This window comes from Lactuca saligna, chromosome 5 (assembly GCF_052625555.1).
Source record: "Lactuca saligna cultivar CGN05327 chromosome 5, ASM5262555v1, whole genome shotgun sequence".
Lineage (NCBI taxonomy): Eukaryota > Viridiplantae > Streptophyta > Magnoliopsida > Asterales > Asteraceae > Lactuca > Lactuca saligna.
In genome coordinates, this window is record NC_136421.1 from 249501241 (window position 1) to 249573329 (window position 72089).

General features: G+C 35.9%; 3 protein-coding genes across 6 annotated transcripts; 1 reads left to right on the top strand and 2 right to left on the bottom strand.

Moving 5' to 3' along the window:
• The first annotated feature begins 10095 nt into the window (after positions 1-10095).
• Positions 10096-15447, top strand: LOC145047323 (wax ester synthase/diacylglycerol acyltransferase 11-like). Its single transcript, XM_078995579.1, has 6 exons — positions 10096-10905; positions 13538-13610; positions 14086-14153; positions 14631-14843; positions 14927-15064; positions 15161-15447. The coding sequence occupies exons 1-6, from the start codon at positions 10174-10176 to the stop codon at positions 15344-15346; spliced, it is 1410 nt and encodes a 469-aa protein (XP_078851705.1). The 5' UTR covers positions 10096-10173; the 3' UTR covers positions 15347-15447.
• Positions 15448-30036: 14589 nt separating this feature from the next.
• On the bottom strand, positions 30037-32624 carry LOC145047325 (uncharacterized). 3 transcript variants are annotated; one of them, XM_078995582.1, is made up of 4 exons: positions 32142-32624; positions 31599-31691; positions 30740-31511; positions 30037-30650 (listed from the first exon to the last, which is right to left on the bottom strand). In XM_078995582.1, exons 3-4 carry the CDS (start codon positions 31447-31449, stop codon positions 30320-30322), a joined length of 1041 nt encoding a protein of 346 aa, XP_078851708.1. In that variant the 5' UTR covers positions 31450-31511; positions 31599-31691; positions 32142-32624; the 3' UTR covers positions 30037-30319. The 3 variants fall into 3 exon arrangements, with proteins under 3 accessions (XP_078851708.1, XP_078851707.1, XP_078851706.1); XM_078995581.1 differs by having other exon boundaries at positions 31853-32624; XM_078995580.1 differs by having other exon boundaries at positions 31599-32624.
• An 18610-nt stretch (positions 32625-51234) lies between these two features.
• LOC145047326 (uncharacterized) lies at positions 51235-54219 on the bottom strand. 2 transcript variants are annotated; one of them, XM_078995583.1, is made up of 6 exons: positions 53288-53690; positions 53096-53190; positions 52864-53005; positions 51922-52783; positions 51774-51834; positions 51235-51704 (listed from the first exon to the last, which is right to left on the bottom strand). In XM_078995583.1, the coding sequence occupies exons 1-6, from the start codon at positions 53361-53363 to the stop codon at positions 51378-51380; spliced, it is 1563 nt and encodes a 520-aa protein (XP_078851709.1). In that variant the 5' UTR covers positions 53364-53690; the 3' UTR covers positions 51235-51377. The 2 variants fall into 2 exon arrangements, with proteins under 2 accessions (XP_078851709.1, XP_078851710.1); XM_078995584.1 differs by lacking the exon at positions 53288-53690 and adding an exon at positions 53758-54219 and having other exon boundaries at positions 51240-51704.
• Between the last annotated feature and the right edge of the window lie 17870 nt (positions 54220-72089).

Genomic DNA, 72089 nt, shown 5'->3' on the forward strand with positions numbered 1-72089 from the left:
AAATTTCCCATTTTACTCGGGAGGGTTCGCAGCCCTCCTATTTATAGAGCGAAGTCCGAAGTCGGCCGAGAAGGATGAGTCGGCTAGGGTAGGTGGCAGAGAGGGAGAGAGACACGCGAGAGGACATCTGGCGCTTCGGACTCCGGACCAAACACGCGTCAAACGCTCGGACGCACAACGCATGAATCGGACATGAGGATCGACGACGTCGGAGACGAGGTGGACATGGGTTAGATATGCCCGGATCCGGCGACGTGGCTGAAGCTGAGCCATGCGATTTTCTCGGATTTCGTAATTAATTTCGATTTTTGTTCCCCGAAATTCTAAAATCCATAACTTTCGCATACGAACTCCGTTTTCGACGTTCTTTATATGCATGCGTAGGCGAGAATATATTCTACAACTTTTGTTTAGACACCATCGACTAATTTTGAATTTATTTTTAATATTATTATTTTTAACAGACCGAGACAAGAAAATCCGTTAAAAATTCATAACTTCTTCATTCGACATCCGTTTTCATCAGACTTTTTACCATTATACTACTATTGACTAGACCTTCGATTATCGTTTAGGTTGTGTCGGCTAAATATCGCTCGATCTTTATTTCGAGTTTTTCGTTGTCTACTGCTATTCCGAAACTTAGAAAAATCATAGCTTCCTCATACGAAGTCAGATTTAAAAGTTCTTTGCATGAAAGTTTATTATTTTTACGAGTACTACAAATTTCATTTAGATCACTAAGGCTAAAGAGTAGTTTATCGGAAACTCACTTTTTACGCTACATAGTTTTTGCAAGTTTTATCGCGGATTTTCAATTGGTCATAACTTCTTCGTTGTAACTCGGATTTCAACGAGGTTTCTGCCTAAACTTTTCTAAAGAGATTCTTTACAACTTTAAATAATAAAATTTTACATATTTCAAATTTTATATTTTCGCTAAATTTCACTATTTGGCATTTGATTGTAATCTCATATGACTTCCAATACTTTCTGAATGATTCTAAGCATAATTTTACTTCATTTCTTAGTAAAAAGTATCCGTTAGAACTCAACACTCAATTTCACATAATATCTCGTAATATTATTCACTTTTATAATTTACAATACACGATAACTGAACATGTATGTTACAAATACCTCCTCCTTTTGAGGATTTCGTCCCCGAAATTACATCGATTAGAATAAATGGGGATATTTTACTCTTATTTCATTTTATTTTCCCCAAGTATAATTTTCAGCCTCGATGGTGTTTCTACTTGGAAAACACCAACTTTACTTCTTTATTACGTAGATTAGGCGTTCTTTCATTTACGATCTCTTCTACTTAACTTATTATCCAATTTCACCTCGGATAATGGAACCATTTCATCATATACGCTCAAACATTTACATAGATATCTTACATGAAATATAACATGTATATCTGCCAAATCTCCAGGAAATTCCAAGCGATATGCTTGTTGACCAATTCTCTGGATAATTTTGAAAAGTCCAACAAATCTAGGACTCAATCTCCTTTTCTTCCAAAATTTCATAATATCTTTCCACGGAGTTACCTTCAGTATCATCCACTTGGAATTCTATAGATCGTCTCCTCCATTTCTGCACAAGACTTTTGTCAATCCTGGGTTGCTTTCATTCTTTCTCGTACCATTTGAATCTTATAAGCGGTGTCTTGAATCATTTCAGGACCACCAAGGATTTTTTGTCCTTCTTCATACCAACATAATGGAGTGCGACATCTGCACCCATATAATGTTTCGTATGGCGACATTTTGATTGTAGTGTAGTAATTGTTATTATACGAAAATTTGACAAGAGAAAATACTTGTCCCAATTACCACCGAACTCCAAAACACATGCACGAAGCATATTTTCTAAACTTTGGATGGTTCTCTCTGTCTGACCATCTTTCTGGGGATGATAAGTTGTGCTGAGAATAACTCGAGATTCCAATTCTCGTTGCATACTTGCCCTAAAGTAAAGTGAGTATCACGATCGAAAATAATCTTTAGGGGCACATCATGTCTTTCCACAATTTCGTCCAAGCATACTTATGCGTATTTCTCCAATGGAGCCACTTCATGTATGGCGAGAATATATGTACTTTTAATTAGCTGGTCGATAATTATCCGAATGCTATCATTCACAGTTTTATTCTCCTCTTTCAAGGTATTAACTGTATAAGTCGGATAAGTAGAATATCCCTTCGATATAAATTTACAAGTTTTTAAGAAAGAATTTATTATTTTCACCGTAGACATAAATAGAATCCTCCCTTTCGATAGGGATGCATATCATCTCTTCGTAGCACAAGAGTTCTGTGTAATTCTTTGACAACCAGTCCATGTCGAGAATAATATCAAAGTTAGGCAAGAAGATATGGATCAGGTTAGCAAGAAGATTATAACCTTCAATTCCTATGACACTATCTCTATAGATTTTATCAATAATTAATGATACCCTTCCTATGGTATCTATATGAAATAACGGGACAAATACGTAACAAGCAATTTGAAAAGAATGCGCGAATTCATAGGGCACAAAAGAATCTGAGATAACATAATCAAATCTGATGTGAGCAGGCTGAGGGTTGACGAGGAATGTACCAGTCATAACATTCGGGTCCTAATGTATCTCTTTTGTGGTAATCTAAGATGTACTATTTTTAAATTTTGATTTACCAAATTATTATTAAACTTTTTGAACTTCTTACTTAATAGCGGTGCTCAAACCTGCACCCGCTCTTCATTCTCTATTGCACCTAGAATTCTAATCTTTGAGTTAAAACTCAATTCTCATTGCAGACTTCTGCTCCTTCTTGGTTTATATACTAAACCCAAGATAAAATCTTTACTTTTATTATAACAACAATTCGAATGGTCATATTCCAATGACTTTCAATTGCATAACGCAAGGGACACACAATGAACCAAAATCTCGTTTCTAATTGTAAAATACTATTATGTAAGTAACTTTCCTTCATGTTCTAATGCAATATTATCATATTCTAGCATGTAGCACTTCTTTCTACAAAATTCTTTACTATAACAGTGATCGCGATACTTCTATTGATCGCATCGATTATCCTTCAATTCAATTTCCTGGATTAAGTCGGGTGTTACATTGATCTTCGTTCTCTGTACCATGTAACATACTTGTCTTTTTCGGACTCATTTTGATATGACCACTAGGGTCGGAAAAACAATCTTCTTCTGAGTTATTATCGAAATAATAGTAACAACATACTTGAATAAAACGAAATCAATTATTAGTTTCTTAGTAACCTTGTGACTTTTCCTAATCCAAGTATGAGTCCTGTGCTTCTAGTAGTATAGGCCTCTACTACCATTCACACATACTCATACTCGTCCCAAGTATTGTCTCGCAGTTTTCCAAGTTACCATTCAAAATCACAAAGCAATTTATCACACATGAATGAGTTCAAACAAGTACCTACTACAATTTCTTTTAGACTCAATTAAGGATTTCACGTTTCTATCAAACATATCTTGGATTTCCTGTATTCGCCTTCTAGGATTCTTCTCATGCATATGCTCAATCTAGTATATTCTAATACTTTTCCTAGAATAATATGGATTTTACTTCCAAATCTTCATATGATTTCTTTCTTGGGTAGTGTCTACTCTAGTAGACATGCAATACCAAAATTTACTCTTGCAGTGTGAAGACAAACGGTATCCAACTACCTGCATCATCTCCTAACTCATGTAATTCACCATGCACATTTGTTCATTTCATTATCCTTCCATGATATCGTCATTCTTACATATGAGTAATTCTTCTTTTCATGAGTGTATCTTTTAAATCTACTTCATAGGAGTATATCCTAGGAAGTCTGCATTATAGCTGCATCTCAGCATATTCTACTAGTCTCAACTTGGTTCTCTGTGATTCCTGACTACAACATCTCTTCTCATACGATACTATGGGTGTATTGCTTCTTCAATTAAGCATTCTACCTTACTTAGTCAAGTAAGTTACTTCACCTTTTACCACTAAATGAATCAATTCACCATCCTAATCCTGTATGTTAAAGTTGGCTTAACACACAAGGGAACTTCCATAAGGATGTGATAGAAGTCAATCATCACTCAGTATTATTAAATACCAAGTTTGAATATTCTGTATAGGATTACTACTTGAACTACTTACTACATCACATAGTCTAGATAAAGTCTTGGCCTATTGAGTCTGAAAACTTCATTATCCTTTCCTTTGATCTTCATTTAATTCTTCTAAATCTTGCACACCATTAATTGTGATATTTCAAAACTATTGATCACCATCTTCGGTTCTTCCGACTCTATTAATCAATCACTGCTTCATTCTGGACAACAGTGGAACAACTTCATGGATTGCACCCACACATTTATCTTGCCCAAATGTGTTTCAAACGCACATTATTCTTCCAAAGATGTTATTATACCATCAAACATACTTTTAAGGTACAAGACCACTCTATAGGTATTAATACACTATTTACGATAACACTTCATAAATATGATTCTACGATATCTTTCGATCGTTTATCAACAAACTTATCGATGTCGACTATCATAAGTCTCTTTATCACTTTGAAACGTTTCACGTAAATTCTAATACATAATTTCTTAAAAATCTTCTCTTCTAAACCAAGGTCGGCAACAGACCTTAAACTTTCTCAAATAATAGCAATTATAGATAAGCACTCTAAGGCATGTTATATTCATTTATCATTTAGCACATATTATAAGGCATATCTCTTCTTAATATTCTAGTGCTTGACTCCATTTAGGTATTCGACCAAAAATATACCAGATACATATTGTATCATCTTCACTTAACAATTTATGTTGAAGTCTAGAAATTCTAAAAATTCCTAGTTCACTTAAACTAATATTCTGAAAATTCTGAAGTAACTTAATATCTTAGGATACTAGGGTTTATCACTACCCAATACCCCACTTAAGTATTTCCTATGGTTTGTACATATGTTTACTATGAATCCGTTCATATATTGAACTTCCAACAGTTTAAGTCTAAATACCAATCCGTGATATTTAGTTCACTTAAATTATTGCTCTGATACCATGATTGAAAAACCTCAACTTTCGTATTTTTGAAAGATCCAAACTTTCATACTATTCCAACATTACTCTTAAGTTACTTCCTCAAAACATGCTACATGCATATATATATATATATATATATATATATATATATATATATATATATATATATATATATATATATAACAATATTTTATATTGATAAAATGATTACAAAAGATTGGATACAAACCAACTAAGTTTTATTACATTACATATCTACCCAGGAATTTGCTATTCATATACATACATGAACATTAAATATAGAGAAATAGTATTAACTATTCTAAATCTTTCAGCAGTATAAAACTATACTGGATACTCATCACCTGCAATTGTTAAACATTGAGAGGGATAAGCGATAATGCTTAGTAAATTCAATAAATAGATATAATATAATCTTATGCCATATATATATATATATATATATATATATATATATATATATATATATATATATACATACTATTATGACATAATCAAAGAGGAACAAGAACACCAATAGCATATGTCTATCATATGTTAGGCTTTCAATATCAACTCAAGATTTAATTCAAAGATTTACGATTAATGAGACATAACGATTTCAATACTTGATATGCATCAATAAAGCCTTGGCCCAAATGGCACAGATGACATACAATTTCTGATTAACATTTTTGTAGATTTCAGGCTTATAGCCATGTATAACCATTTGCCAATACCATATAATAGAGGTCATTCTCTTACGGAGTCATGTTCTACCCAGGAATTTGCTATTCATATACATACATGAACATTAAATATATCTATCCAGAAATTTTCTATTCATATACATACATGAACATTAAATATAGAGAAATAGTATTAACTATTCTAAATCTTTCAGCAGTATAAAACTATACTGGATACTCATCACTTGCAATTGTTAAACATTGAGAGGGATAAGCGATAATGCTTAGTAAATTCAATAAATGGATATAATATAATCTTATGCCATATATATATATATATATATATATATATATATATATATATATATATATATATATATACTATTATGACATAATCAAAGAGGAACAAGAACACCAATAGCATATGTGTATCATATGTTAGGCTTTCAATATCAACTCAAGATTTAATTCAAAGATTTACGATTAATGAGACATAACGATTTCAATACTTGATATGCATCAATAAAGCCTTGGCCCAAATGGCACAGATGACATACAATTTCTGATTAACATTTTTGTAGATTTCAGGCTTATAGCCATGTATAACCATTTGCCAATACCATATAATAGAGGTCATTCTCTTACGGAGTCATGTTCTACATGGTCAGAGGCTACATACCAGTCCTATCTAACCTTCTGCCAATGCCACAGAATAGAAGTCATTCTCTTACGAGACATGTTCTACATGGCTAGATGCTACATACCAGTACCACCATGAATCTAAGTCCTTTCACTGATCACATGGTGAAAGGTATAACTTTGCTACAAATATAGCACGAGATAATAACACGGAAAAAGCACATAGCACATATAACACATAACATACAATTGTTCCTATATATTGAACTCACCTTGAAATAACTAGGGGTTAAAATTGTAATTTGTGCAGCACTTCGTTACTATCTACATCCAACAAAAAGGAGAAAAGGGGACAAAACTCAAGATCTATCTACATAGAGGAATAAAAATCGGATCTTGGACACTTACAAAGGTCCAGAAGAGTGTCAAACTGAAGATGAGAGCTTTGCTTGCTAGATCCCTACTTCCTTCTTCTTACTTATTCTCCTTTTGCTCTAAAAATACCACACTAGAATCTAGATCACAAAATGAGAGGGAAGTGTGATTAGGGTTCACAACGGCCGATATGGGGGTTTGGAGGCTAATAAAATATCAGCCTTAAGGACTTAAGGAGGTTATATAGGGTGCAAAACCCTAAAATTTAGGGTTTCCTACCCAGCCATCAACTCGTCGAGTTCTCCACAACAACTCGCCGAGTTGGTCCATAAAAATGTGCACCCTAAAAAGCCCTTCAACATGCCGAGTTGAGACTATCAACTTGCCAAGCTCCAACCGATAACTTGATTTAAGAATAAATCTTATTCCTGGAAATCGGGATGTTACATGCTTCAGAAATGATCGGAAAAAACATGGTCTCAAAAGTTGGCAAAAGAATTATATGTGGTGTATGCAAGTAGGTTGAGCATAATAAGTCAAATTGGAATCAAGTAGAAAAAACACTCAAATTAAACGTAAAAAACAAAAGATTGGTTAACATAAGGAAGGTCAAGAAGAATGTGTCAAGTCAATGTCACAAGAGGTAAGTCATAGGTTGAATGAGGATCATAAGAATGGAAAGCAGAAGATGCCAATAAGATCATAATGGATAGTTAAGAAGAAGTTGGCAAAAAGTGTAAAAGGAAAAATTGGGAAGGTAATAGTTCAACCAAACGAATGAAGTTGGATTATGATTGATGGGTTGATGGGTTGTGTTTATTTATGGACAAAGTTAATTTGTTTGTTTTTATTTTTAATTCTCCAATGACATTTATATATGTTTGTGTGATTATTTCATGTTACTTTGCAATATGAAGTTTTACTACTTGGATCACATTATTTTTTCATGGTTCATATGTTTGTGTGTGTTACATTTGGTGCTTCATATGAACTTAACAATTAGATCATAAATGCACATGTCAGTTGGATCAAAAATGCACATATCAATTGTGTTTGGATCACAGTTTTTCTTTGGATCACACATATCAATTGGATCAGAAATACATATATCACTTATGCTTCATATACACATATGAATTCAAGTTAAGTCATGTTATGCACAACTTAACAACATAAAACAAGATTTTTTTATCAAAGTAAACCCGTAACTAACCATAGATTAAAACCAAAACTTTGTCACAAATTAACCACATATTAAAATTAGAAATCTGTCACGAATGAACAACATAAATTTCACAAAATAATACCATAAACAGTGTCGCAAAATACTCCAGATAATAGTCATAAATTACATTTCTACGTTCAAAGTTAAGTCATGCACAATGGACATACACATAATACAAATGATTATCATCTTTGATAAACCTAATAAAAAAGTATTTACCAACAAAAAAAAAACATTGTCGAAGTAAAATAACCTAAAGAAACCCTAAAACTAATTTTATTTAAAGGTAAAATCAAATTTTGTTAAAAGCGGTAACTCCTAAAACACTATTTTTTTCCATCATCAAACCGCACCCTACATCCAACCAACAACCAAAACCCCAAACAATGTACTTATGTCAATTAACATCAACCAGAACATCTTCAGTTTCTTCACATAAACACGTTTCACCTTCATTGTAGTGAAGCGTGCCACCATCTATGCTCTTATTTGCATAAGTTCGATTCGAGTCTCCATCGCTAACAACTCGTGGTCGATTGGAAGTTCTAGGTTGGATTCACGGAACCCGCCATATGAGTAGCTTGCAGAAAAAGTCATTTTGATTTGAAGCAGAAATTTAAAGATGAGATGATTCGATACAATTTATGAGAAATAGATCGAAAATGATAATAAGGTACGATGATAGAACTATTTGAGGGTTCGATGTTCATTGTCTTTAACAGTGACATCTAATTAGTGACAACTAATGTGATGACTAGATGGCCAAATCATCAAACATTATCCTACATGGTTATCTATTATAAAAAAAATTGAAAAAAAAAAGTAACGTAACATATTTCTTATGTAAATTTTAATGATTTTTTGATAAGATTTTGGTTTAACTTTAGTTTTTATTTTAAAGCGAGCTAGACAATAAACAAGCTGCCGAATTGACGATTCACCCTTTTGTTTTGAAAAATTAAAGGATCAATAATTTTTTTTTAGTAGTTAGAGGCATAAATTCCAAGTTGACTGGTTTAATAAGTTATTTCATCCTTTAGACCATCCACAGCAGTTGATGGATTTTGTCTATCAATTACATCTTGCAAATGATATTGACCATCATGTCATTTGATATTTCTTATTCCACTTTAAATATATTGAAAATCCATTTGCAATTAATATATATATTAATCAAAAAGTAATAATATAATAAGATGAGCCACTTGCATTTGTGAAAGCCTTGTAACATTTGAAAGAAAAGTGTGTATGTGGCATATAAAATAGAATAAGCATCGATCACTATCTTTTAAATGCTTTTGCAATGTCACATAATCAATTTTATATGTCACCTACACATTCTTTTTTCTATCTTTTAAATGTTTTTGCAATGTCATATAATCAATTTTATATGTCACATACATACTCTTTTTTCAACTGTTGCAAAGCTTTCAAAACATACAAGTGGTTCATCCTATTATATTATTATTTTTTTGATTAATATATATTAATTGTAAATGTGCTTTCAATATATTTAAAGTGGAATAAGAAATATCAAATAACATAGTAGTCCATATCATTTGCAAGATGTAATTGATACACAAAATTCATCAATTGCTATGAATGGTCTATATTATTTGTAAGATGTAATTGATAGACAAAATTCATCCAACATAGATGGTCTAAAATGACTTATTAAACCAGTCAACTTGAAATTTATGCCTCTAACTACTAAAAAAAATTAATGGATCCTTTTATTTTTCAAAGCAAAAGGGTGAATAATCAATTCGGCACCTTGTTCATTGTCTAGCTGGCTTTAAAATATAAACTAAAGTTAAACCAAAATCTTACCAAAAACTAATTAAATTTACATAAACAATGTGTCACGTTACTTTTTTTTATTCCATTTTATGATGGAACTAAAAAGACGGTTCACAAATAAAAACAATAGAGTATCAAATTCCTTAGAAATGGCCCATTTAATTCTATTAAACAAAGTAAACAGTTTTTTTTTCATTAACATAAATCATTTTATTCTTATTTTTTTTTATTTCATCTTATTCGAGGGAGTTTAAATACACATAAAAAATATCTTATTCGGAACACAACCTAAACAAGCTATTATTTAAAAAGGTGTAAATTGACGCAACAAAACCCTGAGACCCAACACCTCAATCTGTCCCTCAGAATGAGTATTCATGTAGACGAACCACTAACACCGGCCGGCCGCTTGTTCGTACAGCCGGCGACGGAGCAGATCATCAACTGTGTTCTCGGACTGGATCGTCCTGTCGGAGTAGAGCTTGTACGATCTGTCATCTCTGATTCTCTCGTTATAAAGCACCCAAGATTCACCAGCCTTTTGGTCAAAGATAATCACGGCCGTGAACGCTGGAAAAAAGTCGAACTCGATATCAACCGGCATATCATCTTTCTCCCTGACGCCGTCGGCAGCAACGATGACGACGAGGCGACGGTCAACGACTACATCGCCGACCTAACAGTATCGTCTCCGCTCAGCACCGATAAGCCTCTGTGGGAGGTACACATCTTGCCGGCGCACAAATGCGTTGTGCTGCGCCTCCATCACTCGCTCGGCGACGGAGTGTCTCTCCTGTCGTTGATGTTGACTATGTGTAGAAAAGTCAGCGACGCCGATAAGATGCCGACAATCGAACTACCTCCATCTTCTAGGAGCCACCGTAGGGAGGGTGGCGGAGAAAGATTGTGGAAGTGGTTGAAAATGATATGCTTTACGTTGATTTATATGTTTGAGTTTCTTTTGAGGTCTCTGTGGCTCCGGGATAAGAAGACGGTGGTGAGAGGCGGAGCAGGCGTGGAGCTTTGGCCGAGGAAACTGGTCACCGCCACGTTTCGCCTTGAGGATTTGAAAACGGTTAAGAACGCCTTCGTAAACACTGTAAGCTTCATATTCCGTTAAAGTAGTTAATCTCAAATCTCTACTTACTTATCAAAAACCTTAACCTTCAATCTCATACGATTTGTTTGTTTGTTTGAGAGAGAGAGTTGCTTTTAATATAGTCGTAGACATAATAATATCAATAAATTAAATATACCAAAAAAAAAGGCATAGATAAACAAAATAATATATTCAAATATAAACCATTTTTAAATTTACAATTTCATCCATGAACCCTTCTAGGGGTTTATCTACTTTCGTTAATTTAATAAGTTTCATATAACATATATATCTAGAAAAAAAAATATTTGTATAGAATAATTTTTGTAAGATTTTCCAAACTTAAGTTGATTTCAAAGATGCAATGGGACAAAAGTCACATCCCAAGTACGAGACATTTAAGTTCATCTATTTCTGGTATTGCATGGAAAAAAATCATAATTATGTCAGGGAAGTACGATATATTTCTAGTTAATTTTAAATACGTCTGAACCATTTAACCATATAAACTAGGGTTAGTTACATAATATATTTACTCGAAATAAAAAAATATATATATAATATTTAAATGTCGTTTTTTTTGTAACATGAAAATAGATGTATATACAACTTTAAAGAATATATTATAATAAAAAAAAAAAATTATATACGTACACATGTATAAGAAATTTACCCTGGTCAATGGTCTATATCACTATATCCATATGTCTGTCTTTATTCAATGTGGACCAACCAACAAAGTTCTCACTCCTGCCACGCCATCATAGAAGACTTGTATAATTTTGGCCGATGCTATAAATATTAATAGTAAATTAAACATTATTTTAGGCAGAGACTTACTTATTATATTGCATAAAGTTGGAAGTAGTTAGAAACCATATAATGCCCATCACTTATTGATTCTGATAGGTAGATAGATGCAAAATAAAATTCACTATTAATACCCTACTACAATTTTTATTTGGTCATATTTCAACAATTCATATTATAATTTAATATTAAAGAAAAACTACTTATTTTTCTCTTAAATAACTAACAAGTCCGAAATGAGTTATTTCGGCCACCATAAAAACATTGTTCTTGACAAAAAGTTAAACTTCCGATTTCAGATTTTGGTATAAAGTTTTCACACCGTAAATCTAGATTTCGAAAAAAAATAATAATAACTTTGAATTTCAAAACATGCCTAAAATCTGAAGAAAATTTAAGAATTTCGAATTGGTTTATATTAAAATCTAGAGTAAATTACACGAATGGTCCCTATAGTTTGGGGTAATTTGCGCGTTTGGTTCCTAACTTATTTTTTTAACTCGGAAGATCCCTATGTTTTTGTTACGTGTTTGGTTCTTACTGTTTGTTTTTGTTACACATTTGGTCTCTATTTTATCTATCAAGACTATTATTTAAATAAAGAAAAATTGTGAGGTAGGTAAGGTAAGGTGAGGGGGTGAGGTTAGAGGTGTATTTATTTAAAAAAAAATCAAGAGAAAAATAGCATTTTTAAGTAAGACAGTGACAAAACGCGTAACAAAAAAAACAATAGGAACCTTCTGAGTAAAAAAAATAAATTAGGGACCAAATACGCAAATTACCCAAAATCTAAGGGACCATTTGTGTAATTTACTCTAAAATCTAACAAAAACCTCAAAAATAATAGCAAATGGGAAGTATATATATGATACAAATACTTAAAACCAAACATTTCAATAACGATGATATTAGACACTTTGAAATTGATATTTATAGAAAGCTTTTGAAAAAAAAAAAAAAAAAAAACTCTAAAATTTCAAGAACAAATCCGAAATGTGGTATTGTGGATAAAATAATTATTTTTCAAAAGCTGATAAAAATTGGTTAGCTAATGTACTCGTTTATAATAGTTAGTTTAATTAATATCATGTCCATTTCAATTTCATGACCAATTAAATTTCAGAAACTTGCTCCCAGTCTGATGATGATATGCTTATGATAGTAGCTTACCTTCCGATCACAACTTTTTCATATATTAATATTTTTAACACTTTACTTTTCATAATATGTTACGTATTTCATAAATTACTCTTATTTATAATAAAGAAACATTAATTTCGTACAAGCAGATTAGGCTTTGAAGTACATGTCCATTGGTATATGTGATCGAGTATGCTTTAAGTGGTATAGTTGTCTTTATTGTATCGGATTGAAGGGTTTAGGTAAGCTTTATGAAACACATTCAATGCACAATATTCTTGCGTTTTATTTTCAAACAATGGAAGGCGAATCAGTATGTAATTTTAGAATTTATTCCAAAAGTCCTTGTATGGTTTCTTAAAAAGCCCAATGGTCCCTCATTTTTCTCTTTGTAGAAACAAAATTCTTTTACATCCATATATACATCCATATAGTAATGTCTTGATCACATGAATAGCAATAATGCAATATCTATAGTAACATAATGCGAGGACATTGTAGACAACTATTTTCATGTCACCATGAAGAAACACATAAAGTAATCAAAACTTCTCTAAAATTGTCAATACAGGAAATGTGAACTTTGTTTTGGGATTTTTTACTTTCCAAAAATTTCAGTTATTATGTATTTCTTTTATAAATTCGATTAACTTTTGTACAAATTCCGTGTGCCATATTGCAGACGATCAATGACGTCCTGTTTGGTGTGATATCATTGGGGCTATCAAGATATTTGGATAATCACTCACCAAAACGTAAATAAACATTCCATTATAACTCTATTATTTTTATATTCCATAATAAAGTTTAGAGTAAATTACACGGTACCTATGGTTTAGGGTAATTTACGCATTTGGTCTCTAACTTATTTTTTTAACTCGGAAGGTCCATACTATTTGTTTTTGTAACGCGCTTAGTCCTTGTTTAATCTAAAAAAAACTATTTTGCCATTGATTTTTTAATTTATTTAAATAAACAGATTCTCAATCCCACCCTCTCACCTTACCTTACATACCCCGCAATTTTTTCTATTTAAATAATAGACTTTTTAGGTGAGACAGAGACTAAGTACGTAACAAAAACAAACAGTAGGAACCAAGCGCGTAACAAAAACAAACAGTAAGGACTTTTCGATTTAAAAAAACAATAAGTTAGGGACCAAACATGTAAATTACCCAAACCATAAGGATCATTCGTGTAATTTACTCTAAAGTTTACCATCTCTTGTAGCTCTTCAAGAAGGGATTAGAATAACAGGTGCAGCCATGGTTAATCTGAGGCCATCACAAGGACTCCAGGTTACTTCCTAATCTTCATTCTTAATTCACTTTCTCCACATCAGAATGATATATTTGCAAAAGGAAAAAACGCCAAGGTACGATTCTTATTAAATAAAGTCACTAAAAAGACTAATATAACAAAAAGAAAAAAAGTTTTTAAAAAGTTAACCATTATATATGTTTTACCCAAAAATAACGTCTAACAGAACCATCAAAACGTTAAATGGTCAAATTTTACGGTTTTTATTTGAATGTTTATGTTTATATGTTCATTTGTTTATGATCGAACGAACACGAATAAAATAATTTGCTAACCAAACAAAAATGAACAACAAAATTTGTTTGTTTATTTGTTCGTATTTATACATTTATTCATTTAACTTAGACGAACGAATATAAACAAACATTTATTCATGTTCGTGCAGTTGGTTTACAGCACTACTTAGTGACAATCCTATAATAAAATATGAATCTTATATTATGGCAATTTGATAGGAATTCGCTGAATTAATGAAGAGTGATTCAAAATCAAGGTGGGGGAACAAATTTGGTATGATGCTCTTACCAATTTACTACCATACAAATGGGTCTGATCCTCTACAATATTTGAAGAGAGCCAAGATGATGATTGATAGGAAGAAGTTGTCTTTAGAAGCTTTTCTATCATACAAAATCGGCTACTTTATTATGAGATGCTTGGGACCAAAGGTGAAATGTATAAAATTATTGAACAACTTAAGAATTAATCTTCATTATATATGTTAATTGACGCTAATAATTTTAGTTTTCAGTTTGCAAGTTTGCTTAATTACAGGATAATTTGTAACACTAGTTTCACCATTTCAAATGTGATTGGCCCGAAAGAAGAGTTTATGATTGCAGGCATCCCGGTTACCTACATTAGAACCACATCTTCAAGCTTGGCACATGTAATACTTTCTAAATTGTTAGTATTTTATTAAATGAATGGTATACATATATATTTAATTATGGTGATTTTTTTGTAAAAAAAATATATCATGCAGGCAATTACTATGCATATGGTGAGTTACGCAGGAAAGGCGGACATGCAAATTCTTGTAGCTAAAGACATCATTCCTTACCCAGAAAAATTAGCAAAATGTTTCGAAGATGCGCTGTTGGAAATGAAGGAAGCTGCATTGAAAATAATGGGTGAAAAGCCCAACAAATTCCCAGAAAATTTGGCTTAAAATCTATCAGATATCATGTAGAGGCTTCTCTAAAGCCCACATATGATCCATTTAACTTAGAGACAATTAATTATTTTATATATAATTATTATCTTTACTCTCTTGTCTTCTTATTTGTTTTTTATCCTAAATTGTCTGTTAACATGCCACTGTCCTGCTCATAAATCATCATGGTTGAACTCAAATCCCAAACGTTTCTTGTTGCATTTTATGTTTTATAGATGTATACAGCTATATTCTAATGGACTGGACATATGACGTCTCAAAACCCATATATTTGGGAGATATGTCACAAAAGATATATATTGGAGACAACGAATATGACGTGTTGTTGGCATTAGGCCGAATTTGGAACACAAGACCATAGAAATTCATGTGTCTTGTAATTCACGTGTCATGTAAATTATTCATGACATATATGTCAAATGTCTTGTAATTTAAGGGTATCAAATGTTGATATTTTTTTTAAATGTCTTGTAATTTAAGGGTATCAAATGTTGATTTTTTTTTTTTTGAGGTTGAAGGTTCAACTTTGAAACATTTGTGTGATATTAGACCGGAGGGTGTGGAAGGGAAGCTTCTTTCCCTCACTTTCCTTTCCCTCACCTAAAAATCAAGGAATGGGTAGGAAGTTCTTCCCTCACTTTTTTTTTAATATATTTCATACATATATTATACTCATTTTGTAGGGAATTAAAAACCATGAATTTTGATATATTTTTTATATTTTTATAGTAGTTATATAATTTTATAAATATTTTAAAAAAAAATTTAAAATGCCAATAGCGTGAGGAGAGAGAAAGTGCGGCACCCCCTCCCCCCACCTCTTTTCACGCGGTTCTTTCCCTCACTCACGGAGTGGTGTGCAGGAGTGAGGGGATCTTCCATCACTCCTTTCCCGCATCCACTCTTTCTAGCCTTAGAAGTAGTTTAATATTATATTAGATTTATCGTTCTAAAACAATTAAATAAAATATAACATATATTTTTTTAATTATAACATTGACAATCATTTATACAATATCACTTATCTTATTGCACAAATTGTTCATTATCAACTAATTGCTGAAAAGTCATGTTCCTTGATAGATGTTAAAAATAACAAAGCAATGCAAATTTTACTAAAAAATATATCATTGATTATATTGTATGCAACTATGTTTGTTTGTTTCCGATTATCACTTTGTCCACTTTCCAATTCTTTCCAAGTTATTAAATCTTGAATCTTCACTATATTGAATATTTTCTCTAAAGTGCTCCAGGCCATGTTTTTCTTATAAAATTTTGCCATTTTAAGTCGTCCTCCACTCCAAATGCATGAAATTAAAGACTCGGTTGGACACAAAAAAAAAAAAGATAGAAACAAATAATGTCATGCAATCATTAAAACGATTATTGAGCTCTCTTGAAGTTGCATATCCATGATCGAATAAAATACATTGTTTTTCTGGTAGTGCATGTAGTTAATCTGCAATTTAAATAAAATAAGTTGCAAGTAGCTGACCCATCTTTTTAAATTTGGGTTTTTTCCTGAAACATGTTGGAAATTATAGAGGAAATATTGCAATTGGGCAAGTTTCCAGCCTAGCACTAGCCAACACCGCGAGTGCAGGAAACGGCACGATTTAGGCGCATGACACATCGGTTGCTGGGAGCTGAGGGAATTTTATTTTTTACGAGTTCGGATCAATTCGGTTTAATCAATCTGGTCAAACGGTTGACTTCGTGTATAAGGTGACAAAATTTCTCAAAGGCTTAAAAAACGGTTTGCTTGGAGAGCTAAGTCATCGCCCTAGGATTTCTATAGGTTGACCTATGAGGACCATTTTCTACCTTCTAGGGTTTCAACACCTATAAATACAGCTCCTTAGCAGCTATATTCCACACACGCAAATTCAAGGCTCTCTCAGTATTGTTGGCGATTTCTTCCTGGTTTCTCAGTATTCACTTTACGTTTATCGTTTTTCATTGTTGTTGGAAACTCGGTAAATCTACACTAAATCCTGGGGTTTTACTCTATTGTTTACAACCAATATAAGCGAAGTAAAAACCTTTAAGGATATGAGTCCAATCCGTGCGGGAAATGGTGTGATTTAGGCGTACGACGCATCGGTCGTTGGGAGATGATATGCTTTTACTTTTGACGAATTCGGGTCAATTCAGTTTGATCAATCCAGTCAAACGGTTGACTTCGTGGATAAGGTGACAAAATGTTCTATAAGGCATAGAAAACGGCTTGCTTGGAGAGCAAGTCGTCACCCTAGGATTTCTATAGGTTGGCTTATGAGGACCCTTTTCTGCCTTCTAGGGGTTCGACACCTATAAATGCAGTGAGACATCTCCAAATTTCTCGGCCAAAAAAGACCGATTTCATTTATGCTTTTTAAAATAAAATCAAAGTAATCTTTCAAAAGGTGTTGCGGAATTTGTCCCCAAGAGAAAATATGATAAAGATTTATCAAAGCACTTTCGAAAAAATGCATTTCATTTTATTAAAACCTCGGGATGTCGTGTTCGTTACAGACCAAAAGCATAAACAATAAAATATAGGCCTTACAACAGATATTTACGTCTACTGACCTATAATCCAAAATCTCTCGTCAAGTCATCCAACTATGCTCTTGCCACTACCTGTAATACAAGAAACTAAGTGGGTCGGGCTTGGGAGTCTGATGAGCATATATGGTTTTCAACCCACAAATAATAAATTTATTAATTTCATAAACCACAATAAATTTATTTATTATGTTTAAACATCAAACAATCAACTCAATTTCCAGCCCTCATTATCTTCTTTACTCTTAAGGATCCACCCTAAGAAATCAGCTATTCCTCATTCATTCATTTCCTAAGGATCTACCCTAAGAAATCATATATTCCTCCTTCATTTATCTCCTAAGGATTAACCTAAGAAATAAGCACAAAGTCCATCTTTGCCTATGGCGCAGTTGCCAATGTTATTCATTAGGCACAACTGCCAACAACATCAATTATTCTCTAATTGACACAGTTGCCAATATTATTTATTAGGCGCAGCTGCCAACAACATCATTTATTCCCTAATTGGCACATCTGTCAATGTTGTTTATTGGGCGCAGCTGCCAACAACATCATTTATTCCCTAATTGGCACATCTGTCAATGTTGTTTATTGGGCGCAGCTGCCAACAACATCATTTATTCTCTAATTGGCACAGCTGCCAATGTTGTTTATTAGGCACAGCTGCCAATAACATCTATATCATCTTTCATCTCTCGTTCTTTATCTACCCACGTTTTACCCAACATATTTGTAAATATAAAATACATATACAGTTTAGAATCTGTATAAAACAATCTTTCATCTACCCATGTTTTATCCATCATATTTGTAGATATAAAATATATATACAGTTTAAAACCTATATAAAACATTCATTCGACACCCATCTCAAATAAACAAACAACATATATACACATAGCACGTATTTTATATAAAATATTTCATATTTATGTGTAAGATGAAAGTGACTATACACTCACTTGATAAGACGGCGGTTGGACATCACTTTGTCCCTAAAAACAATATTCTTCGATGAAACCGGCGTGTTTTTCTCAAAATTGGGATTCACGCGGACAGAGTTTCGGAATATAATAGGCTTGGGGGTAATTTTTGCAATATTGAAGAAACTTTAGGGTGGGAAAACGAAAGTTTGTAACCCAAAATCAGTTAGCATCGTCCAATATTTATAAGGGCTAAAAGCTCGAATTACGATGGGCGTAAATTTAGAGTACACGGGGCGTACTACTAATTTAACTAGTACGTTGGGCTACATCATGGTACGCGGGGCGTACTAAGGAATAACTCTGGAATCATCAAGGCTATGACACATGGCACTCATGTAAAGGAGTAGGGCTACGTGGCCAATCTCGGACCGCAAACACTTACACGAGTACGTTGGGTGTACTCCTTCTGTACGTTGGGCGTACTCTTCCGAACCAACCTCGAAGTTTGTGCCCAAAACTTCAAAATTTTGTAACTTTCACATACGAACTCCGTTTTTGACGTTATTTATATCCACGCGTATGTGAAGTTATGCTCTACAACTTTCGTTTAGACTCCGTCGGCAAATTTTGACTTTATTATTAAAGTTATATTTTTAACAGCCCGGGACAGGAAAAGTCCATTAAAAATTCATAACTCCTTCATCTGACGTCCGTTTTTGTCTGTCTTTTTAGCGTTGAACTACTATCAACAAGATCTTCAATTCTCATTTAGGTTGTTTCGGCTAAAAATCACTCAATTTAAAATTCGAGTTTCGGGTTGGATACTGTTATATCAAATCTTAGAAAATTCATAACTTCCTCATACAAAGTCATATTTGGACATTCTTTTTATGCACGCTCTCGGTTTAATGAACACTACGACTTTCGTTTAGATCACTTATGCTAAAATGCACTTTATCGTAAATTCACTTTTTACATCATACATTGTCGTGCCGATTCTGTCGCGAAAATTCGACAGGTAATAACTTCTTCGTTATAACTCGGATTTCGGTTTCTATATCTTGGGAATCCTTATTTCAACCACTACAACTTGGTTAAGATTATTCATTCTAAATAATCTTCTTTCAAAAAGTCATTTTTGACGCTTATCGTCTCTAACTTGACTAGCCCGGATCTACGGGCGTTACATGCAGCTCCTTAGGAGCCATATTCCATACATGAAAATTCAAGGCTCTCTCAGTATTCTTGGTGATTTCTTTCCGGTTTCTCAGTATTCACTTTGCATTTATCATTTTCCATTGATGTTGAAAACTCAGTAAATCAACATTAAATTATGGGGTTTTACTCTGTTGCTTACAACCGATAGAAGCGAAGTAAAAACCTTTAAGGACAGGAGTCTGGTCCATGCATTTATTCTCTAAGATCAAGATCAGCCATCAACTGGTTGGTTTTACATTACTGTTTTGTGTTTACTTTCATCTAATAACATGACACTCTTCTTCTACCTTTCTTATAATCAAATCTAATCGAGAATGATTAATCTAGTTTCAGGACAAAACTTGGTAATAATGTTAATAATAATTGGATTTATTAGTCACAATTAATCGACATATAATTCTTAATATTAATTGTCAATTTCCTTGCATGTCTATTGAATCTGATTTACAACAATCTTAAAGGTTTTTTATTGTGTTTATAAATCATAAGATTAATGGACACCCAAATCCCAAATGCTAGTCTCCACTACATGAACCAAGAGTTTGCCAAGCTTGACCGATTCGATGGTCAGAACTACATTCGTTGGGTTGACAATGTCAAGTTCATGCTTCATGTGCTGAAGCTCGCCTATATGTTGGACCCAAAACTGACCCCAACTCCTATTGATCTAATTCCCATTTCCCAAGGCGGGGAAAACTGTAGATCCAGCGGTCATCTTTGACCTGGTAAAGCAAAGGAATATGTGTAGAGATTCTGAGGAACTATGTGTGGGTCATATCAAGAACTCATTGTCTGATCGGCTCTATGATCTTTACACGTCGGTTAAATATCCGAGAGAGCTATGGAGTGCTTTGGAACTTAATTACAAGACACATGAGGAAGGTACTAACTAGTACCTTATGTCTAAGTACCTAAAATTTCAAATGGATGATGACAAAGCTATCATGGAGCAAGTCCATGAACTCCAGATCATGGTCAACAAGCTCAATGCACTCTTTATCTTGATACCATAACTCTTTCAGGTTGGTGCGATCATCACAAAACTTCCACCCTCGTGGAAAAACTTCTCTAAGAGAATGATGCACAAATCTGAGGAGTATTCCTTGGATGATCTGATGAAACACCTCCATATTGAGGAAGAAACTCGCATCAGGGACAAGCGTGGTAAAGTCGGATCGAGTGTGCATCACATGTCAGTTGGGAGTTCTGTTCATAAGACCAGGTCTAGGGGGACAAAACAAAAGGAACTTTGGAACCAAGAAACAAAGAATCAAGAAACCAAGTCATAAAAATCCTAACTCAAAGCGAAAGAGGATCAGACTTTGCTACGTCTGAGAGATATTGGTAACTATGGGAGAAAATGCAAAGATCGCAAATCAAGACCGGTTGCACATGCAGTCAAACTAGTGAATGATATGTATTTCTCTTCCGTTAAGAGAAATACATCATTACTTGAGTTGATGCATTCTGATATAGGAAAATTAAATGGAATACTTACTCAAGGAGTAAAAAGGTATTTTATCACATTTTGTGATGACTCCATATTTACATATTTACCTGTTGAGATCAAAAGATGAAGCTTTTGATGCATTTAAACTGTATAAGGCTGAAGTCAAAAATCAACTTGAAAGACACATCAAAGTCACCGCGCATATCTTCACACTTTGTTGTTTGATCAATAATATTTCGCTTTCGTTAGTAAGCTTTGTTCATCCTTCGACTATCGAATCACGACTCCAAGATAAAAAAATCAGTCGAATCCATTTTAATCCAATATTGTCCGACTCCCCAAACTCAAGGCTTCGCTTTTACAACACCAAGACTTCGCACATCGACCAACATGTCTTTGAACTCTTCGCTTTTTGTTACTATCCCTTTGCTTTTCATTCACCAACCCAAAACCAATACCAGCAAAACATAAATCGACCATACTTCGACTGTCAATCAAAACCTTGCGTTCGAACTCCAAGCAATAGTTTGTTGAAATCAATTTCTACACCAAGCATAAACTTTCACATCGAACGATCCCAATAAACTGTTCGATATAACCAGTTCAATCTAATTTCGATTAGGAGCATCTCAAACACTCGATATTCATACAAGTTATCAGCTATTGGCTCCGATCTTTCTGCGTTTCAACATTTGGTACGACTTCAACATCATCAAATTTTGTTGTCATTAGATTATCTTCTTCCGTCGAATTTTATTATCCAAACATTCGAATCTAAATACTTCGATTCTCATCAACTTTTCAAATCACGCAACACCAATAGCTTTATCAAGAACATGAATCTGATTTCAATCATCACTTCGATTACCACTTCATCAAGAAAATCAATTTTGACTTTTACCATTTGACTTCCTCAATTGAATCAATTTCAAACATCACAATCAACGAATTTCAACAATTAATGAGTTCAATCATAATCTCCAAATAAGAAATCATCAATTTTAACAATTAATTTCACAACATCTTCATCAATTTTGAACAATCGACTTCTGTAAGAAACATATTTGAGAAATACTCTCTGCAACTTTGAGATCGAGAAATCAACCATATGTTGTGAATGATTTAAGATCCAAGAAGAATTTCGGTTGTTCAATTGATGATACACAAGCATAAAGAAAAAACATGATAACGTGATTATCTATGAACTTCGGTAAATGAGGTATGAATTGATTATTAGAAACAAATCGGAAGAAACTAAGTTTATTAAGTGGGCTTTGATGAACAATAATACTCACGTAAATATGAATTGTACTCAAAATGATGAACAGTAAAGTTTTGGGCCCAAACTGTTCTGAAATTGGATGTAATTTTATGGATCATTAAAAGAGAATATGGTTTTGATTTTTGGATTGATCTAAACAAAAAAAATTGGATCAACAATGTGATTTGAAACGAATTAGATCCAATTAATCAAAACGATCAAAAATTCAATAACGTAACGCACGAATCAACGAGATTTAGAGAGATCATAGAGAGAGACTCACCAAAAATGCTCCAATTGTGACAAATTTTGCCAAACCAAGAATCAATATTCAAAAAATCACGTTGATCTTTGAAGACCCGTTCTGATACCAAATGATGAAGTATTGAATCGAGAAATGAAAACTAAATCAGAGTAATGAGAATTGTGAACACAGAGAGTAAATAAGATCTTGTTTCAGCTCATATTATGCTTCAAGGTTACAGAGAGAAAAATAGACAAGATAAACTCCAAATTCTTATTTAACTCTAAGTAACATCCCTATTTATAGGAAAACATTAAAGCATACAAAAAATGCAAAGGACCTGACTTTAATTTTCGACATAAAAGGCCTTTGTAAAATAACATTACATTTCGACATCTTACAACACAACTTCGACCCTAACAGAAGTTTATTTTTTACAAAAATAGTTCATATGTCTAAGATTTTTATATGTTGGCAGGTTTGACCCTTGTGTAGAAAATAAATTACAAAAATTGTCTTCGAGATTTACAGAAAATGTTATTGTGTATTTTTTTTTACAGAAACAGTCAATATGTTTAAAAAATTACAAAATAACCCTCATAGTTTAAGGAAAATTGCATGTTTGGTCCCTACACTTTTCTAAGTTGCCAAGTTTGGTCTCCCCAAACAGTGCACATAAAATGATAAAACGATTATAGTATGTAGTATTATTCTTTCGTGTGACTAGAACATAATAAACAAAACCTTGTATGTGTTCCCACGAAGCGGGAAGGGAGCAATTTCTATTTCTAAAAAAGTCTCAACTCTCAAACATTATTTCTTGTCGTTTGAAAGAAAAACTAAAAACACATCAAATACAACTTCTATAATTTTTTTCCATTTTCATAAGTGTACATAATTGTATAACTACTTAAAACCTTTGTACGATCTCTTAATGCACTTATCTAATATCCTAATTATGAGTTTTAGATGTACCACTGATTACTAATTAGTTGTAGTCGGTTACCTAATGTGACATTACATCAAGTGCACCACGTTACTTGACCATCGTGTTACTTGGTTTTTAGCTCGTTTTGCCACTTATGGATAAAACGAAACAAAGAAAGAAGTTTTTTTAATCGGTATAGAAAGTCGGACCTGTTTTTTCCATAGTTCTATTAAAATCGAACTGCCACTTAGATATATATTTTTTTTAAAAGTGTGAACCGGTTTTTTACCCTGGTTTTTGTTTCAGAACTGGTTTTTTTAACTCACTTTCACTTCAAAAAAAATAGCAACTAAACCAATTAGGTTTTAACCGAAACCGAAACTAAAAAATAGTAAGAAAATTGAAACCGGTTTTTAACAGGGCTTTATGCACCTCTAATTATGGGGGCTACATGACTTTAGCTTGAGTTATCATAGACTGTCATGTTTGAAATTGATTCAACAATCGTGCACGGGCCGATGTAGGATTTCTTAATAAGGATGTCACGTGAAATTTTAGTAGTGTCACGATGGTAGGAAAAAAATTGAAAATTTTTGCACTACATCCGAAAAAACAAGATGTTGCGGTGCCACTACGGGCACCATAGTAAAAACGCCAATGCTATTGGGGGATATCGATGAAGTGGAATATTCATCGGGTCTGAAAATCGAGTCATTTCACATATCTCCACCTTTACCTCAAAATGAAAAACATCGCCCATGAAAACAAAGCTACATCGACACATCAATTAACTTGTAAATCAGTCAAATTTAGTCTCGTGAAAACAAAGCTACATCAACACATTAATTAATTTGTAAATAAGTCAAATTTAGTCGTATGAAGAAGATCGTCATGGGTCGAAAATTTTCTTACCTTGAAATCTCCTTTAGCAATGACTTCTCACACAAAATTAGTTTGTAATCAACCATGGATCTTCTTGAAAAGTTTGAAAAGAAAAACAAGCACCAAAGAGGAAGAAGAGTAAAACAACCTTTGTAGACTTTGAATCCTCAAGGGGATGCTTGGAAGTTGATAGAGAATGTGGAACCTTTGAGACACCAACATTAAATCAAATTAATTGTAGATGCTAGTCCATAAACTCTTATACTCCTAAGCTTGAAATTTCATAACCAACGTGTGAACTTCAAGAAAGTTAAATTGCAAGTTTTCTCCAAGTGTTCTTAACAAATCAAGAGAGAGTGAAAGAGAGGATGGGAGTTCCGTATTTTCCATGTCGAGGGAGTCCTCCAAAAATTGAAAGCCTTTAAGCTAGTTAAAGTGAAGATTTAATTTAAGGGTCCTTAACCATTAAGCCCTTTAGACAAGCTAGTACCCCATACTTTCTCCCATACCTATTACTTTTGAATAAACAAATATGAAAGCCTGATTTCTTTTGTCTCTTCTATTTTCGACTTTTGCATGAGAAAAAGAAAAGTAGTTTTTATATTTTATAAAACCCAAGTTTATAAAATATAAACCGTAACATTTATGTAAAAGACAAAAAGTTTTCCTAGTCCAAAATATTGTACATAACTTAATAAATCATAGCATATGATATATTACGTTACTTGCTAATAAAAATTATTATTTCCATGAAATAAATAATTTCCAATTAATTATAAGAGTTCATTGAATATTTATAAAAATCAATTTCTAATAAATAATCAACTGTATCAAGTTGTTGTTAGTGTGAGCCTTGAGATCATATGTTAATTAATAATATCACTTTAATGTGACTTTTAGGCATACTATATCTTTCATGTACCATGTAATCAAAGGAAATCATTAATATAAACCAAAAATTCACGCGTTTGAGAAGTTCTAGCTACCAGTGTTTGATAAAACACTCCGTTTTAAACAAAATCCTCGTTTGACACTACAAACTTTTAGTTTTTAGTTTAAACAAAACTCCCCAAATCTAAATGTTATCTGACATAGCTTTTAACAAAACCTTATCAGCTATCAGCTTACCACTACCCGTTACTAGTTAGTTTTGTCAAACACACCCGATAGTGGTCATAATGGTCTTTCTACTTTTATTCCCTCGTGACTATATATACAACTAATGTTTTTTTTTCTTTTTATCCTCCAACTTTTTGCATGAATAAAAGACCGTGATAAGATCTCAAATTTGATTTCTAAATTTGGTGATTGATGATTCCTATATGTAAACGAAAAATTATTCAACGGAAGTCTGTACGTAATATTTCAACCTGTACTCCATGTGAGGTCGGGGTTCTGGTTTCTAACATTGGGGATACCTCTTTCAGTGCCATATGTGGAGAATTTTTTCCTGAAAACTCCTATGTATGCTAAGTTTTCCCGTTTATGTGGAGCTCGAACTCAGGATGGTGCATGTTGAAATATTGTGTGTAGGCTTCCATTGAATCATTTGTTGTTTCAAAAAAAGTTTTTATATTCCTTCATTTTAGTTTTAACAATTAGAATAAACTCTTATTTTATTTAATTTTTCTTTTTAATAATTGTGCTCTCAATTCTTTCTTGTAGGCAAAATTAATACTCACTCATAGCCTTTTAGCTCACTTGAAGCGAAATTCCTTTTATGTTTTAGGGTAAATTACACCAATCATCCATCGTGCATATGTCAGAAAGCATGTTTAGTCCCTATTTTCAAAAATTAACTCGGACCATCCCTCGTTTGCTTAAAACTTGCATACTTCGTCCCTATTGACTTGAAATGACTATTTTGCCCTTAATAATTTATTTTTCCATTTCCTTTTATTTGTTTATTAGTTTTAAATTAAAAGAAAAAAACAATTAATCCCCACTCTTCCCCAAATCTCAGCTTCTTCCACCTAAATTCGTCTCCCTCTTTCTCACTTTTCCTTCACCAACGCCGACAAAAACCCCAACACAAATAGACAAGATCATCAAGTCGTATGAAATCAAACTGATGCAAAAACCCATCAAGATCAAACCCAAATGAAAGCAGCTTAATCTTCTGAAATTGTCTTAACCTAAGAACAATTCTTCATCGGAAGTAGAAATGAGATAACAGAGATCAAAAATACTTTTTTGGATGCAAAAATGAAAACGAAACCAACACACACATTAGAACACCTGACACATCAAAAGGCATTGTAGATGAAGAACGTGAAAACAATTGGAAGTTTATAAATTCGGAAGTCAGAAAGTGAAAAGAACTGAAATTAGAAGCATGGGTGGAACCTGTAATCGGGAAAACTTCATTTAAAAGACCTAAATACAATAAAATGAAAATCGGGAAATACAAAAGCTTTAGAAGAAGCATTGTGTGCATCAATGACAAACCTAGAATTAGGAAAACGGAGGTCGCATTAGAGCTTGCTCACAGACATTATCAAAGATACAAGATGGTTTTATGGATCGGAGGGAAAGCTCGTTATTTCTGATCATCGTTAACCCATCATCGATATCCTTCTCCTGCTCTCTTCTCTAATTTTCGTAACCCACCACGTATCTCACCCCCAGAAAACCCATCCTAAACCACCACCATCGATCTACAACTAGTGTGTTTGGTGTTTCTGGTTTTATCGATCAGTAACATAATGAAAGGGGTGGGGAAGTTTCGTCAGAGGATGGTCATCGGTGATTGTACGATGAGTTGAAGGTCTCCATTTTCCCTCTCATCGGCGATTATGTGTGTTTGTATCTCTCCAGTTGTGGATGAGTTGGGGGATGAAGGGGAGGGTCATTTATTATTTATTTTTAAATTGAAAATCATAATAAAAGCATTAAATTAATTTAAAATAAAAACACAAGGGTATTTTGGACATTTCAACTTTGGTATGGACTAAGTTTGCAACAAAATCTTCTTTCAGGGACGAAGCGTGCAAGTTTTAAGCAAATGAGGGACGGTCCGAGTTAATTTTTGAAAATAGGGACTAAACACGCTTTCTGGCATATGCACAAGAGACGATCGGTGTAATTTACCCTATGTTTTAACGTCATATTATACTATATGTTAAATAGAATAATAAATTACACGAATAGTAAATTCCTTTTATGTTACGCATTTGATCCCTACTATTTTTTTTGTTACGCACTTGGTCTCTGTCTTACCTAAAACGACTATTATTTAAATAGGAAAAAATGATGGGTAAGTAAGGTAATGTAAAGAGTGGGGTTGGGTGTGTTTATTTAAATAAATTAAAAAATTAATGGCAAAATAGTCTCTTTAGGTAAGACAGAGACCAAATACGTAACAAAAACAAACAGTAGGAACCTTCTGAGTTAAAAAAAAAAAAAAGTTATGGATTAAACATGCAAATTACCCTACACCATAGGGACCATTCGTGTAATTTACTCTAAACAAAAGGCTTCTAACTCAACAATATCAGGTTACTTGAGGTCGAGGGTTCAAGTTTTGTTGAGTATGTTAAATTTATCGTTAAAAAAATCTTATTAACAGTTATGTTTCCTCTTTTGGAATTTTAACGCAAATGTTTTATATTTTGACAGGTTTAACCCTACAATTTTGTGCAATTTTTTAATTTATGGAAAAGGTCCTTATGAAGTTTATTTTTTACAAAAATAGTTTATATTTCTAAGATGTTTCTATGTTGATAGATATGGCCATTATGTAGAAAACAAATTACAAAAATTCATCTCAGAATTTATAGAAAATGTTATTGTTTATTTTTTTTATAGAAAAAGTCTATATGCTTAAAATATTACAAAAGTTGTCCTCGTAGTTTACAGAAATTTGCAGGTTTGGTCCCTATACTTTTCTAATTTGCCAAGTTTGGTCTCCCAAACAATACACATAAAACGATAAAACGATTAATAATATTACTTTTCTTTTGTGTGACTAGAACATAGTAAGCAAAACTTTGCATGTGTTCCCCACGAAGCCAGGAGGGAGCAATTTCTATTTCTTATAAAGTCTCAACTCTCGAACATTAATTTCTTGTCATTTGAGAGAAAAACTAAAAACACATCAAATACGACTTCTATATTTTTTACCATTTTCATAAGTAGTTGTACATAATTGTATAAATACTTAAAACCCTTGTACAATCTCTTAATGCACTTATCTAATATCCTAATCATGAATTTTAGATGGACCACTAATTACTAATTAGGTGTAATTGGTTGTCTAATGTGATGTTACATCAAGTGCACCACTTTACTTGCCCACCATGTTACTTGGTCTTTAGCTCGTGAGGTCGTCGGCAACTTGCCCACTTATGGGTATAGGGAAAAAAATCACTTTCTTTTAATCGGTACATAAAAGCGGATCGGATTTTTCCATAACATGTTCTACTAAAACTGAACCGTCGGTTAGATATAGTTTTTTTTATAAAGTATGGATTGGTTTTTTACCCCGGTTTTTGTTTCTGAACTGTTTTTTTAAACTCGCTTTCACTTCAAAAAAACAACCAAATCAATTAGATTTTAACCGAAACCGAAATTAGAAAAACAGTAAAAAAAACAAAACCGGTTTTAACCAGGCTTTGTGCACCTCTACTTATGGCCTATAGGGGCTATGTGGCTTTAGCTTGAGTTATTAGCACTGTATCATAGACCGTCAGGTCTAAAAAGGAGGACGTAAGATTTCATAGTAAGGATGTTATGTGAAAATTTTAGTAGTGTCACGACAATAGAAAAAAAAAATCGAAAACTTTTCACTACGTTTAGAAAAAACCAAGTGTTGTCGATGTTATTACGGGCACCATAGTAAAACTGTCAGTGCTATTGGGGTATACTGGCGAAGTGGAATATTCATCCAGTCTGGAAATTGAATCATTTGACATATCTCCACCTGTACTTCAAAACGAAAAACACCGTCCATGAAAACAAAGCTACATCGACACATCAATTAACTTGTAAATAAAACAAAGCTACGTCGACACATCAATTAACTTGTAAATAAGTCAAAATTTAGTCCCATGAAAAACAAAGCTACATCAACACATCAATTAACTTGTAAAGAACTCAAATTTAGTCGTATGAAGAAGATTGTCATGGGTCGAAAATTTTCTCACCTTCAAATCTCCTTTAGCAATAACTTCTCACACAAAATTATAAAACACATCAATGTGCTTTGTATTTCTCCACAAACATATGACATTTCCAGATAAAAAGTTGCAATACATTTTCTTTAGTAGTGGTATTTACATAAGGTTATGATTAATTTTTCATTCTCATCTTTATCTTATCACCTTAGGCTTGTAAAAAAGGGATGTGGTTACCTATTAGTCTTCCTTGTAATATAACCTAAATACAATTAATCAAAGAGAATCCAATATTTTATCTCTAAGTGCCTAACATTGCCTATTTGTAAACAAAAGTATCATTTAAAACATCAATTACTCACAACCCTAACCTCAAACATCTTTCTTTACACTAAATATGGTATGTAGCAAACCTATGAAGCTTCTTCATGTTGCCTCTCTTCTTCCTTCTAATTAGAAGCTTCCATAGCAATTCGGTACCTTTACTTCGCTTCATCCTTGGTACAATTGTCAAAGCCTGAGGTGCAACATTCTTTAGCCTACACAAGTTATTGCACGTGTTGTAATGTAGATCTTTTGTTTCTTTAGTAGTTAAAATTTCTTTGATCGTGGGCAATATAGAAGAATGCTCCCTCAACTTCTTGTTATTAATCAACTCTTTTACTCCTTCATAGCCACTTATACTATGAAGATCTTCACTTACCTCATTCTTACATGAAACACTACATAACATGTTTCAAAACCATCATGTCAATTTTTCAAATTCTATAAATAAAAGAATATATAAAGAAGGAAAAAAAAAGATATATACCTAGCTAATTGGAGTTGTAGCTCAAGACATGTTGTTTCTAGTTCTTCATATTGTTGACTTTTGTCCTCCAACTCCATTTCTAAAACAGATAATTTTCGAAAGGCTTCTTTTATTTCGAATTTGGAAGCATAAAGTTGATAATCAAGGTCAACATTTATTAATCTCAAATCCTCAAACTTCTCCTCGGTTGTTCTCTTTGACTCATTTACCCTTTCAACTTCCAATTCCAAAGACACAATTTTGTTTTCCAATTCCAAAATCTTTTCCTCATGATTCCATTCAACCTTTTCTCTTTTCAAAATCCGGATTTCATTCTCTCTCTTACATAAACTTTCTTTAAGAATCCTGTTTTCTTCTTCCACTTCATATAACTTCTTTATCATTAAACTCTTACTTTTATCCACTGATTTTGTCTTTTCATTTCCCGGGACCCGCTTCTTCACTAACAAACGAAGCCTCTGGCGTTCGGCTTCTAGACTTGCAGTTTCTTGTTTTGCCACGTCAGCATTTAGGGTTCTTATCTTGAGCTCTCTCTTGAGAACATGATACTCTGTAGTTTCTTTGGACATTTGATTGCTTATATTTTCGATTAAATCCTCTTTCTTAACAGAATCTTTGGTAGATTGAGAGTTTTCAACTGTTGGATTAGCAAGTTTTCTCCTTGTTAATTCTGTGTATTTGGACTCTAGTCTCTTATTTGCCCTCTCCATGTTCTATTGTAATGTGTCTTCTAGATCTTGTTTATATACAGCTACTTCTGATTCGGGGTTTTCTATTTTAAAAATTCCAAAAGAACTGATGTAAATTGAAGGAGTTATGCAAATTAAAAATGAAATTAAAGTAAAGAAACAAGAGTCACCTGTTAATGTTATGGCTTCTTGATCTGTTTTCACATGTTCAGCAATGAGTTCATCTTCTGGATTACACTCACAGAGACGACGAACTTTTTGCTCTGATCCACATATACACAAATAAGTATGAACAAATGAAAAGAAAGTACGAATTATGTCAACGTTTTCATTACGTAAAACAACAATCGTCATGATTTATATATTTCTTTAGTGTTCGTAAATGGACTATTATTAGTGATGATCAATGATGTCAGACTTTCACCTACAAATTGTCCTTCCAAAATCATAGCAAATAAAGCTTAGTTCTCCCATGAAGATGACTGAATGAGACAATACGTCAGAAATGTAAACGCCACCGCGCCCCACCGGCAAAGAAATGGTCCCCACGGCCAGATGGGGATCGCCGATTAGATGTAAACCGTAAGTATGAACAGAGACCGACAGAATGGAACAATCCGTAAATCCCCAACAAAAATTCCAAGTAAAAAAAGAAATCCCATGAAACAAAGGTAGAAAAATAAACCTCGAAAGATGAGAAATTTGAAGCTCACCTCAATGAAATAAGATTAGATTACAAGAAGCTGATTGGGATTAACGATCTCTAACACCATTTCTGCATGACTATGAGTCGATCCAAGTTAGAAGTTGGTTGAGGAATTTCATCGAACAGGTTGAAGGAAATAAAGAGGTGATGTCGCGGCGAATAGTTTCTGCCGAAACGAACCCAACACACTGATATCATTGGACTTTGAGAGATTGTGAGGTGTAGCCATGATCATAAGTGTTGAAGAAAAGCAAATAAAGAAAAAGCAGTAGCAATGGAGCGGTGGTGAGCAGAGGGCTAGAATTTTGTGTCAGCAATATGTCATATTTGATCATGGAGACTTACAGAACCGACTGACGAGAATCAAATGAGTTGGTGTCCTTTGCACTTGTATTTTATGCAAATATTAATAATATACTTTTCAGAATCTTGTGCTTTTTCCATGTAACCTGGTATCATCATAGCTTAAACTCTAGGGAAAATATTATAAACGAGCTACAAACTATTTCATTTGTTTATTTTTAAACTGTTATAGCCCTTAAACTGCTTCCGTGACATTTTTTTTAATGATTTGGAGAAATACTTTATCAAAGATAAGATGCCATGATATTTAAAAGTTTGACTTTGACATTTTAGTCCTTTAAAATAACAACTCCAATCGGTCTTGTAGGGAAATCAAATTGGGTATGGTATCTAACGTTGTCAACAAACATGAGGTTCTACCGTTCTAACAATTTAATAAATATTACTTTAATGTATTATTAATTTTTTTTTAATTAAGTTCTTTTAATTATTTTTATTCGATTAATTGTTTTTATTACATGTCACCATCATTCTAATTTATTTAAAAAAATCTTATTCATCAAACCACTATCAGACATAAATCAGATCAAGAATTACACATTGGGTTATAAAATAACAACATAACATCACATTGAAAAACAATAAAATAAAAACAATATAATCGACATTCTATTTGGATTTTAATTGACTTATGTTTAATTACTTTGTATGACAAGTTGTATTTGGATTTTTAAATGATTATTGTATAAATTTGATTTATATGACAATTGTATGTTTTTATAATTATTCAACAACTTCAGCCATCACAGTATAGAACAACAGGGTAATATAATCATTTTTCATCATTCAGCACGGTCAGCCAGATGTACAATCAAATAGTCAGGTTTCTTTCCAATCAGAAAACTTTCCCAAACATTACTTTCTCAAACAGAAACTATCAAATGGAAACTAAACAAAAGACATTCCAACTTTACACATTGATGTGGTATGGTCATTTATGTCTCTATATATGTTGGAGTCTCTCATATCTCCTAATGAACTCTTTTGGAGAGATAATATTGGAATCCACATCTATTTTACATGTTATCAAAGTCATCGTCTAACACCTCCTCAACTTGACACATCTATGTTTATCCTTGTTAAGTCCTCGTCTTTGAAAGAAAGTGTTGTTGTATTGTATATCGGTGTGACACAATCATATAAGTCGATAGATACTAAAGTCTTTATTTCTCCATAAGAGCTTCTTTTAGGGAGTTAATATGAAATCTTACACAACTAATAGGCTATGACAAGAAACCTACTTTCTAATTGATATAATTTGAGAACATTGTCCTAATTATTATCCCATCTATCTATATCATATATAGTCTTCCTTAGCTAGTTAGATTAATTCGAAAGTAAGGGGTGGCATTTCAAATGAAGTTTTAATATATATCCTTTAAAAATGTCATGTAAGTTAGTTAAGAGTTATAGTCGGTTAAAGAGACCAAAGTAATATGATTCTAGAAAGTCTATCGCCTAAAAGTAAACAAAAATAAGTTGATTGACTAACGGTGGACAAATAAAATAATTTGTTTTTCATTTATAACATTTTCATTGTTCACCTCCACAACTTATTATTCTCTAACCTTTCAATCTTTCTCTAATTTATGTTAGTTTTAGCCCTTATATTTTATAGTAACTTATTTTAGACCCTAGTTATATTTAGATATTTATTTTCTTTATTTTTCTTCGCTAAATCTATTTGTGTAACATCCATAAAATTCATAAAAATTTTAAACTTTTTAAAATATCCATAAGCCACCATTTATTACAAATTGTTTTCAAAATAGTTTATCATCAGAATAATCTCAGAAATCATGACATAAAATATGAGGAGGTGCATGATCAAGCATTCATATTCTCGCGATCATCTGAAGTACCTAAAACAAAATCCACGACTGTAAACACAAAGCTTAATGAGTTCCCCCAAAATACCGATACATACAAATAATACACATAATAATAGCATGTAATGGGTCCACAGCTCTACAGACTGGATTACCCCTGAGCTAACAGTATGAGTCTGACATGCCTTGTGTGGCCCTCAGCACATATCTGGCTTGATATCGAGCCCACAGCATAAGTTTGGCTTGCCCTTGGGCCCACAGCTTATGTCTGGCTTGCTCTCTCAGTCCTCGGAATGGAATATTGTAACGCCCGTAGATCCGGGCTTAGGGCTGTGCATGGGTCGGTTTGGGTCGGTTTTGGACCCCAACCCAACCCAACCCGTAAATGATCGGTTTCTGGTTTTCAGAACCCAATAGGGTCGGTTTCTGGTCGGTTCGGTTTCTCGGTTTCTAATATCGGTTTGGGCGGTTTCTTGGGTTCAACCCATACACTTACGGTTTCTGGGTTTAAACCCATGGGTTTTGGGTTTGAACCCATTTTCCAGAAATGTAACAATTAGTTAAATAATTAAAAAAACACCTAAGCTTCTTATATATATATATATATATATATAAACATAAAATAATACTTAAAAGCATCGGGTTTGCGGGTTCGCTAGGTCGGTTTCTCGGTTTTAAAGAGGGGTCAGTTTCTCGGGTTATTGGGTCGGTTTCTGGGGGCAAAACCGAAACCGAACCCGGAAAGTCGGTTTTTACAAATTTAAAACCCACACCATCGGTTTTGATTCGGTTTCGGTTTTTTCGGTTTCAGTTTCGTCGGTTTTTGTCGGTTTCTCGGTTTCTTGGTTCGGGTTTGCTCACCTCTACGGGCTAGTCAAATTAGAGACGATAAGCATCAAAAAAGACTTTTTTATGGAAGATTATTTAGAAGGATTAATCTTAACCAAGTTTTAGTATATGTCACAAGGTTTCCGTGCATATAAAGAACGCCAAAATCCGAGTTATAACGAAGAACTTATGACCTGTCGAACTTTCGCGACAGAACCGGCATGACCCAGTGCGACCCAGCGCGACGTAAATAGTGAATCTAAGGTAGATAGATATCTATCCTTAGTGATCTAAACGATAGTCGAAGATGTCTTCGATAGTAGTCCAACAATAAAAAGACAGACGGAAACGGAGTTCAGATGAAGGAGTTATGAATTTCGAACGAAGTTTTCCTGTTCCGGCCTACTAAAGATAATATATAAGTAATATACTTAAAATATATTAAAAATAAATTCAAAATTAGCCAATGGAGTCTAAACGATAGTTGTAGATCATAATCTCACCTTCGCGTCGATATAAAGAACGTCGAAAACGGAGTTCGTATGTGAAAGTTATGAATTTCTGAAGTTCGGGGCGCGAACCCCAAAGCTGTGTCAAAGACCACGACGTGGCAAACAGTGCCACGACGTGGAAAGTCTCCTGAAACCACCGGGAGTACCCCAGATGCAACTTGGGATGACGCATGCAGTGACGATCAAGCCCACGGCGTGGTAAGGGCCAGTTTTGCCCTATAAATAGATTTGAAGGGCCAGTCGTTTGTGGTTGCCAAATCTCTCTTCTCTCTCCCATATTACATCATTTTACGTGCAATTTTAACCCCCCGAAGCCCCGGTATCAATCCCGAGACCCGAAGCGAGTCCCGAAGTCCGAATATCCCGAGAAGAAAAGAGTTTCCGAGCCGAAGCTCTGCCCGCGAGAAACCCGGTGTGTAAAGTGATCCCGGTTTCACCGAAGAATACTACTTCTACAAGTCGTAGTGCTTTTGGATCATCTTCTGATCAAGTGAGTGTATAGTCACTTTCATCTATGTATATATATATTGTTGTTTATATGTGTGAGTGTGTGGTCACTTTCTTCTAACATATATATTAAGTATTTGCTATGAAATACGTGCTATGTGTTTATATATTTTGTACATTTGAGATGAGTTTGGAATGGATGTTTTATATAGGTGTTAAATGAGTTAATATGTATATGTATTTTATATCTACAAATATGTTGGGTAGAACATGGGTAGATGAATTAGATGAAATAGGTGATGATAATTAGGTAATGAGAAATAGGTGATGATAATTAGGTGATGAGAAATAGGTGATGATAGAAAGGTGATGATAAATAGGTGATGTGAGATGAGAGGAGATACCATAACCTTGATCGGTGATGTGGCAATTTGGCGATGTAGTCATCTACCAGAGTATAGATGGCGACCACGGACTATTCTAGATGACCCCGTGGAAACACCAGCAGGCTCATAACCTGTAGGTGATGAATTATGAGTCCAGGCGATGTTGTGGCTACGTATTCATGCGATGATACTCTAACCCTTACTATAAATCACGAGTCCAGGCGATGTTGTGTGTAACATCCCGAGTCTAGGGGTGCAAGTTCGGGGTACAAAGTGTAAATTTGAAGGGCAACTCGGCGAGTCCATGGGAGGACTCGGCGAGTAGGGTCGCGACTCAGGTCGCATGTTAAGTGGCCAACTCGGCGAGTCCAAGGCTGGACTCGGCGAGTAGGCGCTGTGTGAAGAAAACCCTAAATTCGGGGGATGAGCCCTATATAAAGGACATTATACCCTTTCCCCAGCCTCCTTACCTTCCCTTGAAGTCCAGAAACCCTAAATACGCGTTTATGAAGGTTTTGAGTGTATTTGAGCCTTGGAGAAGAAAGTTGGAAGAAGATCTTGGAGAGTTAGGAGGCTTGGAGCAAGGGGCTTTGCTTAGATTCGGATTACTTGCTGTTTGGGGGGCTTCATTTTGAGGTAATATCTCGTTCTTGGGCTGTGTTCTTCTAGATTCATCATTTTTAGGTTGTGTGGGAAGCTTAGATTGTGGTATCTTGAGTTTTAATGATAGATCTAAGGTTGCTACCTCAGATCTGAAGTGGAGGAGGTCTAGAGTGCATTAAAGTCCCTGTTAATGAGTGACTGGTGAAGCCATCTTGTCCCAAACCCTAGCCTAGAGTGTAAAATGCCTAGATCTCTTTGGATTCACGTAAAGTTTGCCACTTTACGTGATAGAAGGGTTGTAGAAGGGTAGATCTACGTTTTGGATCGATTGCATGGCCTGAAAAGCTTCTGTATGGGTTAAGAACTAGTGGTACTTGGCGAGTCACAAAGGTGTACTTGGCGAGTTGCTTGAAGATGGATTGGAACTCGGCGAGTTGGAAGAACAACTCGGCGAGTAGGTTGAAGATAGCCTCGGACTCGGCGAGTCTGTTCTTGGACTCGTTGAGTCTAGTCGTGAGGTCCTAATATTCTTCTGGTTGAGTCATGAATCGGCGAGTCAAGGGAGGACTCGGTGAGTTGAGTGCGAGAGGACTCAGAGTTACGAGACTCGGCGAGTCTCGGGGTGACTCGGCGAGTTGAGTCGTGGATTGGGAAGTTCTAAGTATGGGGACTCGACGAGTCATTGGGTGGACTCAACGAGTGAGTTAGTCATAGGTTGACTTTGACTTTGACCAAGGGTTGACCAGTTGTCTTCCAGGGGTAATTTGGGCATTATTGGTATTTATTGAATTCAGTCTTTTGGGTATTAACATTGGTGGAGTTCGGGTCGGAGGTTGCAGCAGCGTGATCTTATCCTTTTCAATCAGCAGTTGCGAGGTGAGTTATCCTTACTATATCAACAGCGTCTAAGGCACCAGGGCCGGCCCTTTATCGGATTGTAATCCGGGTCTTGTTGTTATGTTGATGTTTTACTATGTTTGCATCCTGGTAGTTAGGATGGTATTTGTTAGAGACCTGGTTAAGGTCGGAATCCTGGTATATAGGATGATGCTATGCTAGTGATCGGTTAGGTCGGTATCCTGCTTAGAGTATGTTGTGTTACGTGATCTGCTAGATCGGTTTGATTGAATATGAATTGTTATGTGATTGTATGTTTATGTGCAAATGATTGTTTGACTGGGGTTAGGTTGAGGCGGGACCTGCTTTGTGCTGTAGGCCAACATACCCAGGGCAGACCGGTTATTCCGAAGGCCCAGCGAGCGGTCCGGATAGGCTGTAGGCCCCACGAGGGCGGACCAGACGTGCTGAGGCTCAGAGAGTGGACCAGGCCGACTGAAGGCCCGGTGCGGGCGGACCAGACATACTGTAGACTCAGAGAGTGGACCAGGTGGATTGAAGGCCCGGTGCGGGCGGACCAACCACCCTACAGACTCGATGTATATGGATAGACGCGGAGGGTGGACCAGGTGTACTGTTGGCCGGTGCGGCGGACCAGTCACACAGCAGACCCGATATGCATGGTTGTTCTGTGATTCGATATGATATAGCATGTTATGTGTATGGTATATATGGTTGGTATATTGGGGGTATCTCACTAAGCTTTCGGGCTTACAGTTGTGGTTTAATGTTTTTCAGGTTCTTCAGGAGACCGTGGCAAGGCAAAGGCGTGATCGTACCGCTCCTCGAGTTTGTGTTTTATGATATGGTTCTGGGAATACTCTGATAATAAATGTATTGAAAACCTTTTTGTAATAACATTATTAAAATGGGTTGTTTTTTAAAAGTTCAAATTTTTTTGAAATTTTTGTTCGTTACATTGTGGCTACGTATTCATCCGATGATAGACTAACCCTTACTGTGAATTACGAGTCCAGGTGATGTTGTGGCTACGTATTCATGCGATGATAGTCTAACCCTTATTATGATTTACGAGTCCAGGCGATGTTGTGGCTGTGTAATCATGCGATGATACCCTAACCCTTACTAGACATATATTGAGGGAGTGATCCCCGAATTAGTATTGTCTATGCAATGTAGGCGATGATCCTTAGGAAAAGTTCTTAGGAACAAGCATATAAGGATATAAGATGTAAGGAGATGAGCGGTAAATATGATATAAGAGATGACCCTTAGGATAATATTTTAGGGAAGATTAAAAGAAGATCATGGGGATGCGTAATTGGGTTGATAGTTTGATAATTAAATATAATAATTATATTATTGTGGGTTGAAAACCCTATATGCTCACCAGGCTCCCAAGCCTGACCCACTCAGTTTAATTGTATCACAGGTATCGATACGAAGCTGCTTTGCACCGAGAGATTAAAGGATATGTAAATCACTAGAGTAAATGAATGTATGTTATGTTTATGCTTATGTGTCTGTATCGGAACATGACATACCGAGGTTTTATTATTTAATGAAAATACATTATCTTTGAGAAATGTTTTGATAAGATTTTATCATATCTTGTTTTGGGAACAAATTTCGCAACTGTTTTCTTTAAACGATTGCTCTGATTTTAAAAACAAAGCATAAACAAATCGGTCTTTTCTGGCCGTGAAATTGGGGATGTCACAAATATAAATGATTAGCCCTCAGTACGAGTCTGGCATGCCCTGTCCGGCTCTCAGCTTGTATCTGGAATACTTATGAGTCCTCAGTATGATTCTAGCATGCCCTGTTTGGCCCTCAGCTCATATCAGGCATACTCCAAGGTTTGTTGGCTACCGTACGGAGCAGTACAACCTCAACCCAACCCACACAACATGTCGACATATAACAAATAAATACACATACAGATAATCAGATAGTATTAAAGGTAGTCCTAAAGGTCTACCAGAATAACTTATCAAACTAGCATGCATATCTAATTCATACTCAGCATATCAATAACTAATGGTATATCAATCCAATGGGTCGGCCTTGGTGCCTTCGACCCAAAAGTATTGTGAGCAAGACTCACCTCACAAGTAGTGCTGAACCGGTACAATCCAACTCCGAACTCAACAACCTACAACCACCATATAACCATTCTATCAAAACCTCCAAATACCCAAAATGCCCTCAGAGTCAAACTTGGTCAACCATGGCCAAAGTCAAAGTCAACAGTCAAGGTCAATAGCCAAGGTCAACAGTCCATGTTTAACCAACTCGTGAGTGCATCTATCGACTCGTCGAGTTTCTTCAGTACTCAAAAAGCGAGAAAAACCCGCACCAACTCATTGATTTGTTAGAACAACTCATCGAATTTCTACAGCATCCAGAAAATGGGAAAATCTGATTCAACTTGCCGATTTGGCTAGGCAACTCGTCGAGTTTTCCTATTCTTAAATCATTCAGCCAATTCCCAAGCGAACCTAGTGCCACAAACCATAGATCTGGTCCCTTATAACTGAAATACCACATAAAGTTGCTAACTTTACGTCCGTTCATGGCATCAATAGGCTAAAACACTAAAACAAAGCTTATTGAGGGACTTAGAGCTTGAAGGAGGGCCAAGACTTGATAAAGTTAGCGACTTTAATCCCCTATAGTCCATGAGATGTCCAGATTTGAATTCATAGCTTCATAACATGCTCAAATCCAAGAATGGCCCCAAAATAAGCTAATAATGGCCATAAACTTTCAAATGAAGAGATCTAGCAAAGGGATGATCAAGATATCAACTTTATACCTGAAAATGGTTGCAACAACAATGAAAATCTTGAATCTAAAGCCTTCCTCTGAATCAATCCACTTCAAGCTTCAAGTTCCTTCCAAAAGAGCACCAAAAATCACACTCCAAGCTCACACACACTCAAAATGAGAGATAGGGCATAAATTAGGGTTTCTCTGGACTGAGGGGACGATAAGGGAGGCCAACAATGAGTCATAAGGTATTTAAATAGGGTGAAAAAAACCCTAAAAATGTGGGTTTCATAAGCAGCCGTCGACTCGTCGAGTTGAGAGCTTCCAATACGTCGATTCTGAAGCCATCAACTCGACGAGTTCCAAAGGAAAATTTGTCTTTTAAGCCATAAATCTCATACCTGAGAGTTGGGATGTTACAACTCTCCACCACTTGAGTTAGGCTTCGTCCTCAAAGCTTGTTGCGGTGAACAAATCCGAATAATGCTCTCGCATCTCAGCCTCCGACTTCCAAGTTCACTCAGATCCTTTCCGATGTTGCCATTGTACCTTTACCAAAGGTATCTCATTGTTCCGCAGATTCTTTACCTTCCTTTCTAGAACCGCCACTAGCCTCTCAACATAATTTGGTTACTCATCAACCTGAATGTCATCCAATGAAACCACTGCATCCTCTTCTAGCACGCACTTCCACAACTGTGAAAAATGAAAAATGCTATGGATCTGACTGAGCTCCTCTAAAAGATCTAATCTATACGCCACCTTTCCAACCCTGGAAATAATCCAAAATGGCCCAATGTATCGGGGACCCAACTTTCCCCTCTTCCTGAAGCGGATCACACCCCTTCCAAGGTGAGACCTTCAGTAACACCATGTCACCGACCTGAAACTCCAACTCAGATCGGCGCCGATCGGCATTACTCTTTTACCGACTCTGAGCAGTCTGCAATCGCTACCTGATCTGCTGAATCATCTCTGTAGTCTGCAAAACCACATCAGTCCGACCCATGACCGGGTGACCAACCTCACCCCAACAGACTGGGGTACGACACATCCTCCCATACAACAGCTTAAAAGGCAGAGCACCAATGTTAGAATGAAAGTTGTTGTTGTAAGAGAAATTTACAATCGGTAGGTTGGAGTCCCGGCTCCCACCAAAATCAATGACACAGGCTCGCAACATATCCTTAAGATTCGGAATGGTCCGCTCGCTCTGGCCGTTGGTCTGCGGATGATAAGCTATACGGAAATGCAGTCCCGTGCCCAGTTCCTCATGTAACTTCTACCAGACACATGAGGTGAACCGAACGTCACAATATGAAACAATAGAGACTCGAACCCCATGGTGAGAAACAATCTTGCGAAATACACATCGACCAACTCTCAGACAATGAACTCTCCCGAATTGCCACAAAATGGGCACTCTTGGTCAATCGATCCACGATGACTAAATAACATCAAAATTCCTTGCCGTCTTCAGCAACTTTGTGATAAAAATCATCAACATATGCTCCCATTTCTCCATGGGAACCTCCAAAGGTTGCAGCTTGCCATGAGGCCTCTGATGCTCGACCTTTTCCATCATGCAGGTCAAGCACCATTTTATATGCCAAACGATATCTCTCTTCATACACGACCACCAATAACTCAATCTCAGATCCCGATACATCTTGGTGGCCCCCCGGATGCAAAGGGTCAACAAACCACGATTGTCTGACATAAATCTGGTAATCTCACACCTGATCTTCTCAATCCACCAATTCTCCTCTCGAACACCCTCGGCCTGAGCCCCCCTAATCAAATGCACCGGTGGATTAATCTCTTAAGTGATTAATCTTTTAAGTGATTAATCTCTTAATTCCTTTCATCCAACACTTAGATCTAGTCCCACAACATCATTCTAAGTCATAAAGTTTCCACCTTTATGACTTTCCATGTCTAGAAAAGGTCCAAAAGCTAAAACCTTAACTTATTAATACATTAAGACATCATGATACTCTCATGGAAGGTATAGAAGGATCAAGATTACATTTTTATTGATCCTAAAAGCTCCATAATGGATAAAGTTTCCAAATTTATATGTTAGAATGGTCCAAACCACCAAGATCTAGCCTTTAAGCATCAAATGGGACCAAAATGCATCTTTTTCCACTTAATCCATTAAGTCCAAGTCTCCAACCTTCATATCTGAATCACAATGATGTTTAGATGGATAACGTTTCCAACTTTATCCATAACAAGGTCACAAACTTTCAAGATCTAAACATTATGCACTAAAATGACAAAAAGCTCATAACATCGAAAACTAGCTAGATTTAACAAATGCATCATCAAGATGCAAACTTTATACCTTTAGAAGATAGATCAAGGTGAACAAAGTCCAAATCTACAAGCTCCAATGCAATAAAAACTTCTACACTAAGTTCATTCTTCTCCTAGGTGCATCATGCATACTCCAAAGCACTCAAAATCACCTTATTTTAGCTCACAAGGCTCTTCTAAAGTTAGGGTTTCATGAAAGGGGTGTTGGAGGGATAGAGGCTAAGAATGGAGTGGGTTTGGAGGAGTTAAGGAGCTTAAATAGGGCTTAAACCAAGAAAATAGGGTTTGGGCACTGATTGTGTACGCCCGACGTACTCCTGGTACGCCCAGCGTACTCAGCTTGGCCTAAAACCACCCAAACTTCAAACGGTCATAACTTCTTCGTTCTAATTTCGTTTTCGACGTGCTTTATATCCACGGAAAGGTGTTGAGGAGCTCTACAACCTTATATAATTACTTTTTACTTAAAAAACATCAAACTAAAATCCATAATTCATAAAATAAACATTACATTCCTATTTTACCCTTTGACTCCAAAGTGTAAACCGAACTATTGGGTCACATGGGTCACATATCTACATTACCCACATCCAAATGGGCCTAAATATTACCTTTTGAAGGACCTAATCCTTATGATGACCGCTCTTCAGGCTGTAGCCTCGAATTAGGAATCGATTCGGAACAGGGCGTTACAACACTTCCCACACTATCTGAATACTAGTGAATGTTATGTCTCCCTCGTGGTAAAATACTTTCACCCCAACTGACTATTAGTGAATGCTACAGCTCCCCCATAGTCTTACAACACTTTCACCCCCAACTGACTACTAGTGAATGCTATGGCTCCCTCGTAGTCTTACAACACTTTCACCCCCAACTGACTACTAGTAAATGTTACGGCTCCCCCGTAGTCTTACAACACTTTCACCCAAACTGACCGTTAGTGAATGTTACGGCTCCCCTGCAATCTTACAACACTTTTACCCTAATAAAACCGCAACCTAATGCATTACCCCTAATATATCAATTCTAAACACACACAAAGTCGAGCACGAACTTGACCGAACACCCAAAATAAACCCAATTCATGATTGGAACCCCAATCTAATTCCCCAAATTATGCTATCAAGCACCAAGAAGACGTGATTCATATGCTGGGGAGTTTTACCGAACTCCCAACTCATACAACCCTCAAACCAAACGGCCACTTGGGCCGCCTTCCTCCCTGACGGGGATACGAAACCCATGCTAGTTTCATAATCGCTCATGCTCCTGAATACCTGAATGATTCTCCCCCACTTTGATTCGATAAGTTCTCACAGAACACGATAATAGAAGGATTTCACCAATCCTTCTTAACCCCCCCCCCTCAACAGTCTACTGAACATTTCTTGAAGCCAAACAACACTACTGATCCCAAATACTTTAGATGATACTACACCCAACACTTGCAACCCTCAGAATTGATTATGAAACTAAAACCTCATCAATGGACCACCTTCCTAGTTTCCCCTAAACGCCAATAAACATGACTGGAAAAACTACTGAATCCTAACGACACGGAAGAGTTAACCTGATGAATCTTGACCGTAAACCCTCCATACAACGCCCCTAAACCAATCCCGATTACCCCCAGCATAAAAACGAACACTTGGAGCGTGTTATACGAGGAATGACTCTTAAATCACCCACTAATGATTCACAACATGCAAAAGACATAAGATACCCCCTGAAGATACAACCCAACGATGCCATAATCACAAACCAAAGATAACGTGAACCCAACATACTATAAGATTCCAGGCAACAAGAAACCGATAACAACCAAAAAAATTGTAAACGATAACACACCTGCCGAACCACATGCTGGAGCACTGCTTCCCTTGCCTCCCCTAGAGAATAATCTCTACTGACATGATCAACCTGCTATGCTCGTAGCAAACCATACTTCTGGATTGGCAAGCTCCATTGTGCATTTCTCGCACGTGCTACACTGACCCCGGCCCTGTAGGCCTCTCCAACCCTATTCAGAAGTCTTGGGTCTCTTCCCGAGACCTGCCACTAAATGCACCTGACCTGATCCTATCTCCTCAAGGTACCCCAAATCGATCTCCCGCCCTCGGACTTTGGGATTCATATCATTCAGGGATTGGCACCCTGACACCCTCACCAGGTCAATCATCAACGGCTGAACTGCAATAGTTGGAGCAAACTCAACCCTAACCAGGGCTACAAACTACTCCCAAGAAATAGTCTCCAATCTCGAAAGTGCAATAGATTGCACAATCAATCCCCAACAACTCCTTGTTGCCCGATACAAGAGATCCAAGGCGAACCAAACCTTAGCCCCTATGGGGTAAGGACTAGTGCAGAAAACCCTTTTCTTCTCGTTAATCCAATGCGAACTCAAAACCCTGGAATTCTTTCCTCTGACTGGCTCACCGCCGGAGCCTATACAAAACCATGGTCCTTCCCTATGCATGCTCATCCTCATCCTGCAAAGCAACTATTCCCACGGTCCAAGCAGCACCAACAATTCTCCTTCCCATAAGCTTCTTAGATTCTCCAAGACTCTCACCGATTCGAGTATGGATCCTGTGCTTTCAATAGTACGGGCCCAATACTACCTTTCACACCTATCCATACTTTCCTCAGCAATCCTCTCGAATCCTCTAAGTCACTTCCTTAAACCAAAGCACCAACCTCGCCAAATCGCCTCACTAAACTCACTGGAGTATATCCTAGGCTTTCCTAGGTTTCCGACCTCACCCTGCCATCAGCTGCTGAAGAACTCCTCATCATGTTAGCCATCCACCTCCTGAATATCGTCATATTCATTTAGTAGCTGACTCCCATCACTCAAGAGTTCCACAAAGCACAAAGCAAGCAACATTCATGCAGTAACTCTGAAACCCATGAAACTATCATAGAACATTCAACCCACATATCACAACTCATGTTATCCAAATCCACCCTCACTGTTGGTTGCTTATGCATGCAGAATATACACAAAACATGATCTAATAGATTATCGAATAATAGAGTCTACCCTATAATCACAACCAGACAAGGAACGAAAAATAAGGCCAAATCAATTATTCTAAGGCTATAAGATCCTAACCGTATATAATTTTTTAAAGCATACACTTAGCAGTTACTAATACCAATAGTCATTCTCAATCCGACATAGCATCCGGTATCCCCAAGGCTACAAGCATCACATATCAGGCCAATGTATCGCTGACTACTTAATACTAACATGCACGTCTACCAGCTCATACAACATGTAAAGGCATCTCTCCTAGCCCTAACTAGCATGCGATTCTCAGATTCATAAATCAATTCATAATAGATAACATATATGGGTATTCTGGGAAAACTTAATTGAGCTCGACTAATTGCATGCACCACACCCTTTTCTTATCTTAGAAAGTTTCTTTTCTCAAAGTATATATATTTTTTTCTTTTGAAAAATTTACCAAATTCTCAGTTTAAGTTCAAACACACTCAAGAGTATGTCTAAATCCCTCAAAACAAGGCTCTGATACCAACTTGTAATGATCCAAAAATCCAGGGTAAAAATTTCATTTTTCATTATAGTCAAACACGCATGTTACTTAATCCAACCATTAAAAAACATTGATTAATTAAAACGTTTATCAGAGTTACATCCCAACATCACATATGCAGAAAACACGGGTGTGTGCGCTGCGATCAAGTCGGTCCTTCCTTTCCAAATCAATGATACCTGAAACAATAAAAAAACTGTAAGCACGGAGCTTAGTGAGTTCCTCATAACATACCCCACACAATCTACATAATCACATAAACCATATCAATCACATAAGCCATGCATATACACATATAAGGAAGTCATGGAAACCCTCCAAGGTCTTACTCCGGGTGCCATGGGAACCCCCACATGGTCTTAGCCCACTACCATATAAACCACACATACAAACATATAATGATGCCCTAGAAACCCACCAAGGTCTTACTCCGGGTGCCATGGGAACCCCTACATAGTATTAGCCCACTGTCATGGGGACCGCCACATGGTCTTAACTAAGGATGTCATGAAAACCATCCAAGGTCTTACACCGGGTTTCATGGGAACCCTCACATGGTCTTAGCCTAGAATGCTATGGGAACCCCCACATGGTCTTATATCTAACTGCCTCGGGAACCCCCCGGGGTCTTCCATGCAAGTATCACAAAGACAACTAGCATAACACATACCACATAATCAATTAGCATACCACATACCACATAACATATAATGGGTCGGCCTTGGTTGCTTCGGCCAATTGGTATGGTGAGGAGACTCACATCGAATGTAGAAGCTCCCCGGAAGAAATCCTTAGCTGCTGCCCTACCCGCTTTCTGAGCTATCAATACCAGAACCAGATAAAATCTTAGATAATATGCCAAAACCCTCAAGTTTGGCCCAATGTCAAACTTGGTCAAAAGTCAACGGTCAATGGAAGTCAAAGTCAACAAATCAAAATTCAGTCCCAACATGGTCTTGGCTCACAATTAAACATGGTTGGGCCTTCTTGGATTAGGCCCATGATGGGTTTTGGGCCCATTTAGAAAGTTGGTACATATTGGGCTTTTCATTGCTATTGGATTAGGCCTCAAATTTTGGGCCAAGTGAGGAAATGATAAAATGGACTTTTACCCTGAGTGTTGCACATCGGACTAGGATTCCAACTATGGGTTGTGGACCAATTATTAATTGGGTATTATTTGATGATGTTAGCACAGGGATTTTTCGGGTCGGTAGTCCGAGCTTTTATCTAAGACACCAATGTTGACCTATGGTTTGTTAAGATTAGGATGTTAGTTGTCTGCATGACTCTTGCATGTATGTTATGTGATATGTATACTAGAAAGTGCCTATAAGTGGTGTGTATGTTATTTATCTTCGTGATTCTTGCATGTGTTTATGTGTCTGTATGTATACCGGGCAGGCCTCGATGCCAGGCGAGCCTGATGAATTTGATGAGGCGGGGCCCATCTCATGCTATTAACAGATCTGTTCTGAGTGGGGCTCGATGTCGGACGGGACCCGATGCCTGGCGGGGCCCGTTATATGTTTGATATGTATGGTATGTGGTGTTTTGGGAAACTCATTATGCTTCGTGCGTACGGTTTTCAACTTATTTTCAGGTACATCTGGTTCGAAGGGGAAGAGCTCGGGATGACCTCATTGCACACACTATAATTTCCACTTTATATAACTCTGATGTATTGAATTTGTTGATTAGCATACTCTGATTTTTTTGTATGGTTTTATAAAAACACATTTGGGGTGATGATTTTTATTACAATTAAAATGAAATTTTTGGTAATAATTTTTGAGACGTTATACTAAACTAGTGCATCGCCTAATATGGCAATCCTAGCCTTCAAACCCTACAACTCATACTAGCCTGCAATTCTAAAGGCGTATATAACAGTCATACAAAGGCATCTCTCATAGCATTCTATCATGCAACAATTTTGAGCAGATCCTTAGTCTTAATCTAGCATGATATACATGTATAAACATATTGAAACACATAAACATGCATGAGTATTTTGGGAAATACTTACTTGAGTTCGGTTGATTGCATGCATCGCACCCATTTTCTTTATGAAAACCTCTTTTTGAAAATCATTTTCTTTTGAAATTTTATCATTTCCTCAGTTTAAGTTCAGATACACTCAAAAGTGTGCCCAAATCCCTCAAAGCAAGGCTTTGATACCAACTTTTAACCTCCCAAAAATACTAAGTAATTTTTTTTGTTTTTAAGTCGACCAAAATAACCATTCTTTCATTCTAAAAGCCCGTCAAAATATAGAATTGTATCAAATGCTTATCAGAGTAAAAAAAACAAGTTATAAAATATGGAACACCGGTGGATGCGATGCAATCACCTCGAACTCTTCCCTTTGGAACCAGGAGTACCTAAAACATAAACATAAACCGTAAGCATAAAGCTTAGTGAGTTCCCCAAAATACCACACGTCATACAAACATTGGGCATCGCCCAAAATTCATCAGGCCCCATCCGATTAATATGTCTGTCTGTAACATACAATGGTCCCCACCCAACATACATGCAAACACATGCACGAGTTATAAAGACAGGTAGCATCTTACAAACATAATCCAATGGGCCAGAATTCGTGTCTTCGACCCATAAGTACAATGAAGAGACACACCTCAATCAATCAACAAACAGATCTCACACACGAGTTGTTGGTGTTGAAGTCTCTCCCACTAAACATAACCAAAACCAAACCATAATTGGCTATTAAGGTAATTATCCTAACTTAGCAAGTCTAAAATACCATGACAATAACCACTTGGGTTGTGGTGACTTGGTAAGGCATGTGGAAGATATGGTGGATAACCTATTGACTCATGTTCAAATCCTGGCACCACTCAGCCCTTGTGGCCATGGAGTTTCGCCTGCAGTGACTCCAGGGCATGAGGCAAAGCTTTATGTTTGCAGCGGGGGATTAGTCGGTGCGCGAAAGCTGGCCCGGAAACCCTCGTTAGGGAAGTTCCCTTTCCAGAAATACCATGGCAAATCCTTATTTGGGCAAAATACCATTTTACCCTTGCAAGTCCTAAATCCTCATAATTGACCAAAAGTCAAACTAGTTAAAATAGTCAACGGCCAACCTTGTTGACCTACACGCTATGTAGTCTAGCGTTATGTTGGGTGTAGATTCTTACTCCATAAAACAGGTGGCAAACAAGCTATGAGTTACATAAGAGGTATGTTACTCTTCCTTCTTTATGTTTTGTGTTTTAGTAGAGTAGCATTAATAGCATGAGATATTCATAAAATTTTAAAAATATATATTAAAAAAAAAAAAAAAAAAAAAAAAAAGCCTCTAGAACCAAAACAAGTATAATCATAGAGTATCCATAAGGATGATTTCTATTAGGCTGTGGGGTGTGGTAGTGTTTTCACCACCAACAATCATACGTGACAACTTTTACCGGCAGTGAACACTGTCCCGTGGTGTTTTTTGTCGGTGGTAACTATCCATCGATGGCAAAAATCATATTCTCTCTCTCTCTCTCTCTCTCTCTCTCTCTCTCCCAACACCACCCCCTAATGTATTTTAAAGATGGTAAAAATTGCAAAAGTGTCAACATCATTGAGGTGGACGTGTGATGCCATTGGCACCACACCGTTTAGCCTTAAAGAGTTAAATGAGGTAACAAATATAATTATCATTCAATAAATGAAACTCTACTATTATAAGATGTCAAATTAGCATTAATGCATTTTAAGTTTAATGACGATTGAACTCTTAAATGGAGAAAAAAAAAATAGTTTTTAATTCTTAAATAAATACTATAGAAGGTTTTATAATGTTCTATTAACTTTGTAGAGTTCAATGCATTATCAAAATATTAATAGAGTTGTATGAAATATAAAAAGATGATCTGACAATCCACTAAAACTCTATAAAATCCAATGCATTATGAATGTCCTTATAGTCCATCTACATTTGATTTTTGAATTTTGGCTTTTACGATTGTAATTTTAATTTTAATCCACAAGCTTCTATTAGAAATATATGTTTCTTTCTTCTTGTTTTTGTATTTGCGTTTGTTTTCTAAAATGTGAAATTATTGTTGAGATTCATAAAATAAAATAAAAAAACATTTTAAAAGAAAAGTAGAATCTTTAAAGCGATAAAAAAGTTGAAGAGCAAACTCCAAAGACATAATTTTGAGGTACATTATACATTTCTGAAATATAATACTTGAAAGTTTAGTTAAAGTAAAATGCATTACTTTTGAATGCATTTATAGCATTTATCACCCAAATCACCCAAAGAACGTCAAATTCATATAATTCCAAATCACCCAAAAACGATATTCAAACAAACTGCATTCAAAGAAGATCTTTACACCACTACACATTTCACCGAGTCTACCCAAGAAAATTATTCTCGAACTAACGAACTAAAGAAACATGTGGTAAAAGAAGATGCCACCAACGGAAAATTTTATTCCAAATAATAGGAGTGACATCACATAGTTTGAAATCAAATGTGAATTAATGCTTAAGCTTTCATTCCATAGTTTTGGTGTTTGAATATTAATGTTTGCTTTTGGTTTATGTAATTTTAGAATTTTCAAATATATAATTTAGTCTTTTTCTTAATATCGTGCATTGTCCAACCAAAACTCAAACCATCATAACTGAACTTTTTTTTTTCTCTTTTGAGGTGAAAGGATGCATAAAAAATATCATTTGTAACATCAATTATTCACAATACTCCCAACCTTAAACATCATTGTTTTTCACTAAACATGATACGTAGCAAACGCACAAAGCTTCTTCTTGTTGCCTCCCCTCTTCTTCCTAAATAGAAGCTTCCTAAGCAACTCGGTAACTTTAAATTGCTTCTTCCATGGTACAACTAGCAAAGCTTGAGGTACCACACTTTTCACTCCAAATGAGCTACTATAAGTGTTGCAATATGGAACATACGCATCTTTTGTATCAGTTACACTTATCAAGTCTTTAATCATTGGAGATCTTAAAACATCTTCCCTCTGAAAACCATCCTCCGATGCCATATGATCCCGTAAAGATGAATGCTGACTCAACTCTTTCGTAATCTCTGATCCCTGCACAGTCACAGTCACACAGTCACGGTCACAGTAACAGTCGCAGTCTGAATTGACGATGGAACTTACAATTTGAAGAAGCTTCATTTCTTGCTCGAGATGTTCTTTGATCTCGTTATTGCTGGAAACACTGTATAAAATATTCAAAAAAATTAGGATTTTTTTTTTTTTTTTTTTAAATTTTGAAGATGAAAGAATATGAAAAAGAAAAGTGTACCTTGCGAGTTGAAGTTGTAGCTCAAGTAAAGTTGTTTCTAAACCTTCATATTGTTGATTTCTATCCTCCAACTCCATTTCTAAAACAAACACCCTTCGAAGAGCTTCTTTTATTTTAAATTTAGAATCAGAAAGTTGATGATCAAGATCAACGTTCATTAATTTCAAATTCTCAAACTGCTCCTCATTTCTTCTCTTCAACTCATTCACTCTTTCAACTTCCATTTCCAAAGACACAATTTTGTTTTCCAATTCAAAAATCTTTTCCTCATGATTCCATTCAACCTTTTCTCTTTTCAAAATCCGGATTTCATTCTCTCTCTCATGTAAACTTTCTTTAAGAATCCTGTTTTCTTCTTCCACTTCACTCAACTTCTTCATCATCAAACTCAAACTTTTATCAACCGGTTTTATCTTTCCATTTCCTGGGCCCCGCTTCTTCACCAACAAACGAAGCCTCTGGCGTTCGGCTTCTAGACTTGCGGTTTCTTGTTTTGCCACATCAGCATTTAGGGTTCTCATCTTGAGAACAAAATACTCTGAAGTTGCTTCGGAAATATGGTTACTTACATCTTTGATTATTTCCTCTTTTTTAACAAGGGCTTTATTAAGCAAAGCATTTTCAAGGGTTAAGTCTGCTAGTTTTTTCCTTGTTTCTGTGTATTTTGATTCTAATTTCTTAAGTGCTCTTTCAAGGATTACTCTTTGCTCTTGCTCTAGTTTTATACAACTCAATTGCTCTTTGCAATTCTTTAATGAAGCATTTAAGTGAACTAATCTCTCATATGCAGCTACATTATGTTGTAATGTGTCTTCTAGTTCTTGTTTCCATTTAGCCACTTCTGCTTCTGCCTTTTCCCTCCCTAAAAGAATCAAAATAATTCATGAAGAAAATATGGAAATTAAATATAAATGAAATAAAGAAATTACAAGAGTCACTCACCTGCTATGGCTTCTTCTGCTGCTTTCAAATGTTCAGCCATGAGTTCATCTTTTGCATTACACTCACACACAAGACAAGCTACCTGTTCATGGAGGTTTTTCACAGTTTCTTCTAAAGCTCCCTTTTTATCATAGAGAAGATTCTGTATAACAGAAGCAAAACAATCTTAAAAACCATTTCTTTTACTATTTTGGCTTTTGAGATGATTAACTACAAGAAATTCTTAATCTACCTCTTCTTCATTTCCTTTTACAAAAATTTCAGCTTCACTGTTGATAGCAACCAATCTTTTCCTAGGAAGCGATGTTTTTGGGTCCATATTTTGGTCTGATCAAAAGTCAACACACGAAAAATCAGCATAAAGTTTCATAAACAAATGAAAGTAACATAGTAATGGTATCACAGTTGCATATACAGCACAAACCAGAGGTAATGAAGTTGGATATCAAAGCGATTGAAACTTGTTTAGGATTATAGAATAATGTATTGAAGGGCAACATCTTGTCACCTCGGTTTATTTCAGAAAAAAGTTGCGTTTTACGTAAAATTAAACAACACGTCTCCAAATTCTAATATGTGAGTTAATCTCCGAAAATGGAGTATGAATCGGTGATGATCTTTGATGCAGACCTTCACCCACAAATTGTCTTTCCAAAACCGAGTAAAGAAAAGCTTGTTTTTCTCATGAGAATGAGACAATACGTGAAAAGGTGAACTATAAAGCGCCCCCACCAATGCACCAAACGATCCATGGCCAAATTAGAGGCAAATCATACCAACTCTAAAGCACGAAATGAGACCAACAGAATGGAACAATACGTAAACCCCCAACAAAAATGCCATCTAAATCCAAGTAGAAAAGAAATTCAATGAAGCAAAAGTAGAAAATCAAACCTCTAAAATGACGAAATTAGAAGCTCGCCTGAGTGAAACCAGCTCGAATTAGAAGAACACAGTTCGTATTAACGATTACCACCACTTTTTTGCATGGTTATAAAGTGGTCCAAGTTAGACGTTGGTTGCGGCATTTCATCGAGCAGGTTGAAGGCAGTAAAGAGGTGGTGTCAGTGTGAATAATTTCTACTGAAAACAAATCCAACCCACTGAGATTGAGAGAGTGTGGAGTGTAGTCATGATCAAAATGGTTGAAGAAAAGCAAAAAAAGACACGGCAATGGCAATGAAGCGGTGGTGAGGAGACAAGAGGGATAAAATTGGGCCAGCGACATGTCAGTTATGATAATGGAGATTTAACAGAACCGATTGATGAGTATCAAATGACTTGATGTACTGTGCATTACTACTACACTTGTATTCTAAACAGTACCATGCTCCAAAAACAAAAAAACAAAAAAAATTCATTTTTTTTATTTTTAATCAAGTTCTAAAAAGGCGTATCATACGCTCAAAAGCGCGTGATTACAATGTTTCGAAAACACGTTTTTTTTTTTACTGGACATGATACTATTCCATTTTTGTTATCAGGGATTGATATGTTTTTTCTAAAAATTTGGTATGTTTTATATAAATTTATAATTATGTAAAAAAAATTTCTATATATTAAATTTCCGTTATTAGGGGTTGATAACTTCTTAAATTTAAAGAAAATGATTCTGGAGGATAATCAAGTGTTGAATTTATTCTCATTTAGTTTCTTTCCGTTATTTTTTCTAAAAATTGGTATGTTTTATATTAAATTTATAATTATGTAAATTTTTTTCTATATATAAAAAATTTCCGTTATTAAGGGTTGATAACTTTTTAAATTTAAAGAAAATGAATCTTGAGGATAACTAACTGTTGAGTTTGTTTTCAAAATATTATGGTGAACACAAACAACAAGTTCGATAGTATATTGGGTACAAAAAGAAAGGAAATAGACTAAATGAGAACAAACTTAACAGTTAGTTACCCTCCTGAGTTATTTTCCCCAAATAGTTAAATGAAATTAAAGCTACAAAAGTATCAAAGACTGCAACCTTCTTAGACCATAACGTATATGAAGAGCGTTTCGAAGGGGTATCTTTGTTAAAACTGTCAACAACTCTCTTCAAAAGGATATGACTGTGTATGATAGGTATATTTATCAGCATAAACATTTACTTCAAAGAATATTACGGTGATGTGTCTGCAAAAGTTGCATGATCTTGTATATATTGATGTTGTATCTTATCCCCATGAATTCAATCTTAAAGTCAAGTAAACTAAAAAAATCACAGCACTTGTGATTCTACTCGTTTGTAGACTTATCTAAAATCCATGATACGATAAATCATTTTGTTGGAAATGTTAATGTAGTCATCAAATGCACCTGCTCAATCAAGACTCCCCTAATAATTATTCAAGTGCATTACAAAGGTGTACATGTATGAATAATGTTCTTTCGCGGGTTATGTTTTGAAGACAAGCAATAATGAAACTCATAAAGTCATTAATATGAGTAGGAGATGACGTAGGAGTTTCTGAAAATGGGTAAAGAAAAAATGACTCGGTAAGGTAACCAACTGTTGAATTTGTTCTCATTTGATCCATTTTTTTGTGTACCCAATATACCATCGAACTTGTTATTTGTTTTCATTATAACCCTTCAGTCAAAAAGGTTATTGTGGACACAAGTAAAAAGTTCGATGGTATATTTGATAAAAAAAAAAAAAATAAGGAAACGAACCATTGAGAACAAACTCAATAGTTAGTTACTCTCCAAGGTCATTTTCCTGTTAATTTGTGTTCTTTTATGATCAAAATTAGTCATTAAAACTTTAACCATGTGTTTATATGGTCAATTAAGTTTAATTAACTTTTAAAATGTCATACACAATAACTTAAATAACGTTAAATGCTATTTGGTAATCTCTTAACGGTTTAATTAATGAAGCAGTTCATGGAAGCTTAGAACATTGAGTATTGACAACTAGTTATAACACCATTTTGGTGCCACATCACCAATGGTGTTATAACACAAGTGGGGAAATGGTCACCATGTTAAGAACATGTTATAACACAAACTTTTTTCCATTTTATAATTTCTTTTTTATTTTTTTCGGGATTTTTTCTATTAAAACAAATGTATTTTAAATAATACTTAATATCTAAATAAAATATAATGTTTAAAAAATAAAAATAACATAGCTTTTAAATTACACATAACATCCAAAAAAACATATTTTATTTTTCCTAAACAACGCTATTCGTTATCGTTATCGTTAAAGATATATAATCCGCCAAGTCCTCTCAAAGTTGTATGTGTTTATTTGCATCCTAAATGTCAATAAATCTATGCAAATATTCTTTGTTCCTGGTTGAAATTGAACGTGTCTAGGCTCTGTTGGGATATAGTGTGCAATATTTCGTCCTTTATATTATACTACCATGTTATGCATTATGATACATCCATACTTAACATCCATAAAATTTTGAAAATTTTAGAACTTTTTAATAAAAGCAAGAACCATTATTTATTACAAATTGTTTTTCAAAATAAGTACAGCATCAAAGAAATCCCATAAATCATGAAACGAATATGAGGAGGTACACGATCACGCCTCGCCTTCCCGCGATCCTCAAAAGTACCTGAAACATAATCCAAAATTGTAAGCCCGAAGCTTAGTGATTTCCCCAAAAATACTATTCATAATACAAAAACCAAAATAATATCACAAACAACATGCATTCAAAGCCTCCAGTCTGACTGGAACGCCCCACCGACATACAGTTTAGCTGATACGTTCTCCAGGCCTTCGGCCTGACTGGTACCCTACAGGCCTTCAGTCTATCTGGAACGCCCTGGGTATGTTAGCCTGCAGCACAAAGCAGATTCGCCTCAACCCTACCACACATAACATATCAACATATACATAACAATTAAACATATAACCAAGCAATCAGACAAACAGACATATCTTACAGATCACTAAGTATATTATCATCTTATTATTAGGATACATATCTAACAGATCACCACAATAATCAATCATGCAATAATCATGATACAATCCAAAAGGGTCGGCCTTGGTGCCTTCGACCCAACAAGTACAGTGAGGAACACTCACCTCACAAGTAGTGCTGAACCAGTAAAATCCAATTCCAAAAGTCGGCTCCAGACTCAAAAGCCTGCAACCACCATGCGACCATTTCTATTAAAACCTAAAATAACCAAAGTGCCCTCAAAGTCAAACTTGATCAACCATGGTCAAAGTCAAAAGTTGTGACAAACGTCAATCTTGAGTCAAGTCAAGTCATCAAGTCAAGCCGGTCAACTCGATTAAACCTTGTGTATTAGGGTTTGTGTTATGTTCATACTGTATAACTTGCTATATTAATGGGAAAACATCACTTGAGAAAAGTCTTGTGTTAAAATTTCCTAAGCCCTAGTGCTAATCAATGAACTAAACTGATAAAAACCATGTTGTATACTCATCGGGAGTGTGTGGGATTCTTAATCATGACTTAACGGGGCTCAAGAAACTTGCATTGCGAAGCCAAACACTCACAAATGCCACACTTGAAATCTCTATCAAATATCTCTTTGTATGAGAAATCTCTCCAAGAATGTCAAATCTCTCCCAAATCTCTCTAAGTATGTGAAATCTCTCTCAAATATCTCTTTGTATGAGAAATCTCTCCAAGAATGTCAAATCTCTCCCAAATCTCTCCAAGTATGTGAAATCTCTCTCAATTATCTCTTTGTATGAGAAATCTCTCCAAGAATGTCAAATCTCTCCCAAATCTCTCCAAGTATGTGAAATCTCTCTCAAATATCTCTTTGTATGAGAAATCTCTCCAAGAATGTCAAATCTCTCCCAAATCTCTCCAAGTATGTGAACTCTCTCTCAAATATCTCTTTGTATGAGAAATCTCTCCAAGAATGTCAAATCTCTCCAAGTATGTGAAATCTCTCTCAAATATCTCTTTGTATGAGAAATCTCTCCAAGAATGTCAAATCTCTCCCAAATCTCTCTCAAAAGTTCCCGTAACTTTTTGGAATCATTCGGGTCATTCCGACCCTTAACCGGGTCAAAAACGGCTTAAAACAGGGCGAAAACGAGAAAAATAGGCTTTAGGAACCGAAACCAAGAAGAGAGGCCTCTTAGGACCAGAACCGAGCCTCTATTGGCTAAGGCATGCGAGACCGAGCCTCGGTCTCTGCCTCTCTCGGTCTCTCTTCTGGTCGCTCGGTCTCTGTCTTCTCACTCTCTGCCTCTCTCGGTCTCTCTTCTGGTCGCTCGGTCTCTGTCTTCTCACTCTCTGCCTCTCTCGGTCTCTCTTCTGGTCGCTCGGTCTCTGTCTTCTCACTCTCTGCCTCTCTCGGTCTCTCTTCTGGTCGCTCGGTCTCTACTCCGCCTCTCTGTCTCTTCGCGCCCCTCTGTTCTCTCCTCCCCCTCTCTGTTCCTACCCTCTCTCTTATCCCCTCTCGGTTTCTACCCTCCCTCCTCTCGGTTTCGGCATCAGAAGGCCGAACCTCGGCCAGATTTCGGAAATTTGTCACTTTTAGCCCATTTTTGATATTTTTAACATTTTAAGCCCGTTTTTCGTGATTTTAAAGCGGGATTTTCTCCAGAAATTATATTTTAACATAATAAACTCTAAATATTCATAATTTAAACATATTTTTATGAAAATCATTATCTAAATAATAAAGATCTAATGGGGGATTTATTTAAGGTGGAGTGTTGATTTTGCCTTAACTTATGACACAAGCAACCACCCCACATCCACTCTATGACCAGCCATACCTCCCCACCTTACCTATGTCACTTCAATGTCCCTTACACTCAAATTACACTCACTCCCACGTTTTTTGAGCTGGAACAAACACCCACTCTCCTCATTTTCTCTCATTTGCTCTCATTCCACTAAGTAACAAACACCACTTTTCTCTCAAACTTTTTCTACACAAATTTCGAGATTCAAGGCTGATTTCAAGTGTTCTTCCACTCTTAGTAAGTAAAAATTCATCCTCCCCATTATTATTTCACTTCATTCTACTCAAATCTTTGATTTCTTACACAAACTCCATAACTATAATGTTAGATTCTCGAAAATCTTAAAGGCATCTCCAAGTGTTCTTGAATTAAACACTTCCATTCTTCAACAATCATCTACTGAAATCACTTAAGGTGAGTTCATACCCCTACATTTTCATGTTTTCTCAAGTTTTCAGTGGGGGAATACAAGTTAAAACACTAAGAACATAACTAAATTTTTCTAACAGCCTTCATCAGAAAAGTTCAACTCCATTCACGGACTGTTTTAGGCATCTTAAACATTTTTGTTTTCAAAACTGTACAAGGTGAAAATAGTTCAAGTTCTTAGCTTTAAAATGGCTACTTGCACATCTCCATACGATTTTTCTACAATTTATGGTGATTTTTACAAAACTGCCTATCATTTCAAACAACAATCCGGACCAGTCTGTGATTTTGGACTTATTCACCCAGGTTGGAGGTCCTTAAAAATCGTGATAAAAATTATGAGTAAACTAGACACATTTTGTGAACTCTCAGAATTTACGGATCTAGTTTTCGACTTCGTATGATTTTCTATGATTTTTCCAAAACAGGGCAGAATGGCTAAAGTTAGCCAACAGCATGTAAATATCATAACACTTTGTATTATGTTGAGCAAAGTGTATAATCATGAGTTCTAATTATTGAATGTGTTTCCTTGTTAGTTTGTCATCATGAACTGAAACTAAGTAATTCATAATAAATATTATTCATTCATTTAGAACGCGTATACTAAACTATAAAAAGTATAGTTTGATAAATTCATAACACTAATACATATCTATAAAAGAGTTCATACATATTACATACATTTTAGATAAACTATAATAGGTATAGTTTATGATACATCACTCAACACACTCGTACAAAAAGGGTACATTCATACAAGAAAGATTTATATTCACACACATTTCACGTAAACTTGTTAACCTATGTTGTGAGACTCTCTCTCTCTCCCCGTACGTCCGAGTGCGGGATATAATTCCTGGTAGTTATAATCAGAATCTCCTTGAGGGAGAACGTGATACTTGTATATAGATCTATATTGGGTTTGACACCCCACACCTTGCTGCTAGCTACAGTGGGACCTGCAGGTCTACGGGTGACAAATGTCATTTCATTTTCGCGACGCTTGAGAAACGTTGTGGCAGGTTCACATAGTCACAGTATGATTATAGCGACTCACCTAGGGAGATAACAATTCATAAAGTTTACGGGATTTCATAAAAACCGAAGTAGGTTTTAGGTTGATTTAAAATTTACTTTCCATACCATTTCAAACTCACGACATTTCTACCAAGTAAGGATGATTTCTTATACATTTTGGTCTTTGGTTATAAGGCTACATTTTACGGATTTCAAGGAAAATATCGGGTTTTTCTGAAACAAACGCGACATTTACATGTGAAAGACTTCTACTAAGTTTTATAATATAAGCTTATGAACTCACCAACCTTTGTGTTGACACTTTTCAAACAACTTGTATTCTCAGGAAAACACTAAACAGGTAATCAAGTGCTTTTGAGGATGGGACGTTAAGGCGTCAAACTTTTCATATTTTGTCAACATATTGTAATTGATTTTGAACCATGTAATTCATACAAATGATGTAACTTTTTCAATTATATATATGTTGGTTGTGTTTGCTTAAATTACTATTGAAATTGTGGTTATGATACTACATGAAGTCCTCCACCCCCGGACGTTTCCGCCATCCTTGGTTTGGGGGTGTGACAGATTGGTATCAGAGCGCGGTTTATAGTGAATTAAGTATGTCAAACCATATAAGATATACAAACTATAAACACATTTGGGACTAAAAGTCTCTGATTCTTAAAATGCTTTAACGAGTTGTACTTTTAGAAAACAAATAATTTCTTGTTTTAAAGTATACTTACATGCATTCTATACTAGCATGGTGTCATATCTTAGGAGAACATAAATTGAAAGAGGAGGAGTCGAACATTATTAGTACGCCTTAGCATGTGTAATCAGTTCTAGGAGGGATATAGCCTGATCAACTATATCCGTCCAAGAAGTAACTTACGCACACTAAGGAATAGTCGTAATGAGCGACAAATCTGATAACCTAATTACACTCCATAAAGAACACGCTAAGAACCAAATATAAACATTTAAAAATACTATAGGAGTATTTGTACGTTTCTATAGCGCCAGATTATTATTTTCCGATATGTGCTTCTTAACCCCGTTTCTTGTGCAGACGACATGGCAGGATTTCACATACCCAGGGACCCATATTTTCCCAATCAGGGAAACGCGGGATGGATCGATGATGAGCCCGAAGAGGTGTTGGATTAATGTCTAAGTCCATAACTATAATTGGTAAGACTTGACCCGACCCGGCATGGTCCATTTGCGTTGCATGGCATCATGCGCTTGGATAGACTATAATGAGAGAAATAAGACACTTATGGTTATTAATATATTATAAGTTCTAGTATATTAATAATAAGAATAATAAGATTATTTAATTAGTATTGATCAAGAATTAATCTAGGATTAATTAAGTGATCAAAAGAAGACTAATTAAATATATGGGTTGATTGTGTAAATCATCCATACTTGTATAGTGGGCTAATGCTCCATGGATTATCTAGTTGGGCCAAAACCCATATGATGCTCCATGGATGCTCCATGGTGTATTTGAACCCATGGATCCAAGGAAATGGAAAGTCATGACAATTGGGGTTTGCCCTAATTGTAACACTATATAAAGATATTATTCTTGACAAAATCGGCACTAGTATTATTCTAGAGAGGGCTAGCCGATTTTCATGAAGTGTAGAATTCTCTAAGCTATTCCAAGTGTTTATGGTGTTGTGTGAACCATTTGAGGTGTCACACTTGGGGCACTAGGCACTCAAGCTTCATGAAGACAAGCACTATCAAAGAGGTATGTATTCTATCTTGTTATATTAATAGTTTTGTATGCTAGATTAGGATAATACCTTGGATGTTCATATTTGCATGTATAATAGAGAAAACATAGATCCAAGGTATTTAGGGTTGCATGTACACTTAGGAGTGTTAGAATGCTCATAACCCAACAGTGGTATCAGAGCCTAGGCTTGTTTTCTTGTTATACCTGCAATAGAAGCTGAAAAATCGAAATTGGTGCTGTCAGCCCAGCAGACTCACCGAGTCCATGAAGGGACTCGACGAGTCCAAGGCAAAATGCATCCAACTCGCCGAGTTATATTCATGCACTCGACGAGTTGGACCCCATACATCATATTTTCGAGGTTTTTGGCTAGAAATGGACTAGGAACATTACCCTAAGTTGTTTTTGAACTTATAAACTTGTTTTTGATGTGGTAATGTTCATGCTAATCCATTTTCAAAGATAATTGTCAATAGATTCATGTTTTGTATTAGTTTAAAGGTTAGACTAATTACATGAAAAAGTTTGATTTGAATTATCTTGCTCTTATGAGTTGCTTAGTTTAATAGAAAAGTTGAATGAAATACTTGTTTTCAATCCAAATTAATCTAAGAGTTGATTCTAAAATGTGTTTTTGTAACTTGTCCTCAAGTTATATGAAAAGTCACATTTAAGTTTCATAAAACTCATAAAAGTTGGCAAAGGTTACAAAAATGAAGAGTCTAGTTCTTATTAATTAGAGTTATGACTCCATAATTTGTCCTCAAGTTATGGAGGACCAAGAGTCTCTTCATTAAATAAAATAATAATAATAATAATAAAAATGTAACCTTAATTAAGTCCATAAGTTATAAAAAATAAAGAAAAGTTAATTCTTTTATTAGTTTAAAGTCTTCCATAAGTTATGGAACTTGAAGAGTTTTTGGATTAAAACTACTTTAAACACATAAGCTATGGAATTAATTAGTTTTGAATAGTTTCAAAACTTGCCCTCAAGTTTTGGAATTTGTAAAGTTTTCTCTTATGAATACTTTAATTCCAAGTTAGCCCTTAGAATTTTAAAAGTTAAAATTCAACCCTTATACTTTATAATATTATAAGTTAATAATATATATATATATATATATATATATATATATATATATATATATATATATATGTATAAGAGTAAAGTCAGTCTTACCGCTAATACGCCTCATTCACGAAGCCGGTCTATAAGGTGGGTATAAGGTTGTTGCCTATAAAATGGCAACTTAATGGGTGTCCACTCTCACCCACCGCTTGCTTGACTGGTGGAGGGTCGTTAGCCGAACGGGTTTGACAGGACTATAATTCTCCCTTCATTAAAAGTATTAATGATAAATACTAAGTAACTAAACTCTTAATAATTCCCAATCTTAGTTACTTAGGAAAATGTGAATAAGGTGCTAATCCATGAAATTACACTTTGCACTTTGTTTAAGTCGGTTAGTGGAGGGTGTGTGGTTAACCGGCACACTAACTCGTATTTAACAAAGTAGGCAAAGGGTAACTTAATGTTTATCATAGTATCGATGGAGCGTGTGTGGTTAACCGGCACATCGATTGAGGGGTAAACACTTAAGGGTACCAAGTAGTTTGCATGGTTACTTCACACCTTGTTTTGTGATCCTCGGCATCCCAGTCACAAAACCTGAAGGGCACACTCGAGATTGAAACATGCCATTGAACAGTTCAATGAATCTCAAAAGATCTAGGAGTTTCAAAAACCAATTAAAACCTAATAATACATTTCGTTTATCTTGGTGGAAATTGGTGAATCGTCATTCACCTACCTTCAAATTGTTTTATAGCTTGGATTACGACATACCTCTTCTAAGTTATAAAATAGTTTGATGGGTCCTAGCCTTAATATTTCATATTGGGTGTTATATTAAGGACTTTAAGATCAACTATCTTGAATATCTCCCAAAACATGTCTGGTTTAGACATTTATGATCTTCTCAAATCTCTTGAAACTAGCTTTCCTAAATGAAGATGATGTTCCAATGGAAATCATACTTCTTTCACCTCCTCCGATTATTCTCCCTAACCCACAAGTTCTAGAAAAGTTTAAGGTCACTCAAGCCCTATTGGCAAGGCAAGGTCTAGGTGTGATCACATCTTGGAGATGTAGTCACATATTGACAAGTCGGGAGAGTTGGGTGTCAAAGTCTTGAGAAAGTTGTAGGTTTAACTACTTTCTATGTCACATGGTGAGTTCTTTTGGAACACTTATGAAACAGACTATGACAAGACCCTTAATGATCTTATTTATTTGTTAAGATCAACTTCCTCAAAAACTTGATGGACATTGACAAAAGTGACACAGGAAATCCAGAAAAACATTCTCTTCCCAATGGAAAGGGATCGGCCATAGTCAACTCGGTTGACCAAATGGTAAAGAGAAAAGGCTAAGTCTATGATAGTCTCGTGTACCATTATCAAAGGGTCCATATGTTTATATTACCAAAGGAAGGGGCATTGGTTGCGAAGCTACCAAGTTTACCTAAGGATGTTAAAGTCAATAAGTTTGACTCTACTTCAGGTAAAATCCACTATCTAACTCTGCTAAGTTTCTATTCTGAGATTCCTGATACATGATGTGACTGGGTCACATGGTAATGTTTTAAGAATCAAAGAAAAAGTGAAGGAACTTAAAGAAAGAATATGCTGAATCTGATCGCATAGATGGATTTCTATCGCGTGGTTTGAAAATCGGATTCTGGAGCTACTTCTTAGGAGTTATGAGATATTGCTTAGGAATAGATAACAACAAGTTTTCATATGGATTGTAAGGATAAGTTTTTCCGCATAGTTTTAAAATAAAAGAAAAATTTTTGATTTTAGTTATTTTAAAATATCCTTACAATGGCATTTGAGGAAAAATTGTTGCTTATATGATTCCATTAATAGCAAGAGTGAAAATATGAAATTGATTCTTTCATTTGTGGTAATGTCTAAATTTGCCAAATAAGGAAAGATTTTCATCACCCAAGTTTCATTTGGACCGAAACTTGGAATCATGCAAGTGGTATAGCATGATGAATGAGAACTTTCAAGTATTGGAGAAAGTAAGACTAATTACTTGTTCACATGGATGTGTGAGTCAAGTAATGGACTAAGGGATCGAGTACATAGTCATGTGCACTGATTAAGTCCACCACAAAAGATATAAGGCTATTCATCATAGTTTACTAAAGCTCAGTAAATATGATTATACTTACAAGCTTAAGTGTAACTTTGAGACATTGGAAAAGGTTCCAATGTATGGCAGAGCAAATAAGAAGAATCAAATTAGGCAGAAGGATAAAAGTTCCTCAAATCTGAAAAGATGGGAGAGTATTTTAGTATCGGTTTTTTGTGATCATCTTAATGATTTAGAAACCATAGCACAATTAGTTCTCTAAGGAAATCTTAGTGCATTCTTATGACTAAGAAGAGGAACTTGAATTATTGAAATGGTTAAATCAAGAAGATGAGTCATACTTCGTTCCACAACAATTTTTAGAGTTATACTCTAAGATTGTAACATGAGTGACATGTCTTAAAGAAGGTTTAAAACACTTGTCAAATGTAAGAGTAAAAATTTCCTACTCTTGTACATTTGAAATTGGTAAGTTGTGATGTTTTGGATAAAACAAAGACCAACTTAGGCCAACTATGTGAAGTGTTTGTCTTGATAAAGAATCCGCACTATCCCTCGAATATCTGACAAGAGAGTCTTATATGTCAAGAGGACAGTGGGAGTCTTAAAGGTCTTGAAAGTCTCAAGAACTAATCAAGAATAAAACCTGAAGTTCTTCACTAGCACACGCCTTGAGGTTTATAACCTATCGTGTTGACATAGTCTATGACCATTCCAGTTAAAGTTGAGTTCTTAGAGTTCTCAATTGGTTGCACAACAACTTGGAAGCAATGGCAGGCCCTTGAGCTACCAGGTGGAAAGAAATTAAGATTGAGTTTAGTCCATATGAGTTTGGATTTGTCATTATCCTTGTCTTGTGACTATGGTTTTGACAATTCACATGGATAAGAATACATACACCATTAAATCTAAGTGTCATAAGGTTTCTCTCCGATTCATGAAAATGATGGTGAGGAAACACTTTCACTAAGTAGATTTTAGTTAGATAGCAATTGTGATATTTGCATTCTCAAAGTCGTTAGTGGAGCGTGTGTGGTTTACCGGCACACTAACCTGAACTTGTGAGAAGTGGCAAAAAGGTCTAACCATTATGATTACGGCATCCCTCTTCATAATTGTTTAGACACACAAGTGTGCTATCCAAGGGAAGGTGTATGTTTTTGATAAAGTTTTATCAAAACAATCTAGTATCAGAAATCTGAACATTGGTAAGAAAGTCAATAAAGTATTGATTTCTAGAAGTCGAGCTTTCTGAGTACATGTCAAAGCTAGTGGGAGCATAAGTGTTATGCTAATAATCATCATGTTAGTGGGAGCATGATAATTATGATAAGTATTGAAAGTTAGCAATGTTAATTATAGAAAAACAAAAGGTTTCAATTGGGAAAAAGTTGTTTTGCTATAATTAAGGGAGAGGAAATTATACTTCATCTCAAATCTATAAGCTTAGATCATGAGGTTTTAATCATTTAGTCAAGGATATATATGAATTTCATGTTGGAATGGCTCAACATAAGGAAATTCTGTATATGGGTCCATTATTTGCGTTCTAAAATTCGATTATGATTACGGCATCCCTTTTCATAATCTGAATTATGAGAACTTGGCAAATAGAAATGGAAATGTTATAGCAAAAGACTGGTTTAGTCTTTATGTGAGACATCATGAATCGTGTCCCATATGCTTCGGATATAGGTTCGATTACATGTGCTATATTCATCCTTTCTAAAATTTCCAAATGCCTTGGGCATTAAGAAGGGAAAAGGTTTAGAACTGGATATGACTAAAAGGATTAAACAATTGTCGAGGACAATCTAAGGTTTACCAAAGATTGGTTGCTCAAGGAAAGTTTGAAGTATAGTGATAATTCTGGAAGGACCATATTGACATAATCCGTAAGGAGGCAACTCTTGTTCAGAAGTGATAGTCGAAATGGAATCTGGAAATGTTTCAAAGTTAGAATTTTCAATCTATGTAAGATTAAGGAAACTTAATGCAAGAAGGATGTTTCCAAGGAATTGATCTCCTTTGGAATACTCTGTAATGATTGTTGCCAAGTCTTTCTGACTTTGTGCATAATCATTACAAGAGGATCAATGCATATAAGTTTAGAATCTAACAGATTTCAGTAAATGACATGAATTTGGAATTCTTGTATTTACAGTAAGGATTTGGGATTGTGAAAAGAGAATCATTGAAGTTATGTTCAATTGATCTAGTTCACAAAGTAAAGATCATAGACAAACATAGTATGCATACTTGGTGTGTGGCATGACTAGTGTTTAGAAAAACATAGTGTACGTGCTTGGAGCATGGGACAACTATTGTTTTAAATTCAAGAATAAAGTTGATAGCTGAAACAGTATACAATGAATAATGTGTAATCATATGGTGATAAATAAAAGATGTTTTATTTATGTTCATAGGTTTTGATACCATATTGGATTCAATTATTATTGTGTTTCACTTTGCATGTTTTGACTTCCCGAATAAACTAGGTTATTCTTCCGGAATGACTAAGTTATTCAAACCATCCACAGTCAGTCATATGTTGGAAGTAGATATGAATTAAGACTGTCATGGGTTGGCTTGTAGAGGTCTAAGGTATTGGACAAATGGCTACAACACTCATGAGTGCTCATAAGTTCTGAGTATTGGATTCAACCCGCGCTCATTGGAATCACTTCATGGATTTTGTCACGAGTGATCATGAGACAATAATATCTTATATTCTTCAAACCTAGAGATATGAGTTGTTACTATGAGTTGATAGTACATTGATTGCACGAAACCGCATTTGGTAACTCGGTGCTATAAAACGTGCCTTTGTGTATGATTCAACAAGTAGTAGAACAAGCCATATGAGTCGAAGTTTATCCATTCCTTTTACCTTCGGGATAAAAGCGATATCTGTGGGCCCCTCGATGATTTGATGATGGCAAATGGAAGTGCTCGGCCGGGCCAGGACTGATTTGATTTGTTCAATTAGTCAGTCGTCATAAATCGGAAATCGGGAAACAACAAATGGACAGAGAGAATGATTATAATCCATGTCTCAGTCCATATGATATCTAGAATGGAGGAATATATGATCCCTTATCTAATGGACAAGTCATTGACAAAGGTCAACGTTTATCGACAAGGTCAGAGTTCGACAGAAGCTTTTGAGAGCTACGATTGCCAGTTGGTTCCTGAAGTCATACGCAATAATAGTTTTAGACTTATCCAAGTGGGAGACTGTTGGATTAATGTCTAAGTCCATAACTATAATTGGTAAGACTTGACCCGACCCGGCATGGTCCATTTGGGTTGCATGGCATCATGCACTTGGATAGACTATAATGAGAGAAATAAGACACTTATGGTTATTAATATATTATAAGTTCTAGTATATTAATAATAAGAATAATAAGATTATTTAATTAGTATTGATCAAGAATTAATCTAGGATTAATTAAGTGATCAAAAGAAGACTAATTAAATATATGGGTTGATTGTGTAAATCATCCATACTTGTATAATGGGCTAATGATCCATGGATTATCTAGTTGGGCCAAAACCCATATGATGCTCTATGGATGCTCCATGGTGTATTTGAACCCATGGATCCAAGGAAATGGAAAGTCATGACAATTGGGGTTTGCCCTAATTGTAACACTATATAAAGATATTATTCTTGACAAAATCGGCACTAGTATTATTCTAGAGAGGGCTAGCCGATTTTCATGAAGTGTAGAATTCTCTAAGCTATTCCAAGTGTTTATGGTGTTGTGTGAACCATTTGAGGTGTCACACTTGGGGCACTAGGCACTCAAGCTTCATGAAGACAAGCACTATCAAAGAGGTATGTATTCTATCTTGTTATATTAATAGTTTTGTATGCTAGATTAGGATAATACCTTGGATGTTCATATTTGCATGTATAATAGAGAAAACATAGATCCGAGGTATTTAGGGTTGCATGTACACTTAGGAGTGTTAGAATGCTCATAACCCAACAGGAGGATCCCGAAGAGGATCCCGAGGAGGAGCCCGAGGGGGAAGACGAACAAGAAGAAGAAGAGGAAGACGAACAAGAAGAAGAAGAAGAAGACGAACAAGAAGAAGAAGAGGAAGACGAACAAGAAGAAGAAGAGGAAGACGAAGAGGAAGAAGAGGAAGATGATGAGATATTCATGTTTGGGAACGAAGCGGAGGATCCACCAGAAGTATTCAACCCTCCCTACATCGCAAGGGTACCGGTGCACCGTTTTGGATACAACGGACGTGAACCCCCTTGGGTAACAACGATCGAAAGATGGAGCCGACAACAACGCCAGCGGTCACCATATGGCTACCAACGAGGTTACTATGATCTCACTCATGGTGGACCGGCTGACAGAGCTCTCCCCGTCACGATACAACGAATAGCAAGTATGGATGATCGTGGTAGGACGACGACCGATCAGGTCCGGGAGTTAAGCGCCATCGTACAGTCTACTACTGATCGCACCAGAGACCTGGAACGAGACTCCCACCACAGAGACCAACTCATTCAAGACCTTCTCGCAGCTCAAGCAGAAACAAGAGAGTATCGGGAAAGATACATGGCACTCGAAGAGAGAATGGTTGCAGCCGAACGCAGATTGGCGGAACTACAGGGCGCATCGACATCATCGCAGCCTCCGTCAAAGAAGGGTCGTAGTGATTAGAACTCGTTACTATTCTCACGTCTTGGTAGTAAAATTTTATGAGTACGCGTTGGTGCTACTCTTTGTATGTAGGTCGACCCTGCGACTAAGTGATTACCACTGTTCAAAGGGCTTTTGTAATGCCAAAACTGTCTTTTGTAACGATGTAATGTAGACCCTTATGAGGTCAAACTTTTCCCTCTAAACGTTATGTACTAAAAGTTATCAATGAAATTTGGCATGCGTTTTATTTATTGAATGTTTGGCACCATACATCATAACCTGATCACACAAACATTTTACGAATAATAAAGTTTTGATAAAATACAAGAGGGATGAAACCGGTAACACTCGACTCGTTATCACTATTGAAGTCTTACCGACTGGTCATTTTTTTTATGACAGAACCATGCCACCAAGGAAAAGACCAAGGCCTTCCAACAACACAGTGCCGCCTCCACCACCACCTCCGCAGTTTGATCCTGCGATGTTCCAGGCTGCAGTAACGGCAGCCGTGGCGGCAGCAATGTCGCAAATGGGAACCAATGGTTCTGGCGGTACTGGATCCGGAGCTACCAATTCCATTCATGGGGACAGCACGGGGCGTATGAGGGAGTGCTCTTACAAAGACTTCTCGAATGGCAAACCCGACCCTTTCAATGGAAGTGGGGGCGTTATCACGCTGGTGCAATGGTTCGAAAGGACCGAGGCAGTTTTCGAAATCTACGCTTGTCCCGAAGCGAGCAAGGTCAAGTATGCGGCATTCACTTTCACTGGAAAAGCACTTACTTGGTGGAATGGCCGAGTTAAACCACTTACTCCTGCAGTAGCTAACGCAATCAGCTGGGAGGATTTGAAAGCCTTAATGTTAAAGGAATACTGCCCGAGGGGCGAAATACAAAAACTTGAAGAAGAACTTTGGAACCTCAGAATGACAGGCACTGATCTTGAAGCTTATACTGCCCGTTTCAATGACCTAGCACTTCTCTGTCCAACAATGGTCACTCCAGAAGAGAAGAAGGTGGAACGATACCTCTGGGGGCTGTCATCTCAGATTCAAGATAGTGTATTGGCCTCGAAACCCACTACCTTTGAGAGTGCCAAGGAATTGGCACAACAACTCATAGATCACAGGGCTATCCGTGGTACCGTGATAACCACCACCGACCGAACAAAAGAAGGGAACAACAAGAGGAAGTTCTGGGGCAATAAAAAGAAACAACCAATGCAGGACCCCGCCAAAAAGCAACAGATTGTTGCTGTCCGTGCCGCCACTACTGTTGTCGCTCCAGCGCTGCCGAAACAGTATACGGGAACTCTTCCCAAGTGCAACAAGTGTAACTACCACCATAACGGTGCTTGTCGAGAGTTACACTGCAATAACTGCAACAAGAAGGGACACACCGCACGATTCTGTAGAGCGACTACCCAACCCGCCGCTCAAGTCGCTACGACCGCCAACACCAGAGCAAGCCAAACCTGCTATGGATGTGGTGAAACGGGACACTTCAGGAGGAACTGCCCCAAGGCATGGGCCCCTAATACTGGGGGTGTAGGGAGAGTCCTAACTTTAGGGCAGGGAGAAGCAGTCAAGGATCCCTCTGTGGTTATTGGTACGTTCCTCCTCAATAACTCTTATGCATGCGTACTTTTCGATAGTGGGGCAGAAAGAAGTTTCATAAGTCACCAATTCAAACATATACTTAAGCAAAATTCTCAACCACTAGAATATTCTTACATCGTAGAAATGGCAAATGGAAAGGTTGAGCGCGCTAACGATATTTACATAGGGTGTACTCTCACTCTAGACAACCATTTGTTCAAAATTGACCTTATGCCGGTCACCATAAAAAGTTTCGACATAATCATTGGTATGGATTGGTTAAGCCTTCATCGTGCCGACATTCTATGTTACGAAAGGGTCGTCCGCCTCAATCTGCCGAATGGCAACATTCTCACCGTTTATGGCAATAAACCTAGTGCAAACCTACAAATCATCTCTTGTGTTAAAACCCAAAAGTACCTCCGAAAGCAATACCATGCATTCTTAGCCCACGTCGTAGACAAGAAACAGGAGGTGAAGGACATCAAAGAAATTCCAGAAGTATGCAACTTCCCTGATGTTTTCCCGGATGATCTGCCAGGTGTACCACTCGCACGACAAGTCGAATTTCGGATCGACTTAATCCTAGGAGCTACCCCCGTCGCCAGGGCTCCATACCACTTAGCACCGGCAGAAATGCAAGAACTATCCAGCCAGTTGAATGAACTATTGAGCAAAGGGTTCATCAGGCCAAGCTTCTCGCCCTGGGGAGCACCAGTCTTATTTGTAAAGAAGAAGGATGTGTCTTTTCGCATGTGCATAGACTACCGAGAACTAAACAAACTCACTATCAAGAACCGTTATCCCCTACCCCGAATCGATGACCTTTTTGACCAGCTCCAAGGAGCCAGCTACTTTTCAAAAATCGACCTGAGGTC

What these genes read in the sequence shown, in the direction of transcription:
- LOC145047323 (XM_078995579.1), top strand. Translation starts at nt 10,174, where the DNA reads ATGAGTATTCATGTAGACGAACCACTAACACCGGCCGGCCGCTTGTTC. An exon ending in GGATAATCACTCACCAAAAC is followed by an intron (nt 13,611 to 14,085) that starts GTAAATAAACAT and finishes CATCTCTTGTAG; the next exon opens with CTCTTCAAGAAGGGATTAGA. An exon ending in CATCTTCAAGCTTGGCACAT is followed by an intron (nt 15,065 to 15,160) that starts GTAATACTTTCT and finishes TATATCATGCAG; the next exon opens with GCAATTACTATGCATATGGT.
- LOC145047325 (XM_078995582.1), bottom strand. Translation starts at nt 31,449, where the DNA reads ATGGAGAGGGCAAATAAGAGACTAGAGTCCAAATACACAGAATTAACA. An exon ending in CTACAACTCCAATTAGCTAG is followed by an intron (nt 30,651 to 30,739) that starts GTATATATCTTT and finishes CATGTTATGTAG; the next exon opens with TGTTTCATGTAAGAATGAGG.
- LOC145047326 (XM_078995583.1), bottom strand. Translation starts at nt 53,363, where the DNA reads ATGTTGCCCTTCAATACATTATTCTATAATCCTAAACAAGTTTCAATC. An exon ending in TAAAAGGAAATGAAGAAGAG is followed by an intron (nt 53,006 to 53,095) that starts GTAGATTAAGAA and finishes TCTGTTATACAG; the next exon opens with AATCTTCTCTATGATAAAAA. An exon ending in AAATGAAGCTTCTTCAAATT is followed by an intron (nt 51,705 to 51,773) that starts GTAAGTTCCATC and finishes GTGACTGTGCAG; the next exon opens with GGATCAGAGATTACGAAAGA.